This window comes from Micrasema longulum, unplaced genomic scaffold (genome assembly GCF_059751315.1).
Source record: "Micrasema longulum isolate JH-2025_06_02 unplaced genomic scaffold, ASM5975131v1 h1tg000232l, whole genome shotgun sequence".
Lineage (NCBI taxonomy): Eukaryota > Metazoa > Arthropoda > Insecta > Trichoptera > Brachycentridae > Micrasema > Micrasema longulum.
Window position 1 is genome coordinate 33123 of NW_028277437.1, and position 72089 is coordinate 105211.

The 72089-nt window shown below is 33.3% G+C and overlaps 3 protein-coding genes and 1 long non-coding RNA gene across 6 annotated transcripts; 1 reads left to right on the plus strand and 3 right to left on the minus strand.

Moving 5' to 3' along the window:
- The first annotated feature begins 14574 nt into the window (after window positions 1-14574).
- LOC148283473 (histone acetyltransferase KAT8-like) lies at window positions 14575-17815 on the plus strand. Its single transcript, XM_088243790.1, has one exon. The coding sequence runs from the start codon at window positions 14728-14730 to the stop codon at window positions 16063-16065; it is 1338 nt and encodes a 445-aa protein (XP_088099916.1). The 5' UTR covers window positions 14575-14727; the 3' UTR covers window positions 16066-17815.
- A 5737-nt stretch (window positions 17816-23552) lies between these two features.
- Window positions 23553-36344, minus strand: Syngr (synaptogyrin). Its single transcript, XM_088243791.1, has 5 exons — window positions 36231-36344; window positions 28603-28840; window positions 26931-27070; window positions 26231-26393; window positions 23553-25119 (listed from the first exon to the last, which is right to left on the minus strand). Exons 1-5 carry the CDS (start codon window positions 36330-36332, stop codon window positions 25088-25090), a joined length of 675 nt encoding a protein of 224 aa, XP_088099917.1. The 5' UTR covers window positions 36333-36344; the 3' UTR covers window positions 23553-25087.
- Window positions 36345-41772: 5428 nt separating this feature from the next.
- Window positions 41773-43546, minus strand: LOC148283475 (uncharacterized). Its single transcript, XR_015825579.1, has 2 exons — window positions 42238-43546; window positions 41773-42198 (listed from the first exon to the last, which is right to left on the minus strand). It is a non-coding gene; the product is annotated as an uncharacterized LOC148283475 (long non-coding RNA).
- Window positions 43547-43853: 307 nt separating this feature from the next.
- On the minus strand, window positions 43854-70160 carry ckn (CRK like proto-oncogene, adaptor protein). Of its 3 annotated transcripts, none has more exons than XM_088243793.1 (9): window positions 69917-70160; window positions 68710-68900; window positions 67974-68159; window positions 52258-52470; window positions 50998-51219; window positions 48088-48306; window positions 47011-47595; window positions 45743-46009; window positions 43854-44230 (listed from the first exon to the last, which is right to left on the minus strand). In XM_088243793.1, the coding sequence occupies exons 1-9, from the start codon at window positions 70149-70151 to the stop codon at window positions 43862-43864; spliced, it is 2487 nt and encodes an 828-aa protein (XP_088099919.1). In that variant the 5' UTR covers window positions 70152-70160; the 3' UTR covers window positions 43854-43861. The 3 variants fall into 3 exon arrangements, with proteins under 3 accessions (XP_088099919.1, XP_088099918.1, XP_088099920.1); XM_088243792.1 differs by having other exon boundaries at window positions 48088-48309; XM_088243794.1 differs by lacking the exon at window positions 48088-48306.
- Between the last annotated feature and the right edge of the window lie 1929 nt (window positions 70161-72089).

Consider the following 72089-nt stretch of genomic DNA (forward strand, 5'->3'; position numbering starts at 1 on the left):
ATTTATTTATTGTACAGCGCCCGTGAGGTGATTTTCACAAAAATGGCGCTATGTAAATTATCCAACAATATATATATCTGTAAACATGCTAAAAGCTTAGGTTTTTCACAACTTTAATTTTGTTAATAAATAAAATGCTAAGAAAATTATAGTCAGACCATAGCACTAAAAAATTGTCGAATTTAATTATTGGATGGACCGATTTATTCAATATGAATTACTGTAAATTACGCCAATTGCGATGTAAATCAATATTTTTAAACATTAATAACGATGTGTCATGTTCAAGATCAAACTGGAAGCACTGATTTAATCACAGGGGAGATAAGTGAGTCACTTTCACAGCCAACGTGCGTTGCCCTGCGCCAGAGTCAACTCAGTCAACATGACTTGTAGATAAACTGTTATTATTATTACATTTGTCGGTTTCGTGACGCAGTGGTCAGCGCGTATGTTTACCAAGCAAGAGGTCTCGGGTTCGATTTCCGACATGGTTGGTATGAAATTTGTACCTTAAGAGGATACTTACGTACTCTTTCATACCGATAACCATAGAACTAACTTTGGTTTTCATTCCCCTATGTCCAGAATTCTTAAGTCTGCCAACAAACATACCAGTCTTGATTTCTTTGATAACAGCTTGCCCACCACAGACCGCACACCGCATCTGAGGACATAAGTCTCCTTGGCGGTGCCCACATACACGGAAAATTTGCTCGTTGTCAAACGAGAAAAGCTGCCCGAATGAGCTATCTGAAATCTGGTAGCCTTAGCATCTGTGTGCTGAAAGAAAGTAATCCAGAAGTACATAATATGTACTTCATTGGATTGAGAAGAGAGGGAAGTGAATTCTTCACTGACTGGGATTAAATTGATCGGACATGATCAATTCGCCGAAATTATTACAAAACTTATTAAAAGCCTTGAAATTATTTTTAGAAGCCACCAGATCTGTATATCCGACAGGACCTATAATAGGGCCACGGATAGTAGCGAGAAGGTCCAGCTTTCTTTGATAACAAGTTGTCTTCGTTCAAACGATCACTGAATCAAATTAAATTATAAACACCTTTCTCCCGCTTCCACTCCCACAAAGTCTACTATAAACCATTGAGTCTTTCTACTTTTTTTATAATATTTTTTTATGTATAAATATGTCCTTAAAAATTGTCCATTGGGCCAAAATCCAAATAAATAAAACACACGAGTCCACATTTTGCCGTTTTGAAGTTGAAACTGCAGAAATTATCGCAAATAAGTTATTTTATAAGTGAATAAACCACCACCAATTTTGGTTTACTTTTAGTTTAATAAAATAATGCATCACACTCTCCTCTACGGATGCGAGTCGTGGCACCTCACTAGGGCCCAAAACAGCAAAATTCTGAGTTTAGAGAATATGTGTGCGGAATAAAGTAATAAGAGAACGGACGCAGCAAACTACGGTGACAACCGTCATCAAGCGGAGGCGATACGGTTGGCTTGGCCATGTACTGCGGATGCCTCCTGAGCGCCTTAACCAGGCTTGCCTGCTTTACATGGCATCAGGTTCTCGACGTCCTGGACGTCCACTGCTACCTGTTCGTCAGCAGTTTATGCCGGAACTTCTGGACGAGAACCTCATTTGGGAGGAAGCAAATCTCTCTCAATTGTTTTGTCTCACAGGTCCATAGACATCTCGGAGGATTATTTTTTTAAAAACTGCAATGGATCCCTCAATATTCTTTGTCATAGCGCAGATTTCAGAGCCATATGTCACTATTTGTTTGATCAGAATTTTGTACAGTATTGTAATACCAATCATTCTTGATAAATCAAAGAGTTGTAAATAACTAATAGTGAGTTATGTACAACTCTTTGAAAATGGCCACTAAAATTGAAATATTTGTGTAAATTATAAGAAAGCTAATATTTAATAACGCCATTTTTTGTGAAAATCACCTCAAGGGCGCTGCACAATAAGTACCCAACACGTCTTGTGGCCACAGAGAACAATGACGATCAGGATTCTAGTTCCTCGTTTCCAATGATAATATAATTTAACGGATAGGAGCAGATTACACCGCGTCTTGCAGCTACAAAGCGCATGGACAGTATGAAATCTAGCCCCCATTCATATTAGGTATTTAAAAATTTACTTTATGGTCTAAATTTGTTGCCCCCAAGGGTAAAAAATCAAGATAAAACTTTGCTAACATTTAGAAATACACAAAATATTCAATCAACCGGTTAAATCGGGTTGTGGTCTCGTGATTAAGAGTGTCGTGGACTCACGGATCAAAGGTCCAAGGTTCGCACCTCCCACGTAATACTTTAAGGGCGGTTTACAAAAGTGATTACATGCGGTAGGTGTTAATTCCATTGGACTTTTCCGGTATGTAAAATGTGTATTTTAAGCGTGGATTTTCTCTGGAATATTGTCTCTGAGCTGACGCCTGTGGCGTAAGTCTGATCACCTTACCTTCGTGTGACATATGATTAAGATACGCTGCATTTGGTGTACCAATGAAGTGCCCCGTGCACCACTATGATGATATTTAAGTCTTTGTGGGCAAGGTAGTAGTGAATTTATTTATATTCCCTTCTCAATTTATGTCTCAGTTGAGATATCAGTAAATGGTCTAATATCACATTATCTTTGTAAAATTTTCGTGTCATAATGAATAACATAAACGTTGGCATGCCGGCAAAACAGCGCGTGCTTTTAGCAAACGAAAAAAAAACCAAAATGCATTACTCGCGATTCTCCGAACAAAGGGTCGCGGATTCTTAAACCCGGCGTCAGTCTCGATTTTGCGAGGTAGAATAATACTCGTTACAAAAAAATATAAGACAATCATCACCCAGCCATGGCCGTGGGCGCCTGCTCTGTCCGCTTCTCCACTTGTTCGCTGTCTGTCGTGAATTATAACGAAGGAAGGCACGGCAATAATCCATATAATCGGATACAGTGGTCTGGTGACGCGGTCACGTGCCTAATGGCCGCCGAAAGAATCGAATTATGATACATTTTTTAAAATTTTGATAAAACAACTATTTTATACGCAAATTATAGTTTTCTACTTACAGATTTTTTTACAAACTACAAATTGAACACAAAAAAATAAAATAATAGGCAAGGTTTGCATATTTTAGTGAGTAAAGTATATGTTAGTGAATAAGTTACTTTATTTTATTTAAATAAACGGCACTTAGTGCCTTTAAAATATTAGGTTAAAAATAAAGATAAGTAAAGTTAAGTTATAAGTAAAATTCAGCATTTAAAAATAAACTAATTCAATCAGTTAAACCAACAGTTATTAAAAAATATTTAAAAGGTAAAAAAAATCATTTATGCATACATAAACATAATATAATGTAACAGTTGAAAATAAGAAGGAATAAAAAATTAAAGAATAAAATATAATGTATAAATAAAATTGAAAGAGAAAAAAATATCGGAAAATAAAGAAAATATATAATAATATTTCAACAACAACAAACCATCACGCCGTTTCCCCGTAAGGGTAGGCAGAGAGGATAGAACGCCACATTACTTTATATTTGCGTACAGATCTCGCTTCCTCTACATTCATACATCTTCTCATGCACGCGCGCCGATTATTCCGACTTTTGACATGACCATCTTCAAGTATTTGTTGGATTTGATCATGCCGTGTCTTTCTCGGTCTTCCTCTATTTCCGCATCCATCAAAATTCGCATTGTAAATGTTTTAAGACGTTCTTTCGCTGTCCATTCGCTCTACATGTCCAAACCAGCGCAGAGCTCCTTTCTTGATTTTGTCGATAATGCTTTTAATATTTATTTTTTTTTTTTTTAAATAAAAAGAAATATTTGCGTTCTTATGATTTACCCAAATATTTAATTTTGAGGGCCATTTTCAACGAGTTGTAAATAACTCACTATTAGAAAATGGAATGAAGTTGGGGTAAAGTGGGATTCGAACCACAGACCTTTGGTCCGTGAGTCCGAGACACTAGCCACAGGACCACAACCCAATCAATATAATAGTAATATAATAATAATTAACGCTATAATATTAAATCCGGTGGCCATTAAACCACGACGTGTTTGCCATCCATGCAAGAGGTCTAGGGTTCGACTTCAGACATGGTTGACATGAAATATTAATTTATTTAAAAGGTGGAATATCTCATAGTTCCTGGACCAGAAGCGTGAGACTGGTGTGACAAAAATATCAAAATACGCTGCGATTGGTGATTAATGCAGTGCCCTATGCACCATCGGTGCGGAAAGGGGACGACGAGGATGAGGATATTATTGAAATTAATATATATTATATTTTAGTAAGGTCAATCCGGGAGCTGAAGAAATCAAACGCGCTAAAAGGGGGTCAGTGCTATATGTATAAGCTCCTGACGTCACTGCGACCTGTGTAGATCTATTGTGACCGGGCCCCGTAAATAAGTTCTCGCCCTCCAGGCCCAGAAAGAGGCTGGCACTGAGTGGAAGCCGAGTGTTCTTATGTTGCTAATCTCCCCCCTCCAAACTCCTCAAAGGTCCTCAAAGTATCGGGCTATTAGGTAGGTGGCGAGCGCTCTAACATCCTCAGGTTTACCCAGTGGTCCTCCGAGGACGGCACTAACCGCTGCACCATGAGGCGAACAATGAACAACCTACGACAATATTTTTCATGGCTTATGTGAGCTTAAATATACGTGATTGTTTACTATAATCGCTTACATATTTCATGAAGGTATAGTATAGTTTTAATTGACCTCTAAACAGTATCTCGTAACTGCAAAAAAGGGCGACGGTCACACGATAAAATGGTCACAAGTTACACAACACATTGTACAGGTAGGTCTCGAGTAAAAAGGTGACGCGCGTACATTACGTAACGGACAACAAAGGTAAAGCAACGCAAACCTCATGTCATTCTATAGTAAAAAGTACACACAATGATTTCACAGTTCACAGTATACCAACTAAGCGCCATTGTACCACCGTACAATTTTGGGCCAGCATTGTTTTATTTTTAAATGTTTTTGTTTGACATTACGACGCGCGAGAATTTACTGTGCGAGGATTATCATCTTAGTAATAATAAAAATAAAAATAAATTTATGATGGGGATGGATCCCGAGTTCAATAAACGACTAATTCGAGTTTTTATAAAAATAATTTGAAAAATTTTGTATTTAAAGTGTGTCGAGTAATTTTTAGGATCAAATGCAATTTTAATAAAATTAATAATTATGATGATTTAAAATTGGTAGCCTTCGTGGTGTAATCAGTAAAATGCTTGTCTTACACACTGAGGGTTCCGCGTTCGAATCCCGGTGAAATCGCAAAAATTCAATGTCAACCCTGGATGTTCTGCACTGAATTCACTTTCGTAATTAGGCCTTACCTGTTGTGGCGAAAAAAAAAAGTTAAATTCTTAAGTTGCCCAAATATTATGTACTTAACTAATGTCTCAAATTATTTATTATTTTGAAATTTGCGTGTTACAAATCTTTGTAAACTGAAAAATACGAACAGATTACAGAGTTCGAAACACACTTGTGGTACGAAAAATGGATTTACAGTTATACACAGCATATGTACTTTATAGTTATACCATCTCCAAAAAATGTAGAAATGTGTAAGTTCAAACGTTAGCAAAATAAAGTAATTAATTTTAAGCATTGTGTAAAATGATCACTAAAACCGGCCAATGATAGGCCATAAGTCATCTAGACTTCCCTAAGAAATGTTTAAGAAAAAAAAGAACTGCACGTCAGACTGATTATGCCTAACTAAAATCGACGTTTCGTTGTCCCGTTTTCCGCACTTCAATCAAAACTAAACCGATTTTGTTATTTATTTTTTTTTAGAATGTGTATCAGGATTAAATTTTCTGTAGGTATGTTTTGCGTTTTTCAAAAACATTCATCGTATACCGTGCGTCCGTTTTTTTGTGCGCCTACACTCGTTTGCGAGTGATTTTGACTCTTAAAAACAAGAATATAAAATTAAACAATATACGTTATAGTGAAACGACAAAAAGCTCCTCCGGAAAATTTTATATAAGTGAGATGTTTAGAATCAGTATTAAAGAGTTATGTGACAATAAAATATTATCACCGTCTAAATTAAACGTAAACATCACATGAAATTGTAGGCTTAAAGTAAAGATGGACATTTAATTTATCTTATTATTTAGATTTGACAAATAACATTAAACAAATTCAAATATTTTAAAAAGTTTTCCTTCAGAATTTAGTCAGAAGTAAATAAGTATCCAAATCATTCTGGGAGAGTAAAAATTTAACGTATTGTATTCTTTACAAATATTTGGAAGGAATTCGCTTCTGTCGTAGAGGGGACACTCAAAAAACAGGTGATCTAATGTCTGATCGCCATTTTCACAATGACACATTGCCGAAGCAAAGACATTTATTCTCAATAAAAGCGAAGTAACAAAAAAATGTCCTATTCTCAATCTTGATGTTAAAGAGATGTTCAATTTTGATTGCTTTTCGATTTCAAACTATGGTCGAATGGGAATGGAGCATCGGATACTCCTGTAAAACTACCCGGTTGAAGAATTCTGCCAGAACATTGTCCACAATAAACAATTTATCAACAAAAAAAACAATAGGAACATGCTAATAGTGAGCGATCTGGGTGTTTTGTTCGAATTGAAATTATTATTTAAAGAGCATATTATTAAAATATCTAACAAAGCTTTAAAATTATTAGGATTTGTACTTAGAACCGGAAAAGATTTTAATAATATACATTAAAATATCTTTCCACATCTCTAGTTAGGAGCCAACTGGATTATAATTCTCCAATATGGTCACCTTATCAAATCACTTTCTCAGAGTCTATTGAGAGAATTCAGAATATTTTTATTAGATATATTAATTTGAAGATGGGTTATGATAGTAATCAATTAAATTATAACAAAATTCTAGACTCTCTAAAATTAACTAAATTGCAAGAACAAAAAACATCGACTGATCTTACGACTTTATATAAAATAATAAAACCAAGATCTACTGAAGTTGATTTCATTCTATGTACCACCTGGGTTAAGCAGAACATCTACAATATTTTATTGTAAAAATTTTTGAACGGCAATATAACTCATCAATTTTTAGATTACAGAATACCGGGAATGAATATGCATCATCTTTTGATATATTTTGTTTATCTCTGCCTAACTTAAAACATAAAGTGACCAACATATTATAATCGAAAAGAGCAAATCAACTTCAGGGGATCGGGTTAGAATAGTTATAATTTGATTGATTAAAGTATTTTGTTATTTTATAATTAATTTAAAATATGTATGTATTTCAAGTAATTTATAATGTGTATAGTACGAGTATATTAATATTTCACACTCGATTTTTCAAATATTTTTATTTTCAGGCACCCTTTATACTACACATGTATGTAAATGGCAGAAATGTTTATTTTAGCAAACAATTTTGCAAAATTATAATAATTAATTACGAATAATATTCAGGTTTCTAAATTGATTAAATAAAATAATTTAACTGTTCATTGACTGGGTTTTATTGGGTTCATTCACTAAAAATATTGTTCATTCGCTGGCGATTTGGATTATTTTTGAAATAATGATTATTAATAAAAATCTAGACATAATATTTCAAAATACTGAAAACTTTTTCTTTTTTAATAACTGAGGATGACATAAACGGACCTTAGAGTATACCAGAGTCATTTCATCATACCGAAAATATTTTTTAAAGTTGAAAAAATCCTTAATCATTCATTCACTGGACGGTTTACCCTAACCTTTTTTGAATATCTAAATTTGCATACAAATAAACGACCGTATCCCGAAGTGTTGCATCAGACTATGAAGATTGTTCCTCGTTACATATTTAATGATGGCGTGTAAACAAAAGCTTCTAAACAGATGAATGGAATGAACATTCCGCATACAGAATGAAAGGAATGCGAAATGAGAAATTTGAGCGAAATTTATGGATTATAACGAGACATTTGAATGATATTGTGCTGCACGGCGCACGGCACAATGGTAGTTCATAACGGAGCCACGTTTTATGGAAGCGATTAAACGATAATTAAAGAAATACAATGGACACAGAAAATATTAAAAACAGAAGCAAACAAAAAGTAACAAAGTATCTGTGAACTTAAAGTTATTTTTTCATTCCATCCAGCATCTAAATGCTGTGAATTTATTATTTTATGTTGACGCACCAAAGACAATAATAACAGAAATGAAAATACAACATTCGTAAAACAAAATAAATTCAAAATAAAAAATAACCTAATTTACAATCGAAGTAAAGAGAGCTACTACTACTACCATCACGCCATTTCCCCGAGATGACGGAGGTTAAGAACCCCAGAGTTGACTCCGCCAGAGGTGTTCGGGGTGGCGGCACTATAACCGAGCACCCGGCGTAAAATGCTCCATAAAAACGCACCAAAACACATGTCGGTCGAATGATGGGAAACATATTCTCTCGTCACGCGGGGAATTACTTCCGCTAGGAGATTTCATTTGTGTTATATTGCAGCCTACAAAACAAAGACAAACGTTACATGAGATTTTTTAAATTCAGCATTTTTATTTTTATTTAAGTAAATATTTGCGTTTTTATGATTTACTCGAATATTTCATTTCGAGGGCCACTTTCAACGAGTCGTAAATAACTCACTATTAGAAAATGGGAATCAAGTTGGGGTAGAGTGGGATTCGAACCACGGACCTTCGAGCCGTGAGTCCGAGACACTAGCCACGGGACCACAACCCGATTCACATTTATTTTTTTATTTTGTTTATAGAGTCTTTATTCAATAAAATACACACATTATTACAATACTAATACATTATTAAGAAAACAAAGTATTGAACCATATTTTGTCCCGATGAACTATTAAATAATAGTTTGTCATCGGGTGCTCAGACATTAGTTTTAATTAAAAATCAAATAAAATAGTACAGACATAATACTGTATACGTTTAAAATAATGAACATATATTATTTTATTTTTGATGCTTTGAAAAATATTATCAAGAGGATAGAAAAGAAAAAACTCAACAAAACCAGATACAAATGTTTTTTTTATTAATGTTATGGAATTGGAAACAAAGCTCTTTATCATAGCCAATTCAATTTTTTTTGTTGTTGAAATGGAGACTTCAAATTTTATTTTGTTTTTCCGATAAATTCCCATGTTCTTGAAACTTTCCTAGTTCTAATTTGAGCGATTCTATTGAAAATATGTACTACCAAATGTAATGTTCATGTTCGTAATGTGTTGTAGTGGTCAGAGCGTTTGCCTACCACGCAAGAGGTCGCGGGTTCGATTCCCGACATGGTTAATATAAAATATTTATTCAAAAGGGGTGTTTTCACACTAGCATATTTCGTAGTCCCTGGACTGGCACCTGAGGCGTAAGACTGATCATCTTACCTTCGTGTAACAAAGATTGATCAAGATACGCTGAGATTTGTGCGCCAATGCAGCGCCCCTCTGCACCATAAAGTGCGAAAGGGGAATGATGATGGTCGAAAATATTCACGTTTAATGTTTATCAAATCATATGATTTTTAATGAAATTGGACTATTACCTAATACCATTAAAAATAAATGTGATTATCCAGTCACAGTCACCATACAAAATGAATACACGGATAGTATTTATTTTTATTAAGTAAAAACACATTTTATGTTACAATTATATTTGAAAGGATGAACGTCAAAAAATTAAGTTTTGAGATATGAATTTTTTAAGTTTACAAACCAGCTTAATGCAAATATGTATATACAAACATATTACAACAGAGATGAAGAACATTTAAGAGAAGGTAATATAGAATAGGTGCGAGGCTGTGAAAGTGAAGTGATGTTCCGGAAAAAACTTAAAACCCACTTGTTCTCTAAATCATTTGAATAAATCCGTAGCACGTGACAACAAAATAAATTATTTTAATTAAATTACAAATTTAAAAGCTTCGATTAAATTAACAATGTTTTATTATGTCCAAATGCTTGCAGACTGGCTGGATTTCCTCCCTAGGGAGTTGTTCGTATTTAAATTTAAAGAAGAGTTGAGGAAATGTGGATGTTCAAACATGGGCAGAATGGTGAATGTTACACAGTGTGTAAAGTGGCCACTTAAACCAGCCAATGACAGGTCATAAGCCCTGTAAATGCCTAGACTTCCATATTCCCTTATCAAAAACTTTTTCCCTCTCTGTTGAAATAAATTTCAATTAAATTAACTTAACAATAGAATCACCATGTAAAGCGCCCTTGAGGTATTTTATTACGAAAATGGCGCTGTATAAGTTATCCATAATTAATTTAATTTAATTTAATAGAAGTCTAGGCATCTACACTTTACACACTGTGTAACATTCACCATTCTGCCCATATTTGAACATCTACATATATTCCTTCAATTCTTTCATCTGTTGATGTTTGTGAAGTTAAAGAGCTGAAACATTTATTTATGCGGGTGAGATTCATCTAATTGAATTATTTCACCTACATACTAGGCAACGCCTGAAAATGTTATTTTTTCAATTTCTATACTTCTTCGTGGACCAGGTGGATTTATCGACAATATTTTGTGTTTGTCCAAATCTTCATCTCTGTTGCAATATGTTAATATAAACAGCTCCCCAGGGAGTTGAATCCAGTCCTTGTCTACAAAAATTTGGACAAACTCAAAATATGTGTATATAGCCTATACTATTTTATATCATCTAAAATGGTTTTCATTAATGTGGAATTATCGCTTTATTTCCAGTACTGAATCGGCATCCATCCTTTATTCTCCGTATGCATTTTTTTGTTGTTCAAGTATCTTATTTATTTATTTATTAATGGACATTGTCCATGTATACAATTTATAGGGTTTAAATATTACAATAAACTAATAGTTAAAAACATTTTTTTTTTAAAGAAAAGAAGCATTGACAAACACAAGGGACATCAAGACAAGATCTGGACTATTTATTTAGTTTAACCGAAATGTAGATCAAGTAAACCGCCATTCGGGCCCCGATTACAATGGGAAGTTGACATTTATCTTCAATTTCGTCTATAAAGTTAAAATAAGTTTTCTGTATGAAAAGCAGAATACGCATACATTTTTTTCTTCTTAACATGTTTAATTATAGTTTACCGACGAAGATAATTTAAATTTTCATGCAAATATACTCATTTTCGTACACAAATATCGGTTTTTCTTTATGGACAGTTGAAGATAACTCTGTTAACTTCCCATTGTAATTTGGGCTTAGGTGCCGTTTAGTTTAAAAAACATAAAATTGACATGTATCCTTTATATCCCCAGGTAGAATACTGTACTCCTATTTGGTCACCTTACTATAATGTAAGTATCAATAACTAGAAAGGGTCCAACAATTTTTTTTTAAGCTGGTCGACTACCGGTTAAACATTAACTTTTCTAATCATGCTGAAAGTATGCAGTACCATGGAATAAACTCTCTTAAAAATCGAAGAATAATGTTGGACCAGTTATTTTTATTCAAATTAATAAATAATAAAATTGACTTCCATTTCGTGTGCCATCTAGACCGAAAAGACAAAATCTTTTGTTTTACACTGAAAACGCGTCAACAAACTATTTTGAACAATCTACAATACCTAGAATATGCGACCAATATAACAATATATTTACCGAGGCTGATATTTTTTGTGACAATGTATGTAAATTTAAGTAAAAAATTATAGACAATTTTGAGAGAAGCAGACATTTAACTTTATTATTATATAAATATTTTTTCATTTCGTTTCTTTTACATTTATTATATTGAACATAATTTAAATTATTGTATTAAGTGTAAACATTTTTTTTGGTGTGTGCATGAGTTTCTTACACTAATATACAAAGAAATTGGCAATATATGTGTACATACTGTTTGTTTACCTAATAAAATAAATAAATAAATATCATATACTTCGTTTGATGACAGTTGTCGCCGGAGTTAGCTGCGTCCGTTCTCTTATTACTTCATTCCTTACAAAGTCGAACCACCGCACACCCAAAATTCTTCTGACACCTATTCTCAAAACTCAGAATTTTGCTGCTTTGGGCCCTAGTGAGGTGCCACGATTCGCATCCGTAGATAACGGGTGTTATACAGGCATTATATAGGCGGCATTTTGTTTTCACTGAGTAAATATCCGATCTCCAGACACCCTTCATACTATTGAATGTGGCGCCTGCTATTTCTACCCGGACTTTTTTTTTTTTAAAAGCTGCCATTGAATAAAATAAAATAAACTATCCAATGACAGGTCGCGAGCCCTTTAAATGTCTAGATTTCCATATTTCCTTCTCCATGTTCTCCATATCTGTTGTAATGTGTTTATCTAGATACGGTGGTTGAATTCTCAATAAAGTCATGTCATGTACATCAGAAATGGTGCGGGTTCAAATGTTACCACATCCTACACACTTAACACATTACGAGAATACATTCTTAACTTTATGAATTTATTTAAACTTATACATATTTAATTACGTACTTCATTATTAGTCATGCAAAAGTAGACCACCTCGTTCTGATTCATTAGATCAAATAAGGTTATGCTGATTTTTCATATATTTAGACACATCGATTTTGAAAAAATAAATACTTACGGAGCATTTCAAATCTCCCGCCCGATAGACAGAAACTTGCTGGAATTTACAAGAAGATAAAAAAATCTTCGTCCGACAGCATTTTCGTTTTAACAAAAGCAAATATTAACATTCAGGTGTATTGAACCAACGCGTTTGAATGACAAATCAAAACAGGTGGCAAAGAGCGTATGGTTTTAATCACCTTTAAAAAATGCAAGTTGAAAAACATATTCAACCAACTTGTGTTCCGGTAGAGCATATAAGATATTCCTTTCATATTCACAAAATTGACTATGGAATAAACATATTTAGTGATGTATTTTTGTCGCCTGCAAACATCCGAACGTAACAAGTGATAGTGATAAGGCAACGTCACGAAATGTAGAAAATGACGTCAGTGATCGAGTAAAACGCGAAGACAATCGTACAAAATAAGTATTTAGAAATATACTGAAACAATTTAATAAAATACATACCCATCGCCCACCACCACACACTTGATCGCCTGCATTTTGACACACTATTCTCACGGAAAACCACAATATTTCTTTCCAAAAGGAATGGGCGTTTTAACTGATCGGACAAGTTAACATGAAAAATAGCTCGGAGTATATAGCCGGCACGGCAACAGTACGAAGATTTCACTAAAAAACTTTATTTTACACAATTTCTGGGAGTGAAACCGCGATATGTCCAGATATACCTTGAAACTCCACTTAAAACTTTTCACCAAAAATACATCTCGAATCTTGACCAAACTCTTCACCACCCGCGACAGCTCGACATGACACTAGAAAACACTGGAATTGGGATAGATGGCGCCGTGTTAGCTTAGTACGCGATTAATGTTGCCATATTATTATTTCTGTTTTCTTAGCTAAGAGATATTTCGTTCCTACTTTTCAGGAAATTCGTTTTATTTATACACAATGACAAAATTATAATATAAATATTACATCATAGTACATAGACATACCCCCCAATATAACCAATGATCAATTTATATAAGGTGTAATATAAAACAAATAAATCAAATCGGTGTAAAAACATTTTGGGAAAAATATTTTATGTGATGATTTTAACGAAAGAATAACAAAAATGGACTATTTAGTAAGGTAAGAATGAACGGTAATGTAGGACGAGAACGACTACAAAATGAATTATGTCACTCCTTCGTTTTGTAAGTTCGTTCATATCTCCAATATTCATATCTTACTCCAACGCAATCTAAATCGTATTTCGATTTCATTCCCACTTCATATGATATGAACAAACTTACGAACCACTTACCAACTTTTTTATGTCTACCAGTTTCAAGACGTACCCGTCTCTTCCGATGAGATTATATAAAAATGTTTTAAAAAATAAGATATCCTTCATACAACATTATAAAATTTAATTACCCCCAAACATAAAACAAAGGTATAACTCCAAACTACCATTCTCATTAAAATATGAAGTGAGTTGTAGTCCCGGCTAGTATCACGGACTCACAGATCAGAGGTCCGTGGTGAGAATCCCGTTCTACCACAATTTAATTCTCATTTTCTAACAGTGAGTTATTTACCATTTGTAAAAAATGGTTCCAAAAACTTAAAAACATATTTTATGGAAACGCAAATACACGTTAAAAAAACTGTTAACCGTGTCTTATTAACGATAGGTTATCTTCATTAAGAACAGCGTACGCTCTTAATTAATTTTCGGGGAGAAATAAATAAATATCTTTAAACGCCTGTCCCTCATTGACTTTTTCCAAAATGTCTTTGGGGATATTATGTAAAGTTATGTACAACAATATGTTTTCGAAATAAATATTTGGTACTGCATTCTTTCGATATTACATGTGTGAACTACTGATTCCTTTTATTTGTTTTTCAGGGAAAACATTTTTTATTTATTTATATTTAGTTTTCTGTGTACTTAGCACGTGTTTTGTAATGGCAACACTTCAGTATTGCACCATAATTTCAGACGCGTAGATACGTCGGGATTTGCGTTGTTTGCGGTTTTTTAGGCGCGGACGGGCGCAAAGTGACGCTGTGTTCAATTATATGCAAAGTGTACGCTTATGTCGAGCTACGCATCGTAATTTCGACGAAGTACGATGGCTAAAGGCGACAAAGAAATGGAAAAGCCGGCCCTCGTGGGCGGCGAGCTACCGAATCCGGAGTGTAGAAGCGCCGATAACGAAGACTCGGAGTCTCTCGAAGAACAAGCTCTCGATATCGGCGAACATTATCTCGTCCGTCGCACCGATGACTCATGGCAACCGGCGGAAATTATACAAACAAGGTACAATAACAATGAGTCTTACTACGATTATTATGTCCACTATGAAGGGTTCGACAGGCGGCTGGACGAGTGGGTGTCCCGGGACAGAATCATGTCCGACAGGTTTGACATGAGCGAGCGGGGGTGGAAGTCCAGCAGCAAGATGTCCACCGACTCGCTCGTCACGGACAAGTCGGGACGCAAAATAACCCGCAACCAAAAACGTAAACATGACGAAATCAACCACATACAGAAGACGTACGAGGAGATGGATCCCACGACGGCGGCGCTGGAGAAGGAACACGAAGCCATTACCAAAGTTAAATACATCGACAAGATTCAGATTGGAAAATACGAAATAGACACATGGTACTTCAGTCCGTATCCGGACGAGTATGGAAAAAAGCCGAAACTCTGGATTTGCGAATATTGTTTAAAGTACATGCGCCTGGAGAAGACTTACCAACACCACCTGCAGGAATGCCAGCTCCGCCAGCCCGTGGGGAATGAGATATACAGGAGTGGCACGCTCGCCGTGTTCGAAGTCAACGGGAAGGACCACAAAGTGTACTGCCAGAACCTGTGCCTCTTGGCCAAGTTGTTCCTTGATCACAAGACTCTGTACTTCGACGTCGAGCCATTCCTGTTCTACATCCTGTGCGAAGTGGATAAGCACGGAGCCCACGTCGTCGGCTATTTCTCCAAGGAAAAGGAGTCTCCCGAAGGCAACAACGTGGCGTGCATCCTCACCTTGCCGCCCTACCAGAGGCAAGGCTACGGGAAGTTCCTGATCGCCTTCAGTTACGAGCTGTCTCGCCTGGAGCAGGTGGTGGGGAGCCCGGAGAAGCCGCTGTCCGACCTCGGCAAGCTGAGCTACCGCTCCTACTGGTCGTGGATCCTGCTGGGCGTGCTGAGCGTGAGCCGGGGCATCCTCAGCATCAAGGACCTCAGCCAGATGACGGGCATCTCGCAGACCGACATCATCTCCACCCTGCAGTCCATGAACATGATGCGCTACTGGAAGGGGCAGCACGTAATCTGCGTGACCCCCAAGCTGGTGGCGGAACACCGCAGCAGTCCGCACTTCAAGAAGCCCCGATTGTGCGTGGACCCCTCCGCCCTCCGCTGGGCCCCCCCTCGCTCCGGGATCTACTCCAAGACCAAGAAGTGAGCGCGAGTCACCGTCAGATACCTTACCCTAGTATTGTATGAATAACTAGTTTATGTTACGAATGTTTTGTGTATGAAATTGTTGGAAGGTTTATTGGATTTGCGGATGAATTCTTTAGATTTAGTTATCCATTGGGTTGAAGGCTGTTTTTATAGATATATGAAATGTAACACGGAGTTTCCGGGAGTGTGGAGAACTTTAAATACTGTCATCCGTACCGCGTGAAGCTCTCCGGTATAGTGTGTACACAGATGGCGAGGATAGATCTTTACGGACTAGATTGTAATTAGAACAAATCCGATTCTACGAACTGTTTTAGGTCTTAATAGTTGGTGTATAATTTCTTTAGTTGTTTTACAAAGTAATTGACGTTGAGATAATTCGTTTCATCGAGATGTAAGTTTTAAATATGTTGACCAATATTTAGGATAAAATCAATGCCATCTAAAAAAAAAGGAACTATTCGGTATCCATTGACCTAAAAATATTACTGTTATCTTGTGTATTTCACCGTTGCTATTTCCATCACTATCTCGTATGCCACAGTTTGGTTCTTGCGATACTAATGGACGCACGTGGAGAAGTAATGGTTACTTGTGAAATACATTGTAAACTAATTTAGTGGGTAATGAATAGATGCCTCCTAGATAAGACTTCATAATCTATATTATAATTCTGATTTCTAGCATAATTCCATATTCAAACTCTGAATAATACATTTAAAGTTGTACAAATACATTTAAAAACCTTGCTGTGAGAAAGTTCTATTTTGCCAATGTTACATATTTACCATATCAAAATTAGGGTTTGAAGGAAATTCATTTAATTACGCTAGCGTTATTATAATTTGTATGTTAACTTCAAATAAAACACAGGACATGTTGCTATTTTCTTTTTTAACATGAATTTATGTACACGTTTCGAAACATACTAATTATTAATCCACGAGTCTAGAAAAAAAACAGGCAGCTGGCAAACTTGTTAAATTAATAATACTAATAATGTTGTATTATACTCGCAATTTTCATTTTAGCTGATATTATTTTCTCAGTAAGGTTTTTATATTGTAACTTTTTACTGCTCATCGAGTAAAAGTTGTTTTTTTTAATTTTATTTTCCTAAAATATCTGCAGCAACTTATCTTATACTGTGCAAATTATTTCATCTAAATATTGAATATGGTGCTCTGTGCTATAAATATTGAATCATAATGCGGAGACTCATTCTTGACCCAGTGAAATCTTTGATAGACATGTCGTAAACATTATGGCTGATCATTCGGTCACATAATGAATGAAAAAATACCATTCAATGTGGCTTGTGGTTATTCAGCCAAAATGCAATACGGCTAATCGCCGATTGGCCCTTTTACAATATGGAACCGTTTTGTAATTGGGTTAATCATATGTATTCCAACTAAAATAACAATTTGGCTGCCACATATTAATAAACACCCAATAAATAAAATTGTATATCATATTAATATGTCGCGATAAAGATATATCTACAATTAGGTAATTTCAAAATCAGCATTTGTGAGTTATCCACCAAAAACACACATTTGTAAAACCTCCTCCATGAATGCTAGAAATAGGCAAGTCGTGAACCATAAAAAAAATATTGTGATTTGAATGCGTGATTTTTTTTATTATTATGGATGCTTATATAGCCCCATTTTCGTTATATAATACCTCAAGGGCGCTTTGCATAGTGATTCTATAGGTAAATAAATTTTATTGAAGCTTTTAAATTTGTAATTTAATTAAAACCACTTATTTTGTTATCACATGCTACGGATTTATTCAAATTATTTAGAGAACAAGTGGGTTTTAAGTTTTTCCGAAACATCACTCTCACAGCCTCGCACCTCTGCTGGGAGAGCATTCCATGCCATAGGGCCTGCGACCGCAAATCCGAAATGTTCACTGAATTGAACGTAGAGTATAATAATTTTTTTTCTCGCCGTAGACATAGCTGATCTAAACGTAAGAGGCCTGTCAGCTAGTTCATCTGGAATGCATAGTTCCTTTAGGTATTCCGGAGCAGAGTTGTGCAGTGATTTATACATAAGCCAACAGAGTTTGTATTCCACCCTCTATGGAAAATGTAGCCAGTGTAATTCCGGAAGTAGTGGAGTGATATTACTGAACTTAGAGATTGAGATACAGACTGTAGGCTTATTTGTAGCATTCACTGAGGAGGATAAAAAAATTGTGTTCTAAGTAAGCAACTCACAAATGTCGATTTTGAAGTTACCTGGTTGTAGTAATTACCCCGCGATATTTATAAATGTTTTTAAAGGTACCTAAGATTCACTGATTTATTTTTAGATAGCCATATTACAATATCATTTTTCCCGTATTATGCTATTGTAAGTAATATAAGTCTACTAACATCGTAATTGAGTATGTCTATGTTGTAATGTCGGTATTGATAAATAATTCCTTGTAAGAATATTTTACACACCCCACACATATTTTAATTGCTCGTGGAATGCTGTATGGATCAATGTATATTTTATATTTTGTTGAAAAATTATTTGCATATTCTATTTTTCTTATTTTACAAGAAGAAAACTTCCTTTTTCATTCAATTCCCATGAATTACTTAGCATTGTGCTTTTACATTCTTTTAACTATTTTTGTTTTTCCCTGTATTTTTTAAATCTACATAACTATCATTGTAATTATAGTGATGATGCCTGTCACCGATGGATGTCTCGCAAAAAAATAATCATATATGGATGTTCTATCCTCTATGCCTACCCCGCAAAATTGATTCAGTAAATGTGTAATATTCTAATTTTTTTTTTCTAAAGCATTCATACAAATAAAATATTTAATAAAATAAATATATAACAACTTTGTTTTTAACCACTTATTTTTTCTGCTAACCGGTTTTAAATCTGCACAAGCAATGTATAATTAACAAATAATTGATAAAGAAGCTTGTGTAGATTTGAAATTGTTCAAAAGTGAGCGGTTAAAAACAAAGTTCTTTTATATTTATTTAATGAACAATTACAAAGTGCTTCAAATATAAAATTTAAAATATTCAATGTTTCGATGTAATCAAAACTCGATCAAAAAATGAAATAATTTATTTAAAGACTAATACTACTTAATATATTGCGGTGTAAAACACCACAATATTTCATGGTCCCTGGACTGGTATCTCCACATCTGAAGCGTAAGACTTATAATCTTACCTTCATATATTTTTTTCAAATCTAAACTGTCATTTATACCTATACTAATGCAGTTCCCTATGCACCATTGCGTATGGAAAGGAAAATGATGGTACATTGATCGAATCAAGTGTTATTAATAAATATTTACCTTGTTTTTAATTCTTTCATAAATATAATCCTTATTTATCCTTAGAATTTTGTTCCATTTTAGTTATTATAGAGCCACTTAACCACTAAAAATGTCATTGTAATATAGACTACATATTAATAAATGTTATCTCATGAAATTGTTTAGTATGAAGTAATATTATTTATATGAATAACAAAAACTTGCTGCTGTTTTTACATACAAGTGTAATATAAGATGTTTGTTTTTTATTTTTCTACTTTTTCACAATTGAACTTTAGTAATTATTTTCTCATCCGTTAAATACAAGACAAACTAATATTTGTAAGGTAAATAGTATTCCATGAAGTAATGTTAATGTTAATCAGGAAAAGGTTAGATACAGTATCCTTTATAGAATGACTAGCGTTATGTTAAGACATTGTGCACCAATATGCTCTTAGATTCCATGAATCTGCTCTTTACTTATTGTGTAATGTTTGTGATAAATATAAACAACTGAAAATGTAAAAGTGCTTTTTATTTTATCACATGTTTTTTTATGATTAGGTATACATGTTTTATTTGGTTACTCGGTCTTCGCAAACCTGCACAAATATGTTTCTGGCTCTTCGCAATGATTTGTGTGACTGCTAAATTGAAGAAAAAAAAATTCAAATACTGTTCTCACAAAGAATCACTGTTATTTGTTTGAAACAGCACAATATGAATAAAGGTATTTGTGAACTGTGAACCCTGCCCATAATATATTATGTTAATCTGTGCTGACACGGTATAATATGCTCTCAGTAATTTTATGTTTACAAATTTTACGCGGGCTTCGCTACGATGTAACGGGTTAACGCAGCGGGCAGAAACCGGTAGATAATTAAATAAAAAATGCTTTTATAAGATCTCTCAATCTCCTAAAATATTAGTTAAATTTTTAATACACAAACTACACAAGTATGTGTGTGCATAAATGAAAAAACAGCTTATCTTACTTTTTATAGATGTGTGTAATTTGGAACATTTTGAAGGATTGATTTAAAATGCTCCCACTAAATAATCTAGTAGACGTACAAAGGGCACCAGTCAGGTGCGTAAGTAGAACTACCTTTCCTGCGTGAAAAGTGCCGATAAGCATTTTTGTATTATTTACGGTGAACTTTTCTATCACAAGTCTATAAAAAGTGCAGACATCCGGGTAGTTCCGTAAAGAATTTGAAGGGGCAATAATTGAAACAGACTATTCACATTAATCTATTTTATTACTTTTATAATGTACACTGTCAACTGTGTAGTGTATGTAACATTTGAATATACGATTTCTTACATAGTTAAATATTTTTTACATAAACCATTTATTACAATGCAAATACATTATTTTGCTTTTACAAATATATAATACGTACTTTGAGGAAACAGATATAAGCTAGCTCAAACATTCTATATTACTGTGAATCTCGATACAATACTAATTTCTCAGAGTTTACAATAACAATGCTTCAACTAAATACATATTAGAGCAAAAAGCAGCCAAGTTTTTTCCTTTTGGTTAGGAAACCACAAATCTGCTCGACAATAAAAGGTACAATTATATGAAAGGAAAATAAGAATATTTTCTTATAATGCTTTCATTACAAAGTAAATTATTGTCTTCCTAGTCTATTCAAAATAAATTTGTTAAGATAAATTCAGATTTTGTTCAAATGGATGCAATGAAATTTATACAACAAACAATTTCAATCCTAGTTCACTTTAAGAGAAATTGAGCTACCGAATACAATTTTTATGAGACTTGCTACCAATAAGAAATTTTGAAAACTTATATTATTTCATGCGCGAGGAAGGTGCCTACATTTCTTGAGACATTGATGTTTATAAATAGCAGAATGATGGAATATTTCCCCTTATTATTTGGTGCACGAAAGTTGAGTTTTGATACCTAAACGCTAATTAAAAGTGATAGAGGAAATTATTGCCTATTGGCTACACAATTTTCCGAAATCAGATTTTTCTCCTAGTTTTCAAACAAGATTGAGAGGCTTAAAAATGTCTTTATTTATTAAAATTCTCAGCTATCTACTTTGCCTGATTACAAAACTTTTAATAACAAGATTACGAAATACAAAGTTTTTGGGATGATTTTTGTTTTCGATGCAAGTCACACATTGTATTAAAATTTCTCATAACTAGCTAAATTGAGCATCACATCTGAAAGTGATACATATAAACAAGATTAATAAATATTTTCATCTGTTTGGACAATTTAAATAGCACACAAAATTTCCGTTTCGCCATAATTAAAATTCAGTAGTAATCTTAATCTACAATGTGCAAGCTACTATGGGAAGTGATCCAAATTTACATTGAAATTGCGAAAATGTAACAACTTTTGTACTATTAATTTTCAAAATGTGCAATCAATATCATTTTCTTTCACAAAGATATTATAAGAAGATTTTTTATCAAAATACATAAATCCTAATCCATATTGGATAAAGATATGTGAATAAGAATTTTCATATAGAAAATTATTGATGCAAAAATAAATGCATGTTACCTAGTTATAAATATAATTAACACCCGAGAAAACTGTTAAAAAGAATGTTGTGAAATGAAATTAAACTACATAGTTTTATTTAGTGATTTAGCTAGTCTGTAGAATTACATAAAGCCAACAGTATGTCTATAACTGATCCCAACGATTACATAAAATTTGAAACAAAAATGCTGTCACATAGTAAAAAATGAATAAACTTCTTCATTTTAAATTAATTTTTAACATTTATTGCTCTTCTTATATTTACCAATTTGGTATCGATAACACATTGCTCATGGTTCATTTATACAAATTCGTTTCATTATTTTGATTGATAATGTTATTATTGTCAACATTGAAAACAGGTGTGACATAATATTATGTAGCTTGATTTTTGTTAAAAAAATATATTTATTCATATAATTCTCAATATTTATTATTGATGTAAGAAACGTATTTGCATACCACAGAAAAAGATGAAAATAACAACAATGAAGTTGTAAATATTACGAATGAATAATTAGCAAAATATCTACAGGTAAAAAGTTTTTAAAACTTTAATAAATGCCATTTTTAAAGTAACAGAAGAATATAATAGAAGCTATTTTGAGAAATAATGTACATAGAAATATATATTTGAGTTTATCTCTTACATTGATTTAAATTATCGGACCATATAAAGCACACGGATCTAGATTACAATGGGCAAGGGATACAGTTACACAGCTTAATATTAATGACACATTTACAAGGAACAACTTTCTACAAATATGAATGTGGTATTTAAATACAGGAATTAATAATAACTTTATTCAGATCTAAGTACAGCCATTAAAAAAATAAAGTCAACAATCACTTAAAATGCAAAAACGAGTAAGTGTGGTGTATTGGCGCATCAACTAACACCTGATTGCCCACAAATCGTACCAATTTATCAATGAAATTGAAACAAATACATGTGAAAGTTTTAAGTTAATACTTTAAGGATGAAAAAAAATCACATATTTTATTAACACAAAGTTTGAAATTATAACAAAGGTAAAAAATTAGCTCTTGTGTCTCAGAAGACAGATAAAGTAGTTTCTACTTGTAACCTAAACCCATTCATACGGAATGAAATAAAACTTTAGAAAATATTAATACACATATTATTTATAATTAAAAGCGGGTTCTATACTGACAACTTAATTATTAACATTTATTGTACATCGCAATATTGCCCTAATCTAAAATTAAATTAAATACATACATATATGTATTTTACTCATTTTATAAAGAGATCAATGCAATTTTGACTACATAGGAAAATCATTGATAACTATTCAAAGGGCAATCATTTTTAATATAACATTTTTGAATGACATCTTCAGAGAATATACGAGGCAGAAAAGTGTGATGAATAGGTATTTGAACGTAGTTTTTCTGTCACTCTCTCACAGATGCCTCCCCGATACCGTGCAAAAAAGACAACTGCACGTCAAACTGATTATGGCTTGAATTAGTTTTTTTTTTTAAAGAAAGAGTTCTTCTTATAAGCCCGTTTCTCTCCACTGCTGGATATAGGCATCTTCCAATTTTTTTCATGTTTTTCTCTCTGTTTCCATGCATGGCCCACGAGTTCGACGATGTTGTCAGTCCATCTCATCTTTTCTTTATTTTCGTAGGGTCCCCAGTTTGGTATTCTGGGAGTCCACCTATCGACTTCTAGTCTCGCCACATGACCCGCCCACTGCCATTTTTGTCTTCCCACTCTTTCTGCGATATCGGTCACCTATGTACGGCGTCTTATCTCCTCATTCCTTATTCGGTCTCTTAAGGAGACGCCCAACATTTGTCTTTCCATGGACCGCTGAGTGCACTTAATTTTGTGCCTAGACAAATCGGGTTAGGTTGGGCTGCATTTGGAAATATTTTAACCATAATTTGTAACCATTTAGCAATTAGGAAATCCAATTGGATTTTTTAAAATTTGTTAGTTGAAAAAAACACAAATACATAATATTTGTGTATTAGTTAAAAACTTTTTTTTTTGATCAATTGAAAGAATCGAATTTCAAAAATATTAAATAAAAAATATTGCCGTTCAAATATTTATCGATAGCCAATCTATCTAAATACACATTATTGTGTTCTTATAATATAAATGTTGTACAATAACCAACAACACAATGCTTAATTCGATATTCGTTTATCAACTTCTAAAGACTATAAAAATACACTAAGTACCATATATAAGTAAATATTTGTATTTGACGAGAAGCCGTTAAATATTTAGTAAAACAATGATCTTAAATAAGTTATGATTTTTTCCAGTGAAATAATTAATATTCTGCATTTGATGTGGAAATTTAAGAAAAAATCCACCCTGTGCAAAAAATAAATTTTGTAAATAAAACCTGAAAGTATCGGTTTCTGAAACAACATAAACACAATTTATTTTCACAGTATCTTATTAAATAGATACTGCGGAAGATTGATAATATTTCCAGGGTTCATGTCAACATTTAGACATTGTTAAAGCGATCTATAGGCCTTTGGATAAGAAGTAGAATTGAAATCAAACAATTGACATATTAAAACAACAGAAAAAATACAAAATTACGTATTCATACCCAAATCCACGCAAGAGATACATTTCAGATCTTTGGTATGCAAGTAAGTCTTATAATTGAAACGTTTTTTATGGCCGAGATTTGAAAGTACTGCTTTTGAAATGTGCAGCCGGCCTAGTTTGATTTTTGGACGTACAGTATCAGAAATACGCATCGATCAATCATTAAAATATTCAACAGAAGTTATCAGAGTAAAAAGAAAAAGTTTTTTTTTACGATTAGGTTGTTTCAAATCAATTTTACCGTTTGAAAAACTATTTAGATTTTTACGCGTCCTGTTGAAGGGCAACACCGTGAAATTAGAGTGCTTAGTAAATAAAATAAAAAGTATTTGTTTTGTTATGTAAAATAAATACAAATATGTTTTTATAATGGTCAAAAATACAATTAAAATATAAAACAGGTACAATTAATACACAAATGTTAAACAAAGCATTGAGGGTGACCACTTTTGATAGGAGATAATATAGTATGGGTAAACAAGTGGTCAGAAAACACACTGAGAAGAAACGCAGTGGTGTTTCTCCCGATCGCCGACTAGTGGAATCTTGGTACTGTTGTGACGCTCTTCAATATGTCGGAGCTTGGTACTCACCTCCACCTAAAATTTAAAAAAATACTCATTGAAGTGAAATTGACAAACAAACAAACTAACAAATGTACCCCGTTTTCTTGTAGGAGTAGGCAGATAGAACTCATCATCACTCTATCTTTACACGTCGCATGTTCATTTTTAAGTATTTTTTGTATTTGGTCATGCTATGTCTTTCTCAGTCTTCCTCTTTTTTTGCATCCTTCAACATTCTCGTCATAAATCTTTTAAGCCAATCTTTCACTGCCTACTGGCTCCAAACCAATAATACTCTTATTAATTTTTCACACCCATAAGGCTTTTCCACATGAATTATACAAAAAAATTAGTACATAAAAAAACACTAAATTAAAAAAAATATATACAGTATAAAAAATAGAAGAAAGTATTGTATTTAGGAATAATAGTAGGTATAGAGAAATATGAAGAAAACGTATCAGATATAAAAGATAAAAAGTTATATAAACAAATTAAATTTTAAGATATGTAACTTAGTTTGAAAGAGCTAAGTATAATACAATATAATATACTATTTTTTTTTTATTTATTTTTTTATATTTAGGCAATCCATCCTAAGAAGGATGATTTCTGCCAAGAGTACAATTTATTTAAATGAATAAAAATCAAAATCATTTTTAAAAAAAAAACTAAAAATTTATCGTATTTTTTGAGAGGATTTTTTTTTGATATTTATTTATTTATTCATATTTTTTCTTTTACAGACTATTATAATTAATAATAAAAATAATGTGACCTCACTAGGGTTACCCGTGCCGAGGACACTTAACAATATGGAACATAAACATTGTTTTTTTTTTATTCACAAGGTTGATGTAAAATACATCGATGTTGTTCTCAAGTACATGCATCCGTACTACTGGCGAATTCACGCTGTAATTAGTCGATGATTGACTGCAGTAGAATAGTGTATTACAAAGCGTGACTCAGTCATAAATCTATAGAACGATTTACTAGTACAATCCGAACTTTGAATAAAATTCTTTGAAATTAAGACAAAAGTAAATTTGCACATCTTTAATAAACTTTCCTGAATGTGTTAGGTTTTCAAGGTACAATAGTTTACATAGCAGCTGGGCATTAGAATAAAATGTGTAATCACCTCTCTGGTTGGAGAAGGGAGGATCCTGGTATGCGGGGTCGGGGTCCGGAGCTCCCGGGTAGGAGGTGGTGCCCCCGAGGGCTCCCTCTACCTCGTATGAGGGGGCGAAGGCCCCCTCGGCTCCCTGCCTGAAGCGCTGAAAAGCGAAGAAGGCGCAGCCAGCCTGAAAGCCAAATCAAATAAGGATTGGTTCAGAGACAAAATGATTACTTGTTAGAGAACATGCGGTGTAGAGAAGTTTAATGAATAGGTATCAAAGCAGTTTTTTGGTCACTATTTCGCAAATGCCTCCCCGATACTGTGCAAAAAGGGCAACTGCACATCGGACTTATTACGCCTAACAAAAATTGACAAAATCAAGGTCTCATAATCCAGATTTCCGCACCCCAAAATGGAAAATGTTTTTTTTTTTAAAGAAAGAGTACCAGAATTCAATTCTCTATGTGGTACCTTTTGCATTTTTTAAAAATATTTATCATATTTGTATATCGTACGTAGATAGCAGATAAAACTGGGTGCTTTAATTTTTGTTGTGTACCTGAGGAATGACGCTGGTAATGAGAGGGTTAAAAAGTATTAAAAATTACATGTGTACAGCTTGTAAGCTAGAATGGTAATATATTAAAAATGATATATTCAAGATGCACATTCTCTGGATCAACTAATATTATTTATTCTACACGATATCTGAAGGACATACCCATGTGAACATAGCGAAGAAAGAGAAGACAATGGCAGACTGCATGTTGCTGGAGCCACGTCCCTCCGGGGGCTCTTCAGACTTGCCCCAGGCGTTGGCCAAGTAGCAGAATCCAACAAAGTACAGGAAGGCCCAGAAAGCTGCAAACGAAAATTCATGTTTTTGTGTGGACATAAACTAAATAAAATTAAACTTAGGTGCGCATCTCTTTCAGGCAAAAGTAAACTTGTCAAACACTAGGTTAGTTATATTTAGTTCTAAATTTATTGCATCAGAGAGGGAAAATATTTTTGAGAAGGTAATATGGAAGCTAGGCATTTACAGGGCTCATGACCTGCTGTTAATGTTGTTGAGGTTGTCATTTGATAATTTACATACATGTTTAATTACCATTAAATTATTGCAGACTGCATATCACAATCTGGACGCCTCAATAATCCGCTAAGGTCCTGTTTTTCGCCTGTCCGGATTGTCGACGCCCTAATATTTCAAAATATCTTATCTTTTGCTTAATGTAACGCGAATTTCAGCAACATCTGCAGAAGGATTGTTTAGCAGTCTTTTAAGAGTTGAGATAAATATTTTTATCTATTTTTTAGCCAATGGACGAATTATTTTCTAAATGTAAACATTTTTTAGCTTCCTTGAGACTTACTAGCTCATTGAAGCCATTAAACCTTTATAAAACAGGTTATTTCGAGTTCCAGTCAGTGGTCAATTATTGGTTTGGAGATCGCTCTGCCTGGGACGGATTGCCTTCACACATACTCTGCGATAGTCCCCCAGTCAGTTCAGATTGAATATTAAATCATATTTTTTACTTTGCCATAATCTCAATTTAAAAAAATGTTTTTAACATACATGAAGTGCATATTATCATTCCCTTATTTGCTGCTAATGGTGTATAGGACCCTTGATTTTTTCTGTTACATAAAGGAAAGATTTTATCAGCCTCATGGTTCTGGATGTTAATACAAAAAAATATTTATCCTCGCTACTCGAAGAATGAATGTCCGCTAATTCAGCAACACTTCTGTATAAGATAGAGCACGAAGATAGAACTCATAACAAGGAAAACAGAGAGGCTGTTTGGTGGCGGGTGTTGTGTAAAACATATTCAGTCTTCAGTCAGTTGATGACAGTGATGGGGCATGCACGCGCGTGATATGAGCGGCGTATTCATGATTTTAAATTTATTTTGCTATAACAGGGCTAAATTATATGTTTATTTGCATAAATTATGGAAAAGGAATCATTAAACATTTTGTCTTCATGTTTTTTTTTTTGTTTAAAATGTCTGAACTTTAGAATTCTTTTATTACCGCATGCAAAGGGATTATTTACCACAGTCTTTTAAGAGTTAAAGAAGATTATAAATACAATAATATATTTTCCCATAGGTTAACTATCTAACTTCAATATTTTATTATTTGAAAACATTTATTAATTTAATTTATCAACATATCTCTGCACCTGTACTTAAAAATCTGAAATTTTGGGTTAATCTCGCGGTTGCTTTGCCTAGCGATATATAGCAGCAGTTATATAATAAAAAAATAATTAAACATAAATGAAGTAATTGAAATAAAAGGAGGAAAAAAAGAAGAATTGTGACCTTTAAGCGGATAGATACGGGAATAGGAAATAGAAGATGATAAAAATAAATGTTTACCGGAAAATCCAAGGTCGCCAAGGACATAGTGCTTCCTTGTCTTCACGGAGGACATCTGTTCAAAGAGGAACTCTCCCACGATGAAGCCGATAGATGCCACAAAGGCAATGACAGAGATCCCAACTCCATAATTACAGGCATTGGTGTCCTTGTTGTAAAGGCAGTACTCCTTTCCGGTAGTAGCGTCCACGGCCCAACCCTTGGAAGAGATGCAGCCAAATACTATTACGCTGAATAACTGGAATCAGAAAACAACACACGTGTCATTTCGAAGCAGGAAATTAAAGCTATAAAATTCGACAAGATTCTGGCAAGGGTGGTATGGCTGAGTAGATTAACTAATTAATTAGTTGAAAATGATTTTATGAACCGATGCGAACATTTAATTAACATACAAAACGACGAGCATTATTGACAAAATCAAAGGGTACTGCGTTGGTTTGGATATGTACCTAGAGCGAATAGACAGTAAAAAACGGCAAAAAAGATTTACAATGAGAATGTTGACAGACCGAGAACGATATGGCATGATCAAATCCAACAAATACTTGAATATTGACATGTCAAAAGGAATAATCAGCGAGCATTCATGAGAAGCTGTATAAATGTAGCCTACCCCTGGGGAAATGATATGGAGGTTTATTTGTTTGTGTTTGTTCATATTATATAAAATTATCACATTATGAAAGAATCATTTTGAATATTTTCCGATTTTCTTTTTTGTATATTTCCTCTGGTACAATTTCATTGTACAATTTTAAATCCATGTGAGTGTCAAGTGAATTTGTGAGTGTGAATATTGAAACGTTATAATTTATCTGCACTCTGCTAAGAACAATAGTGTTTTGAACAATAGTAGTTGCCCAATAAATATATATATAGCAGGGGCGAACCGTGTATAGAAGCGATTATGCACAGCTTACCATTATATTTGACTAACCATAATAATGTTTTATTGTAACTTTATTTACAGAAAAACAAATAAATAATTACCATTTATTTTAAATCATTTCCACTGTTTGTATTTTTATCCAAATATAAATATAAATATAAATTTTAATAAAGCGCGCCCAGCGCCTGCTGTGAGCCAAGAAACTAGCCGATTATTCCAACTTATTTTTTCATACAAATAAGTATACTATATTTTGAATGTATTAACCCCAGTGCGGGTTTTTTCTCCTAGATTAAACAAATTATTTGAAGATTCTTGATTTGGAAAATAGTATTTTAAACATTGTTTCTTTAGGACTATTTTTCTTTGAGATGGTACTTTTGACATAAGACCATAATTACTTTCATGCGTCATATTGCAGGACATATAGCACTCCACGCGGCCGTTTTTAGAACTAGTAATTACTAGAACAATGCGGCCAGTTGATATTTCAATTGAATTTCTAATACCAACTAAATTCATAGTGGTATTTTTTATTTATTTTTTAATGAATTATATCTTAAAGTAATGGAAAATATATCTATATAGCATAATTTATCACAAAGTTACATCAGAGTTGTCGTATAACACAGAACCACAGAAAAATATCAATTTATGGTATTTATTACTAACATTATATTATGTACCTCCTATGTAGGTACAAATATATGATATTTTTTATAGCTTACCTGTAAATAAAATCACCATTCGCCACTGATGTATAGTGAAAACCAAAAGACGTTTTTTTTAGATAACTTAACCAACAGTGTAGTGATAGTGTTGTGAAAGATTACTGGTTTAAGGAAAGCCAACTCACCAATCGGCAGAATTTAATGAAGTGATGTCGCAGGCGGAGTAATTTCAAAATTACAAAACTTTAAAAAACCATATTTAATTAATATGAAAATTATAATATGGAGTTCTACAAAATAAACACGGTCAATAAATAAATATTTGAAAAACCAACGAACTTCCTAATTTAATTGTTTTCTGAACATTTGATTAGCAGCTTCCTAACAAAAAAATATTTGTCAAATTTCTTAAATGCTATATTGCACGTCCGACTACAATATATGTATGGGTTTATACCCATTATTATTAATAGTACAAATATAGTTTGTAGAGCAGATACAATTGTCGTTAATATTTATTTTACTTAAGCAAATCATACATGGGTTCGAGTTCAGTAATTCGATAAAATAGCAATAAGGTAATTAAATCAAAATAATAATTAATAACACAGTTCAACATTCCCGGGGTTCACGGGTTGAGAATCACCGGGATTCTGTTCACACTTGACGGATGAGATTAATGACCGTACACTGGACTTGGACTAAGGGAGAAACATGTGGTGTCAAGATATGTCAAGACATAGCACTTCCTTCACGGTAACGGTTGATAAAACTACCCAGCAAGTTAATACGCAAGTACTGATTGCTTAGTGAGTATTATGCAACTGATTACTGGAAGACCGTCAAGAATAATCTCAGGAAGCTGGCAAAGTGCATGGGAGCGGCTGCTTGCAGCTTAGATAAACCTCCATGGGATAACCCTTTTGGAGTGCTGGATCATCTCCCTGAGACTGTTCCAAAATGCATGGAAGCGGTCTGGGAGCTGAGGAGATGAACTCCAGGATTGAAGGCAAATATCTTGTACTATGACTGTTCCAAATAAGGAAGCGGTATGAGAGCTGAGATAAATAACTCTGCCTTCTATAATGGGTGCACGCCCATTATGATGGTTACTACATATTACGCATTGTTAAATTATTTTTTTTTTTAATTTAATTTTTGTACCGTGCTATTTCAAAACCATGTAAAAAAAAAGGTTCCAATTATATTCTTCTACTTCACCGAGGAAAGCATCAAAATATATTATATGAAGTTTATAGTATCAGTTATATAACAGAATGAGGGTGACAAGGGCTCAAATTTATTAGACTTTAATTACAATCCTACATGCACATGATTAAATTCTTGCATATACGAGTATACAGAACACCATAAAATATGCAAAACACTAAATATGCAAATCTACTTCCCGCCATGAAGTGAAGAATTCTCTATTTGTGGAGAATGTACTGACGCGTGACGGTTCCAATTTTGATTAAAAACAATCCATAATTTATTCAAATATCTACAGGGTATATTTACTATCAGATAAATAATACTGGAACGGTAGAAACTTCTTAAATTTGAAGAGCATCCAAAATGATTGATTCCAGTCCGTTTTAGGATACACAGACCGATCTTCCCACTTATTAGTAGATAGAAATAATAAAAGTAAAATATCAACCTATTTATGTATGACATACTCCATACCACTCCTGCTGCAATTAAATCAGCTATCCTATCCATTGAAATGGTCATCCCCTCAATTCTCCCCTTTTTAATGTGTTTTTTGTTTAAATTCTTCTGGACTTTATTTCCTTTCTTTTACATTTTTACATATTTAGTGTTATAATTATGTTATTTGCTATAATTATGTACTTTTAAATTGTATGTCATAAGAGCCCTCTGGCTAATAAAATATAATAAATAAATAAAATATAATTAACAAATAAAAGTATATATAGATAAGTTAAGATTAACTTTTTTTTAAATGAACAAATCTTTAAATCAAGCGGTTTAATTTTAGTCATGTGTATCTATTATAAATTTTAACAAATTTGTTAATAGGGTCTGGGATAATTTTAATAATTTGTTTCTACTAGCTGAGACAAATCAAATGCATACGCGAAAATTTGGTTGATGCCACCTGTCAATTAATAAACGGTTTTGTAGTGCCTAGAGATAAAATTATGGTAATGGCATCTACACAGGTCTACCAATGAATAAAATGACTGCAGTCGTACATGACTTACAGTCTGTATTAAATGCCGCAGCGAGACTTATTTTCGGAATCTCTAAGTTCAGTCATATGACTCCACTGCTAGCCGAGAGACATCTTAGATCAGCTACATCTCGGCGATAGGAAAAGTTATTATACCTGTATGCAACCGATGCACTAAGCTTAATGCGCGTTTGCGGTAGCAGGCCTGGCATGGAATGCTCTTCCAGCAGAGGCGCAACTGTGGGAGTGAAGTGATGTTTCAAAAGAAACTTAAAACCCACCTGTTCTCTAAATCATTTGAATAAATCTGTAGCTTGTGAAGACAAAATAAATTGCTGTTCTTAAATTATAAATTAAAATTAAATTGATATTCATAGAATCACTTTGTAAAGCACCCTTGAGGTATTATATTAGAAAAATGGCGTTACATAAGTTATGCATAATAATAATGATAATAAAAAAGAACAAGTCTCTAAATATAATAAATCTGGCATATGCCAGTTAAATTGTAGTTATTGCGATTCAATTTACACTGGAAAAACTAAAGGAAACTTTAATATTAGACTAAAAGAACACTTGAAGAGAATATGCAATGGCTGGGAATTTTATGAATAGGTATTTGAACATTGTTTTTCTTTAACTCTCTCGCAAATGCCTTGTCGATATAGTGCAAAAAAGTCAACTGCACATCGGACTGATTATGCTCAACTAAAATGGACAAAATTGACGTTTCGCTGTCTGGTTTTCTGTACCCCAAAACTGAACCTATTTGGTTTTTTTAGAATTAAAATTTCTGTGTCAGTACCTTTAGCGTTTTTCAAGATAGTTATCATATTTGTACACCGTAAGTTTGAAGACGGCAGATAAAATGAAGCGCTTTTAAGGGTTTTTGGATATAATAAATAGTTTATTAAAAAAAAACAAAACGATAGGGACACGCCAATGGTAATGGAATCTGTAGTGACTAAAAAAATCACTGCTTTAGTGCCATAATCCAGGGAGAAAATACTTGTATGAAGAAAAGTCAGACTGCGTTTCCTCTTAAAGTGAATTTTTCCAAATTCGCCAAACCATCTAATGGAAAATAATCATAATATTAATAAAGAAAATGGGTTAAAGGTTCTAAATGTTGAAAATATAGCATTAAAATTAGACAACTTAAGAATCTTAAAAATTAAAAAAGCGACAAATAGTAACAAAAAACCAATAAATAATCAAATAAACATTTCCTATAGTCCACTCCTGTCTAATTTTAGAACAATTGCAAATGATTAAATTTCATCCCCCCCCCCCCCCCTCACTGCTTACCTCCACAAACACAAACTACTACTTGACATAAAAACTTGATTTATCACCTCCATATGTATTAGACTTAAGACACTGTTTAAATTATAAAATAGGATTTATATTTAGTTCTCAATAATTGTACGTCGATAAAGGAGCATGTGTTGCTTTGAAATCAGTTGGTAATTAAATTAAAAATAAGTGGTTAAAAACAATAATTTAATTTTGATTAATTTGATGAATACTACAATTGAAAATTACATTGTAAGCCCAGATGATAAACATAATATGGATTTCTGAATGAACTTTTTAAAAAAGTTTCTTAGAATCTAATCAAAATTAAAACATGGCATGTTCATCAAAGAGTGATAAGGAATACTGTAAGGCCATGAGTCATTCGCTATACAGAAATTGCAGTATCACTGTGCGAATGAGTAATGGAATGCTTGATTAAAACTTTTTGATTACAAACATCACATCATTATGAAATAAGATCCAACTGGAAACATTATGTTTTATTCTGCAATAACGGAGTGATATCAAAGAAACAATAGGTATGCCAAGCTATTAACAGTTGAAACTTGCCCACCACATACTGCACCTGAGGACTTAAGTCTCCTTGGCGGTGCCCATATACATGGAAAAATTGCTCGTTGCCAAACAAGAAAAGCTGCCTGAAGGAGCTCTCTGTAATCTGGTAGTCGAAAGAAGTCCAGAAGTTAGTATGTACTTCATTAGATTGAAGAAAAAAAGGAAATAAATTCTTCACTGACTTGGAATTATTTGATTGGAAATGATCAATTCGGTGAAATGATTACAAAACTTTTTTAAAGCCTTGAAATTATTTTTAGAAACCACTAGATCTGTAAATCTGACAATACCTATAAAAGTGCCACATATAGTAGCGTAAAGGTCAATTCAGTATTCATAGAGAGAGGGAAAGGAACAAGATCCCAAGATGCAATAGTTGCAGAAAAAACTGAAGAAATTTAAAACAAAACACGAAATAAACATTGGATTTAAACTGGGTTTCGGGAAACAATTTCACAAATGAACAAGTTTTTAATGGCGTGGAAACAGTTTGACTGTGTGCATTAATTTACAGAGTGAGAAAAAAATGCTAACACCGTTTTTGGGTCCTTCATCCTTCAATCCGTCAAAGACTTCTCAGTGGGCAATCGTACAAGCTACATTATGACTTGAGGGAAATCCAATAATGTGTTTAAGCTCGGATTAAAGGGATAACACTGGCCAGCTGCAATTGTTGCGCGAACTCGTAAACTACCGCAGGTTTTAAAATAGCAGTGAATGCTTGGACCTACTTAATGATTTTGATGTTGTTTTTTTTTTTAATGAATAATGATAAAATCAAAATGGAAATACTTTAAAACGTTTAGCTAAGGGAGCAGTATTAAATGGAAGTACAAATTTCTCTAAATACCCAGGCGATGATCTTTTGACAATTCCAAATATTGATATGTCTTCTAGTTAGTCCGCAAATGGAACATCTCTTTGAAAGGAAAACATTACACTCTCATTCAACCTAATATTCCATCATGTCTTTGGTTTAAGAAAATTTTACAAAACAAAAAAGATACATCCACCATTTGTGGAATGACGATAAGGCATTGCTGTACGAGGACCCACCTTGCAAGAATCGGTGTCTTTGACTCCCCCATTTGCGATTGTCGTTTTGAAGAAGATTTCAACCAATAATTTGCCGGGTTTCGTCGTGATCGACATCGTCAGACTGGTAGGAGACTAAACAAATTTCTTCTTCAAAATTATTTTTGAAGAAATTTGTTTAGTCTCCCACCAGTCTGACGATGTCCGTCACAACGAAACCCGTTCACTGGTAAAAAACATAAATAAAAGTGGAATAAAAGTATATAGGTACGTATTTTTATTATTATAAGTAATACATTTGTAAACCCTCAAGAGAATATTCCGATTTACGTATTCAAGTAATCCCAAATAAATTTAGTAAATGGTCAAAAAATTATTTTAAAATGGCCATGACTTAACACAAGAAATTCCTTGCTAGTCAGAATCAGAAACCTAATGTGATCTACATATTGGAAATGAATAAAAATGGGTTTCCACCAAGTTCAACTATACACGTAATAAATTATCAGTTGAAATTAGCTGATACTGATTTGAACTAAAAATTGATTAGGTTGAATAAAACAGCAAACAATTATGTATAAATCAAATTAGATTTTAAAAAAAAGGAAAACCAACATCGCAGTTCATCTCCTGCGTAACAAAGTCAAAGGGTAGGTAAGTGTATTCGGATGTTGTGTGCTTAAGATAAAGAAATTTTCGTGACATAACGATTGAAACAACAAAAAAGAATAAAAGTACAGCATTCATGAAAATGTCAGGAATATCGTGTAGAAAATAATAATAAATCAATAAAACCCTAAGCTTAGGATGTGGATTGATCTGCCACCCCTGCCATGTATAGTAAAATCTCCCTACTCCCAAATGTCAAATCGATTTTTTGGAACACATCACAAACTGAGATACACGGATACGAGCCGCTGAATTTATACAATAAATTAATTGTCAAATAACTTACCCAGCAAACCCCTCTTAAAATAACAGGAGGCCTTTGAGCAAAGGCAATTGGATTAAATGTTCCACCCGCTTTTCCTCCGCCATAAGCACCCGCGCCGTCCATCTTTAGAAAACTGACTGCGGTATTCAGTTGCCTCCTGTCATCATGCGGATGCGTTATATTCTTAAATATTAAAACCAATATCTTGTTTAATTTTTAATGTAATGTAAATTGTGAGAATGGTTGGATTTTGAATATATACTCTAAGAATAATATTTAATTTTATTAGGTTGTGTTTTGACTTAGATGTCGATAAAATAAAAAACTGTCCATCCGTCAAATAGTTTTTGGAAAAACTCAACAGATGGTCAATATTTAAAAAAGTTGAAGAAAAATTATAAAACGTAATGCGGTAGAGATCAATTAATTGTTTTGTACAATTTTACTTAAGTTTATTTATCTTTTATTATATTATCTTTTCCAATTAATTCATATTCAAAGTGCTTAATGATACGTTCTGTTATTGTTTTTGTGTTCAAACAGTAAAATTCTTTGTTTTGATTTGCTTCATTGGGAAAATATGATTCAATTTATTTTTTATTTAATTAAATTATTTTTTCTTGTTTTATATAAGATACAACTACGTTGCATTATTCTATAAAATTGACAAAATTTTTCGTTGTTTTTATATTATGCATATGTTATATTTCGTTGTGATATATTTTAATTTTATTTTGAATCTTGAAGTAGGGCACACATAAACATATTCTTATGTGTACTCTAATAATAACAATAAGTTTTGTCTACCTATATGTAATTTACGATAAGAATCTCATTTCTTTGTGAAATAGCACTATCAAGTTTTTAGTTATTTTTTTCTGATGTGCTTGTTTCAATTTATATTAAAATTTTATTACTTTAGTTGTGATTGTTATTCCAACTATCTATTATTGTATTTGTGGATTATTTTTATGTTTGTATAGATATTGTTATCCATTGTCTATTCTGGTTTTGTTGTTTCTATGCTCATCGTAATTTGTAAATACATAACTCGTTTTCGGCTGATGTTATCGTATCTTGGTAGAAGGCATCAATAAAGGGAACTATGTAAGATATGTGATAGACGAGTCATATTATAATAAATAAGAATAGCATCTTCAAAACATTAATTTAAGGTTATTTTTTTATATTCATTACATTACAATAATACATTACATTGAACTTTTATGCCTCCACAGTATTTGAATGTTTTTTATTAGGTATGCTTCAAGCGTTTGGGTAGAAGCGGCTGATAAGAAATGTGACTGCAAAAAATTGAACTTCATACAGCAACATATCTTTATCAGGTCGTGTAAGGGAGATATAACAATATCATTAGTATCTGCCCAAGTTTTGAATACATTTACACCCCTCGATTTGAGGATTAAAGAGCTTGCAGAAGTTTATGACGTAAAAAAATGCCTAGCTTTGTAGGACCTGCAAAATGACAAATATTACCAGGGAATCAGAAGCTTCTTCTTCTTACTCTTGCTTACAGAAATATTTGCAATTAGAGAAGCTCTAGTTTATATTTTAAAAAAACCACCAAACGGATGGAAACAAATAACAAACTTAACAAATCAGTAAATCAGGGGTCCAAACAATAGCTAATCAAAATTTGGTCAACCCTATTATTAGGAAGAGGTATAGGAAAAATTGTTAAAATCCGGCGCTGCTCAAACACTAGGTTCAGATTTCGTGCTTTTGCCATTGCTGGCAGGGCCGGAGGGCTGCCTGGAACCAATTGCCTTCTCACTTGCGAATTATTGACAGTCCCAGTCAGTTCAGATCTCAACTGAAATCTCACTTCTTTCGTTCATCATAACCTCATTTTTGAAATAAAAAATACAACATGTAATGTTTGCTTCGAATGTAAGTTTACATGTAAAATTGTAAAGTACCCTTGATGTGATTAAATAGGCCAAATATTATGGACATTCACACGGATATTATACAGAAACTCGTATCCAGATCACAGAATATGTATATGGGGTGGATACAAGGACACAGCGGAATTCAAGGTATTAAAAAGGAAGATGAACGGGCTTGAGAAGCTACCCTCAATAAAACCGCTCCTGATTTTGCCTATTTTGCCAAATTTGCTTTGTTTTGCCTAAATAAAATAAGAAGCAGAAACCTGAAGCTTTGGAGCGACCGGTATTCGAGTGAAGCTACTGGACCGGTAACTAAACAATTTTTTATGCCTTTGATTTCAGGAAAACGCAGAAAGTTGGCTACGAACTGACTCAAATCCTCATCGGCCACTCTGAGCTATCTTCACCGATTTAAGCTCTCAGAAATCAATAGCTGCTCATGTGATGGTGAGAACCCCCAAGATGTTTTTTATTTGTTGATGCGCTGTCCCTTTTTTAGCTTAAAGCGCGCGGTGTAGAAGTCTTAATGAGGACCTGGGAAATATTCCAACTCTAATAAGTCATAAAGACTTAGGAGGTAACAAGTCACCATGCATGGTAAAAATAGTAAAAGCAATTGTTGAAACAAACAAAAGAAGGACACAAAATGCTGATAGCTCTCTAAGTGGAATGGAAGGCCGGTCGATGTCTGCCGATAGTCCAGTTTCTCCTGAATGAGTTTTCTGAGGTTTCACCTTCTTAAAACCAGATCCTTGTATAATATTTAGAATAGTTAGAAGGAATATACCTTTTACAGTAAATATAAGCTTTGTACCTAGACAAAAAATCCAGCAACTACCGTCTAAAAAAAAATATGTTTGAAAATATAACAGTTACATCGGCTATATCAATGGAAATTACCAAAAATTTATTTCAGAAGCCTGCATTTGCTTATTTCCACATTTCTTTTTTTTTAAAATGGGTTAGATACAATAAGACGAAAGGCATAATATGGCCACCATAATAACCTCAGAGTAATAATTTATTTATTTATTCAACTTTTTGTACATGACGTTATTTTTACATTGGCAGGCTTATTGCCAAATGGTAATTTCTTCCAACCAATTTATAATTCAAGTTACAGAACGTATTCAATAGAAAATAAAGATTAAAAAGCTAAAGATATATCAAAATAGAAATAAATGTATTTGTTTATAAATTACCTGGGAAAAGGTAAAAAAGAGGAAAAAGGAAAGGAGGAGAGATTAAGAAAGAGAAAGGAGATGTTTCTTCAGACGTGATTTAAACAGAGGTAGTAACATCTTTGATGGTGGATAGGAGATGATTCCACAGTCGTGCCGCATTGACACTATATGGGTTAGAGAAGAAAGAGGAATTGTGGATGGGTATTAAGAGAGTGCCTTGAGTATTAAAACGAAGAGGTAAACTGATAAGCATTGAAATTTTTCACGCAGGTATATAAAAGCGTTAGGACTATGAAGTACATTCAACAGAGTGAGAAATAATGCCCTACACCTTAGATATGCCATTTCACTCTATTGCATAGAACAAAATCGTTGCAAATGTTTGGTTTGGTTTATGATTTAACAACAGACGTGTAACGGACGGTTTCGTTGCTGCACTCCAATTCTCTTACAAGGTATCTATGGGCCAGTGTTTTGCTGTAAACTATAGCTAACTTCGTGATTGATAATCCTAGAATGATTTTGGCCGTATGGGCGGCTCTATAGCGTTACTACCCTGAGATAATAAACAACGCTCTCAATCATTTTCTACCCTTTGGGACAAATTGTAATAGAATATAGGAACAAATTCATTCATAATTTAATGATGAGAAAATAAAACACATCAATTCAATTCTATAAAGTGTTTATATATTTAATTGAATCATAAACATAAAATAATTACACATCCAAACTATAAAATAATATAAGCAAACCAGTCAGAATGCCAAAGTTGTAGTTCAATTAATTATGTACTATATTAAGAAATTTAATAAGAAGCTTAGAAATAATTCTTAAATAAAAATATCAACTGAAAACATACTCTGCATATATTTTGACTTTTTGTTAAGAAGTCACTTTGGCAAGTTATGTGTTTGTGACATCTTACAATAAGAGTAAAGTAATTTAATTTTAAAACATATTTGACTGGATAAAAACTAAACCAATTAAATAAAAGTCCCTTCGTTTTATATTCAGGGAATACAAAATAAGACTCCCCCCTCCAGTTCAAATAACTTTATTTTTTCAATCTAAATGCGAAAAAAAAGTTAAATCTTCAGACACATAACACACATAATAAAAAAATTAAATCAGATAAACATTGTACATTGATGATTTCAAATTTCACTGAACCATTTATGGATAAAAATGATTTTGTATAATAATTGCTAAAAAATGAAAAAATGTAACCAGTATTAAAGCAGTAAATTATACTTGGTCGATTATTACAAATGAAAACATTGTCAATGTTATGCAAAAACTAAGTTTCTATCCACATGACCGTATACTAAGATTTGTTAATTCATTTTATTTCTAATAACTGTACAAAATCTATTGCTTAACACATCTGTCGATGCTTCTGACATAAATATATAACAATAATTATCTATAGCTACATATTACATATAGTACATTATTATTCCTTCATTACATCAACTAAATTCAACGTCTAAGACTATTCTAGGACTGTTGCAGACTTGTTACCTTTGTTAAATCAGAGATGGCGCTTGATCACAACTGAAAATATTATTTTATCGGACAAAAGTCAAAGACACCACTATAATGATTCAATATAAAATTATATTAAGTATAAAACTCTAAGTATATTCTTTTAAAGCTTCACGATTGCTTTAAAATATGGCAGTAAGATCCCTGAAGGCAAAAGCAATCTCTTCCGTGAAACTTTAAGTATTCGATTACCTATTGTACAAATAATTAATCAAATCAACAATAATGCTATAATTAAGATGGCCAATTAAGATCACTTAGGGAATACAAGCATAAAAGTTCTATTCCTTATGTTGCATTCAAATAATGTACAGAGCATACAAGTCAGAATAGTTAAATGATATTATAATAATATTTGTAAAGCTGCAATATAATGTAACCCTTACAATATGAAATTAATATATTGATAATATAATAATACATTTTAGCATATCATTAAATCGACAAACTGAAGAAAGAAATTACATAAATATAAATAAATCATAGGAATAATAACCACACAAAACTATAAATATATATGTACACAATCTCTTAAATAAAACACAAAAATATTATTCTTTATAAGCTATAATAATTCAAACATATTAGTATAAACATTTGAAAGAATAATTTTAGTAATGTTTATTTCATTGATAGCTTTAAAAATACGTTAATATAATTATTATTACTTGTAAGCGGTAATTTCTTGTCAACTAAAAATCAAAACATACTAAAATATACTTATTCACAAAAAAACAATAGATAATCATAATATTAAGTAGTCCAAATCAAATTAATTGTTTAGTACTTTGGCAACAATTTTTATTATTTTCCCGAGATCAAATCATTCTACGAATAAAGTATTCATTTGTTTAAAAAGTATCGCTGTATAAAAAAGCAGATGTGATACTCGAAACATATTAATATTTTGAGAAGTTATTTTGTGTTGATCAGTAGAAATAATGTTTGATTTTGAAAATGATATTATAAACCTTACCAAAAAATTATATAAAAGTGATAAAACATTTCCAAAATGCAACTTTGCTGTTTGAGTAGTATTTTATTATCATAAATGTTATTACAAACATTTTCATTTATGTATGTAAAATTTGCCATCTTGGTGATTAAAAAACCAACGAAAAATATCTGATAAGTATCTCTTTTGTAAAAATTATTTTTCATTATGTCTTTTTATAAATTTTTACAAATTTGATTTCTATGAATGGTTTGATAAAAAATACTTACACGGAATATTTTAACTTAGAATATAAATACATAATTGTAAGAGCCTTTTTTTTTCCTGGATTGGTACCATAGAATTAAGAATAGTACAGAAACCGCATACGCGCATCAAACTTAAGATGACTAAACTACTCATAAATGAGTAGTTTTACGTAAAACTACGTAAAACTACTCATAAATGAGTAGTTTTACGTTTTGACCATTAGTTCCTTTGTAGACGTCGCTCAGTACACAACTCCTGATTTGAATTTAACTATGCCGTGTTGTGTCATTTTAAAGTGTAGAAATACTGCTGGGATCAAAAAGAAACAGGATGGGATTACATTTCATGTGTAAGTAGCAAATTCACAAATCATATTATATTCATACATCACATGTCATTATATTTGAATCTAATTCATTTTACTATGTTTTTTATTGTTAATTATTATGGCTTGACACGGGCACAGCCTAAAAAGCCTTAATAAGTTCACTTATATTTAAACGAGTGTAATTTTGAGTGAATAAATAAATAAAATGAATTATTTTGCCATCTGTGTCAAAGAAAATAAAATGGACATTTTGTAAATGTTGCCAGGGTAGTCAAAATTTTTACACTACTTTGCTCATCTAATGAGAGAACTAACGAACATTGTACCTCTCGGATTAAACAATGCCGTGGTGGCCATTTGACCGACATTATCTTTAAAACATAATGGCATCAAATATTATTTAACATGACATAAAAATACCTACCTTATGTAAAATAAAACTTGTTTTATTTTTTAAGATCAAAGTTCAATTACTCCTATTCAATGACACTTTACTTATCTACTCTGTTGTGCCAATTAATGTTTCTGAGTGTACAATAAAGTTTTAGAGAAATTAGCAAACTGCTTTTAAAAAATATAATTATCTTACATTTGTGTTATGATAATATTATTCACAATCTGGCAACATTACGCGGCGACTTCGCGCATGCGCGCGGCGAAAGTGGGGCAAAGTGGGGGGCGATTGACGGTTTTTTTGGACACAGTCCGATGTATTCAAATATGATTCTACGCGCTCCTTCTTGACTATTCTTAATTCTATGGTTGATTCCTTTGAAGGGGACAGTATTAATATTGAGGAATAAATTAGGTTTTTTTTTTTAATAAACACAAATTCCGTATATTTTTTTATCAAACTGTGTTTCCCAAAGGCTTCACTTATCTAGCTGAACAAATGCAATTACTGTGACGGAAAGAGGTATTTTTTTCTAACTGGTCAAGTTTAATCATTTGTCTCAAAACTACAATATTGTGATTCAGTTTTTTTTCCACCCCCAAGATGATGATAATAATTTAATAAAACACCAAAGATAAACGAAAGTCTAAAATAATAATTTAATATTATTATTATATAAATATTCAATTTGCTATTTTCCACTACAAATACAATTACTGCAGTCATCACAAATATTTTCAAAAGTGGAAAAGTACAAAACTTCATTGTAAAAATAAACCCCAATAGCATTTCAAAATACATAATCTAGGTTAGTCAGATATAAAAAAAACTTGTGTAAGATCCTTACTTATTTCTACCTTGATAAAACCAAACATTACATAACATTATAAAAAAGCATTGACAGTCTATAATTTAGACATTAAATTTTTAATATTGCTTTTTCACCTTATTAGCACAAAGGTCGAAATAATTGTTGCAATAATCAAATTGTAAATGTCTAAATTTGGAAGGTGTAGCAGTAGAAGTTAAAACATGAGGCCGTGTCTTTTATTAAGTAATATTTGCTTTTAGTATTGTCGTGTTAGTTGTCAGCGAGTCCTTGGCGTTTTTCTTCTTCCAACATGGCGTCCAGTTCGTCTGTCAAGTTGGCTAGCATGTTTCCAATATCGTTCAGAACGTCACCGGGTTCAGCGGAAAGGGAGAGTGGGGCATGTGACATCGGTTTCGGAGTTGTGGCTCCGCTCCTACTGTTAGATGACTCTTCGTTCTCGTTATTGACAGAGTGCGTCGGGGTAGAGGGGTGGCGAGGGGGCAAGGAGCCCAGAGGAGTGTTGCTACGCCCGTAGTCTGCAGTGTGTGGACGGCTGTTCGTTTGTCCGCGGTTTTGTTTGATTGTTCCTGCGTTTTCATTGGCGAATGGGAGACTATCTGATTCTGTGCTGGAACTCGACTGAAATAAAGAAAGAGGTATTTATAAAATCGAGAATTTTAATGCACAATTATCATTGGCTTTTATTCATTATATTGTTAAAGTCATTAGTTAATTAGCAGAAATGTGAAACCATATAATATATATAATGAAATGAAAACAATATGGACAGCACCAGATTTAACAGAAGTTAATTATTATGAGCATTTTATTATTCCCCCCCTTAAGACACTTGGTCTATGAGAAACTGAATTTATGGTATGTCCGGTTCAGAATATAGACATTATGTATTCTGTCTAGAAATTTTATATTTTTAATGATATTTTGTTGTTCTAAAAATGTCTCCTCATTGAAAAAGGTTAATTTGTGGTTAAAAAGAATAAAATAAATAATTGAAAATTAAATCAAAGTAATAGTATTAAAAATAAAAATATGCGTTTATCTCAAAATATTAAAATTTCAGGAGCATTTTTCAAAAAAATCACACTAGTCCCGCTCTAGGGGGTTCGAAACTAGGACCTTTGGTGTGTGAGGCTGTGACATTACCACGGAACCAGAACCTGGTTTAACTTATTAGTTATTAGGTATTTCACACATTCGCGGAACTTATAATTCACCTTTCTTCTTATAGGATCCACTCATAATAATAATAATAATATTTGTCTGATTTATATAGCACCATTTTTGTGAAAAATCACCTCAAGGGCACTTTACAATTGTGTACTTAAACTTACATTCTAACTAAACTAAAGTCACATATTGTATTTTCTGATTTAAAATTGAGGGTATGATAATCTAAAGAAGTGAGAGTTTAGTTGGGATCTGAACTGTCTGGGACTCTCGATGATTCGTAAGTTTGAAGGCAATTGGTTCCAGGCAGAGGGGCAGGCAACGGCAAAAGCACGATCTCCAAATCTTCTGTTGGGGAGCGCCGGATTTTGACTAGTTTTCCCCTTCCTGAATCAAATGCTGTTTTCCGATTTTCTTTGACATATTTTTTCCTAATACAAAGGTCCGATAAGTATCGTGGAGCCATTTCATGAAGGGATTTGAATACAGTTCAGCAAAGCTTGTATTTTATTCTCTCCGGGCTTTTTGACCAGTGCAAATCTCGAAGATGTTGTGAGATGTGAGAGTATTTTTTTACTCCCGTAATAAGCCTTGCTGCTGCATTGAAAACAGATTGAAGTTTATTAGTTTGATATTTGGGGAGATATCGACACGAATCATAACTTTCTTATTCTTATATTTCTTATTAATTGAACATCCATAAAACACCTTTAACAAAAAAATTCTCTACTTATGTTGAAATAAGTAGCTAAATCTAGTTTACTGATCAAGAACAAGCTTCAGATTTTTTTATCAGTTTTTTAAAGTTTATCAATGGAATTCAACCTCCATGGTGTAGTGGCTGGCTAAGACGCTGGACGCATACTCGGAAGACTCTGGGTTTGATTGTGATTTTTTCAAAACTGCAATTATGCTTGTTGTGAAAAAAAAAATACAAATACAAAATACGGAATGATTGCGAACCTTGAAGCTAGCATCGGATCCGTTTCTACTTTGTGCCGCCAGGGGGCACGACACTTGCCACCTCCGGTCCTCGGGAGCAGGGGGCGGCGGCCCTAGGCCCTCGAGGGCTACGCTGCTCAGGCTGTCGGAGGAGGGGTACGCAGGCAGGGGCAGGGGTAGCGAGGGCAGAGGAGAGGGGCGCACCCCCCGCCCGGGGCCCTCGGGGGGCAGCTTCTCCGTGTGGATCTCTACGGTTGTCTGGTGGGTGCTGTAGTTAGGCGGGGCGTACTGTAAAATTAACACATTATAAATTTTATAATAAAATACACATGTTTTTAATTAAATAACTTCAGTAATTCTATATTTTTTTATATTTTTCATTCTATTAAAAAAAATTACATACAAATTTGGCAAATTTCTGTGATCCTTTTTAAAAATATATAATGGCGATACTTATTTGTTAAAGCTTTTGCCAGTGTCATATTTTTTGCCCATTATATTATTTAAAGTATGAAATAAATAATATACCTATATTAAATCGAACTAAAAAATTAACTACCCAGTCTAATAAGAACTAATTAAAAAAAAATTAAAATACTAATTCAGACTCTCTCCAATCTTTAGCTACTTTCGTGGATGTTTGTTTAAAACGAAAATTATCACCATCCCACAAAACAATGTTATACACCCAGCATCCCTTATTCTTTTTGGCAACACGTTAAACATTAGTAATAAATTGCTATTTTTTTCTGTGTGAATATATATAATACTTTTCTTAAAGCATTTTTTTATTATTGGCTGTCTTGATGATCTTAAATAATTAATATTGAAATTGAGTTACGATAATAATGAAACATAATGTTGCCAATAATTTATACGTTCACAACCTGAAGCAAAACAATAAATCCAACATAATAATAATAATTGTAATGATTGTCCAACAGAGGATGGAACTGAGTCAGCTATCAATGTGACCAATTGACCTTATAAATTTAGTCAATTATGTGCTGAAAAGATGAAGTACGTATTGTCGGTTGACATGCAAAATGTATCATTGATCAAATTTTTAAAAAAAATAAGTTTTTTCCTCACTGAGCTTTTCCTTGACTATAGCGTGTATCCCATTTCATTATTTTTATTTTGTAAATAATTCCTCAACGCAAGTGAGGCATTAAAAAGGCACAAAAAACAAATATAAAGAAAAAATAATTGAAAGTAGAAAATCATTAAATATTTTGTAGATTGACAAACTCACTGACATTATGTATATTTAATTTGATGATACTTACAGATAGTCCGTAGCATCCCATGTTCGCATATTGTCCAAAAGGTTGTGCAGATAGACCGATGTGTTCCATTTGGGCTGCGACTTGATCGATGCCGGGATTGGAACTTTGCCTCTTTGGCGGCTCCGGTGGCATCTTTTTCCCCATGTGTGGGCTAACTGCATATACTTGTCTCATCTGCGCCATGTGCGCAGGCTGGCTTTGATAACCCATCTTATCAACAGGATACACATTCTGGAATCCTTCCATTATATATTTAGGGGATTTTTCATTCACATCTTGGAAGATTACGTTTTCTCTTACTGCTTTTGTAGTGGCGCTTATTTTGGCGACGGGCCTCGGTTTGACGAGTCCTCTAGGTCTGGGTAAAGTTCCGCCTCCTTCGTAACTTCCCAAGATGGCCGCCTCGTTGGTCGGAGTGATGTCGCCGTCGTCGTAAGAACGGCGCCACGTTTGGAGATTAGGTTGGTTCATGTTGACGTGAGTGCAGTAGTATGTTTGAGGGTTCTCGGGGGAAAATGTTAGATGCGTATTCCTTTCACTGGCGTCCTCTAAGCTTTCCAATGATTTACCTCGCGGTTGTCTTATCTGTAAAACAAATTTTCTTATTTAATGTGAGCTCGTGTAGACAACATGTTTACAATCTACTTTACATAAATAATTTAGTTTGTTTCGACTAAATGTAAATTCCAAATTGAGTACAATTCTGATAGATAGATAAGTTAGTAAGAAGCTGATCAATTTAAATTAGTATGATATAAAATATTACTTTTACTGTTTGTTAAGATTCATGCCTCTATGTTCTACAAATAATAAAATCAGAAATTATATTTAAAACACACAATAAAGGATATAAAAAGTATCACGAATGAAAAAATACATTCTAAAGGGGTTTTATTTTTGAGAAATACACCACTAACTACACCATTGATTATAATTTGAGAGGCAAGGAGGGGTAAGGTTTAATGTTGTACACTTTGCAATACCTAACATTTGCAACACATGAAACAACACAGGGAAACATGAGTAGGCTGAAATAATAACACGTAATACGTAATTAGTAACAGGAGTAAGTCATACCTGAATGGGAACCAGATCTGTACCACTTCCCGAGGTGTTGAAAGGAATTCCAGGATGCTTTTTTTGGAACATTTGCATCTGCTGTTGGTGGTAAGTTGCGTGCATACTACGCGATTGTTGCACTTCCCACGGTTGTTGGTAAGCGTGCATTGAGGTGTGAACATATGAGCCCGGAGTGAGGTCGCCTCCGCTCATCGGAGAAGGAGTTAGGAGCAAATCCTGCTGAGGGAACCAGCGACAGTCCAGCCGTATCATCCGGGAGTGTGTCGTGTTTGCGTCGTGCGTTTCACACAATTTTGCATCCGGTTTTAGTACCGATGATGAGTATTCGCCAATCACGCGGTGTTTGTGAAGTGAGGTAGTGATGGAAAAAGAAACAAAACATTCACATGCAGACGATGCTGACAGATATTTGGCTAAAATCATGGACAGTTTTTGCACGTATCCATATAACCTATCACACTTATAATTTGATTCCATGTAAAAATAATGTAATGTAAAATCACTCTTTTAAAGACGCATTGACTGCGAAGCTAAGTTTTTGAGGCAATACAATACATAATAAATAATGTTTTAAATAAATTGACTTAAAAGAGAAATGTTTAAAGATATTATATTCAAATAATTATGTAATTATATTTGTATTTTACTATGCGTATTTATGAAATAAAAACTAAATCCATCAAAAGCCTTTTCAAGCGTTGCAATTCCATGAATGATGAATAAGCGCAGAGCTGAGTCTATGCCAGAACATTCTAAGGTAGCAGTTCTAACAAAATTTCATGAACAGTGCAGTGAGACTGTGAAGATGATGTCAAATATAAGAGCGGCTTAACGACACGAACATTCGTAGGCTAACAAAGGGTTTTTTCATTTTGTAAACAGAATTTTTCAAATTGGTGTACAATGCTATCTATGCAAGTATCGAAAGTTGTACAGATTGAGTTATTTGAAGCATTACATCTGACATTAGTCTTACTTAAATACAGTAATGTAAATAATAAATTAAAATTGCTTGAAAAAAAATTCTTGAAAATTCAGATATTTTTTTTAAATACAAAAATTAAAACCTTTCACTATTGTACAACTATTGTATATTTGGTTTTATTGATTATTTGCTTCACTGGGTAAGCTAGTATCGAGTTTTATTATTTTAACTAAATCAGCATGTGCGTACTATTGACTTTTGTCTACTTCGTAATATAGTTGTTGGGGCATTTAGCAACCGTACTTGAGGCCTCCCCACATTTCATTTCTCAAATTTCTTATTAAATAAAAATGTTGTTCTTTCAAAAGAACAAGAAGTTTTAGCTGTCTCAAGCAATAGGTGAACCAAATTCATATTAGTGCTTGAGATTTGATACCAGCATCTTCGGTATACCACTTGTTAAACCTAAAGATGCGAAAGCGCTCGCCCCTACCTACCAGCCCGATAATTTAAGGACCTGGGCTTGAAGAAGGAGATTGACAATATATATAAAGGCACTTGCCCTTTGCCCTCCAATCAGTAACCCGGCTCTTTAAATATCTAGGCTTAAAGAGCGAAAATTATCTTACGGGGACCCGTCAAAATAGATCTACAAAGTTCACAGCAACTTCGGGAGTTTATCTGGCAGTGATACCACCAAATATAGAATAAAATCAGTATCTTATTTTCAAATACCTAATTTAGGGTAAATTCTTTGTTAGTTCTATGTAAATGGAATTATTTTGGCAACTATAAAATGTACAACAATTTGAAAATGTCCATTCATTTCGTTTATGAAAATTACCTTTATTTTAAGTTCACAATCCTATTTAATGTGTTCTTTTAGAAACATAAATACAACATCTTCCGCCCTGAACCATGGACAATATTACAATAGAATTAGTTAAACCATAATCTACAATCAAAAGGATAGAGAAGGCGACCGATAAACCTCTAACCAAGTTACACTATGAGAGGTGTTATTTTATACAAAATTACTTCAGACAGAGAAAACTGTCCATGGTTAGTAAGTTGGTTACATTGTAAATAAAAGCCATAAATAAAAGGACAAAAAAACTTATTGGTCAGTAGCAAAAATCACATCTGCAATAATTTAGAGAAGAATTGGAAAATATTATAGAACAATCTCTGAGAGCAAAATTGGAAAAATTATTGCAGATATAATTAACACCATATTAAATCATTTTGGCAAGATTTTAATGGTGAAGTTAATGATTCTTTCAAACAAACACAATATATCACTGTAGAAAAATATGAAAAAAAACAAGCAAAACTTATTTGCATTATTAGTGTGGAAAGGAAAATATGTTGCAAGTGCTATAAAATATGGCTTAAGTATGTAGGTACTGTGCAAATGTGCAATGTGAATATTTTATAAGCTCCATATTATATTATTTGATTTAAAGTTAGCAGAAAATAAAGTGAATGCTAAATAAAATATTAAAATATCTGAATAATCTTGCCAAAATGAATTTGTTATAAAAATGTCATATATTCAAATGTTGTGCAGAAAAATCGCAAAATAATATCAAGACATAACACATTCTTACATTTAAAGAATACTGAAGTGAAACAGCAATTGCACTGAAAGAGTAGATAAGGTCAAAGTCAAGGGGCTATGAAATATTGTAGTTTGGAAACATCTTTCAAACATATATATTTCATGTCAACTTTGTCAGAAATCCAACCCAGGACCTCTTACATGGTAGACAAACTTGTTAAAATCTATACCAATAGATGTAATATTTATGTCACATAAACAAGTAAACTGTCTTGAGATAAAAATATGTAGGATTTTATAAAATTTAAAAACTACATTTTGGTATTTAGGAATGTTTTTCATTAATGTGGGATTTTAGCTGCAAAACATTTACAATTTTTCTCAACATCACAAACCACTAGCATATTTGAATAAAACATACATGAGGATGTGGCCCATTGGTTCTCTTCCCCGATCGGATATCCTTGACTCTCTTTATGGCCAGTAGAAACTTCTTTTGATGGCCGAGTCTGACAATGCCAGCATCTTCGAGGTCCTCCCAAGCCAGTTGTGTGGCGTCCTGTATGCTGCAGTAACCTTGAGACTTCAGAGCTGGCCCATACTCTTCGAGACGGAGCAATCTTAGCCATTCGTCTAGTGATCCCTGGAAAATCGAATAGTATTTGTGAAGAAATGATGCAAACAACACTTTTTAAGGAACATTAATGATGGTATTAAAAAAAATAATTACATCATGATAAATTCAAACAGTTTCAATTTTTTTAAAAGCAAATAAAGCTCTGACTAAATAAAGTTGGGGAGAATGTTAAATTTAGTATTCATATAGTCACAAAAAATCCAGTGAGATAAGACATACCCTTGGTTTGAATGCCATTTTCGTGGATACAAATGTTGGTTATTTTGATTAAATTAATACAAACTAAGTTTACTACATAGTTTCATCATGACTGTAGTCATAGTCTATTAAATTTTGACAGATTATACTGGAATCCACATGCATAATATTTCTTTGATTTAGTATATTCGGAGAAGATCTATATAGATATAGATCTAGAAGGAACAACCGCTAGGAGAGGCTTTTGCTGGTTGGCGGTTTAGGAGAAAGATGTAGAGGGAGTGCACCAACACGCTGGACTGAACGGTCTAGGACTATGCCAGGCTCTTTATTTAGTGACTGCGGCCATCTACCTAGCCAATTTGAGGGACAGGTGGAGAAGTATACTGCCTACATAAGCAAAAAAGTAGTTTTTTGTCAAAAATCACAAAATAAGTTGAATATGAGGTTATCAACAAGATATTTCTAACCATTTGATATATAGCAATGACCAGTAAAAAAAATATTTTACCATGAAAAACGACATAATGTTTTTTAAGCAATAACACAATATCTAGAGATCCATAAGCAAAAACTCACTGTAGATATGACACACACAGGTTTTATGCTTTGGAAACAATTGACATATTATGTTTTTAGTTATAATTGTTTATAGTTTTTTTCAAATTTGCATTAAGTTGATAAATACTAAAAGAAGTCATATCTTAAAATATGACTATTGCAAATAACTGCCTTTTTGGTTATGACGGGAGTATAGCAAACAGGTTATGAAGCTAGAACGTAAGAAAAAGAAACCAGCATTTTTTAATTTCCCTGAGTACGCTGAAAATTATAAATAGGCCTTACTGGAATATAATCAGGTAAGTTCTCTGGCACATTGAGGTTAGCAATCTCGGCTTTCAGCTTCTTGCGATGGTTTGGTTTCTTGATACCGATGGCGGTCAGGTCCTCCGGCGTCATCCTGGTGACGGTTGGCAGATCGTAGCCGGCTGCAGCGAATAGTGGAGCGTACTCTTCAAAATGTAACTCGGAAAGCCATGCGTGGATTATGTCATGGTCCTAGAAATAATAAAATTTGTATCAAGATTTGCGAGGCATAAAATGAGATTATTTCTACCTTATTTCCCTAATAAAGTTAGATTGGATATATAAAGCATAGAAAATAATAATTATTATCATTATTATTTGTTACAGGCAGGCAGCCTTTGCTGGTGCGCCTATATCTCGTGTTCAGCTTTTGTTTGCGTTCTTCTTCCTTCAAAAAAGAATTCAAATGGTTTTTGAACTAGTTCACTGAAATGGAATGAATAACTAGGCTTGGCAATTTATTCCAGTTTGAAACTGGAAAGGAAGTTTTTCCTTGGTATTTTTTTAATTTTTAAATTGATTTATTCATATAAAGATACATATTACAAAAAAAAACATATCCCTAACTCTATGAGGTCAAGAGCCCAAGAGCCAAAAGCTGGGATACAACAAAATGGAAAGTGGAAGCATGTATATTTATTAAATAATACAAAAATAAAAAATATTGCATAAAGTATGAATGTACTATTGTTTTATGTTTTTTCTTTATATATCCTATGTTTTTATTTTTTTCTCATGTAGGTACTCGTATTTAAAATTATATAAAGTCTTATAAATAAACAACAGTGTAAGTCACTCTCCAAGCACAAGATAAGAGTTAGTCTCTTTTTTTGGAGAATTACAGTGATAACATTTACTAAATGTGTAAAAATAGATATGTATAGAATTTTTTTAAAACATGTACCTTTTATGAAATTTATTTTAAAAAAAAACACAAATTTTAATAAAAATTTGGACAAGCTTAATAGAATATACATATACTATTTTATTTGTTTTTTTTATTGTTATTATTATGTTAACTTTGTTAAATAGCTAATTTAAGGCATGTTTCACATTTAGTAATATGTTTCCTTCGGCACGGGACACCCCAGTGAGGGAACATTATTCTGTATAAAAAAGAATACAAACAATGTAAAAGTATAAATAAATATATATATTGAGGTTGATTTGGGGACGATCGATTCGGGGAGTGATCATTTAGTATCTTGTAAGTTTCTATCAAGTCCCCTCTATTCCATCATTCTTGCAACGATGTAAGTCCTAGTGCTTTTAATTTACAGTGGTAGGACCTTTTGAGGGATTAGGCGATTTTTAAAGCACATTTTAGTAAATCATAATAAATTTTTCAAACAATATTAATAATACCCTGAACTGGCCACTGTTATAAATTTACCCAATGAGGAAGTTCAGTGGTTTTTATCAAATTTTTTATTTGTTAATTGACTGTTAAACTAAGTCAATTTTTTTTTTTTAATTTTTACATATCGTATTATCAGTGCTACGATTTTTTAAAGTTTTGTATTTCTGAAATAACTCCGCGTGTGACGTCAGAGGTTCATTTCCGCTTATTCTCATTCAATTCTTCCCATTGGTCCAGAAGCGATAAGCAGACCGGAAATCTTCCATAGCTCTCAGATCAAAGGTCGATTCACATGAACCAGTGACGTCATTTAAAGTAGTGCGTGTTTATCAAAATATTTTTTATTATTTTTTCTGTACATTTTAAAGAAACTTTGTCGTACAATTTAATGCTCTAATTTTTACCCCGCGTAAGAAAACATTTTTTGTATCCAATTTCCCGTAGGGCTGAAGTTCCTCATTGCAATGACGTGAGTTTTAAGCCAGTATTTAAAAAAAGTCAAATCAATTCAAATAAAAATAAAAAACTGTATTTGTAAAAACTTTAAAAAATACAGTGGATATTAGAATCGCGGATAATGTTATCAATCGGCAATTGTTATCATAATCAGTCGGTTTCAAAACCATCCTCTATACAAACATAATCCACATATTGTGATCAAACTTCGCCTAATGTTATCACTTAAATATTACTAATTGTTATACATGCATATAAAAAAGTAAATTTTTACGAATTTCTACCAAATGATCGTATTGTTCATAACTTTCTACGAACGACGACTAAATTCAGGAGGATTAATTGAACCAATAACAATAACAAGCAAACAACCATCAAAGGTTTTTAAAAACATGTTTATGGTTTTAAGAAATTTGTCGAGATCAAGTCAATAAAGCCTATAAAAGAGATAATATGGAAAAACAAAACAACAACCATCAAAGGTTTTTAAAAACATGTTTATGTTTTTTTAGAAATTTGTCGAGATCAAATCAATAAAGCCTATAAAGGAGATAATATGGAAAAACAAAAACATGCGAATTGACAGCAAAGTTAGAATAAATAAGACAAGTGTGAAACCCATCTTGACATATTCCGTAGAAACACGAGAGGACACCACGAGAACGAAGAACCTGCTAAGAACATCAGAGATGAAGTTCCTCAGATCGATTACCGGAAACACTCTGCACGACCGGGTCAGAAATGATCTTATACGGGAAACGTGCGAAATCTAAGATAAAGTGCACTGGAGCAGATCCCGTAGAAGATTCTGGAGAGACCACATAAATATAATGAGCAGCGATAGACTGGTGTCCATAGCAGCCACAGAATTGCCTTCCGGACGACGCGGCGTCCATCTGGAAGACCCCCTGAGCGATGGAAGAATAGTTGGGCCTCATCACGGGAGACTGAGTAGTCTAAGTTGAACAGATCATCAGATCTACATGACGACAAAGAAGAGGAAGATGAAGAATTTGTCTTTGCGCCGGCAAAAATACTACCCCAAAATAAAATTACGTATTTTTCCTTGTCGGCCTCGTCGTGTAAGGTCGGCGCATTTGCCTACCACGCAAGAGGTCTCGGGTTCGATTCCCGATATGGTTGATGTGAAATATTATTTAAAAGGGTGTTTTTACACTAGAATATTTCATGGTCCCTAGGCTGGTACCTGAAGCGTAAGACTGATCACCTTACCTTCATGTAACAAAAATGATCAAGATACGTTGCGATTGGTGTACCAATGCAGTGCCCTATGCACCATTAGGTGCGGAAAGAGAATGATGATGATGATGATGATTTTTTTGTAAGCAATAAAAAAATTCATCATTGTTTAAATAATCTTTATTTAAAAAAATGTTACTTGACAGATATCGCTGTTGAAATAACAAATTGTCAATAAGATATGTTGTTTCATGTGAAAATAAAGGTTCATTTTATTTTTATCCTTTGCTTAATGTTATCAAACGGTTATCGTTATAAAAAATTGCAGGTCCCATAGTAATCACAATAAGCAGATTCCACTGCATTAAAAAAAATGTGACTAAAAAAACGATCTGATTTAACAATAGTAATGTAAAATAAAAGTATTTAAGAACATGGTTTATTGGCATTAGTAAATAAGAAGAATTATGTACCCAAAAAAAGTTTTTCTAAGCAATATGCATGATTCTTTGAACTTCCATATTCCAAGAATTAACAGCTTGTTTGCGAACCACCCGAGAGTGGCACACCATGACATTATATATTTGTTTTACAATAAAAGAAATTAATGAGGTATTGTGCAAGAATGAAGGCCACAATAGATTGCTTATTGCTACAAATTACAACAACTTGTCTCTGATATGTCAATTGAGCCTTTTCGATCAATCTAAATGTAATCTATATATACATTCATGTGAAGTTTATTAATCACTATCAAAGTTGAGTGAGACAAAAATTACAATCAAAAGTAATGAACTCAAGAAAACAAATTAAAGATAGTAATGTCGATAAAATTCATAGCTTGAAAACAAACGTAATAATAACCTTAATTTGTGTATGTACAAAAATACACATACCAAAAAATAATGTTGTGTAATAAGATCTGGTCAAAATATAAGTATAAATAAATTGCAGAATCATCTGCAGGCGATTACTAGTACTTAATTTAACTCGGAAGAGTCTTAAATACATAAAATAAAGTAATATGCTAATTAAAAATACTTAACTTCAATATCAATACATAGATGGTGCTCCAACACGCTAGTGAATGGTTTCTCATTTAATAAGATATATACAAGAATCAATAATGTTACCTGTGTCGATATTCGCTAATAAGTGGAATGGGGAATGTTGTAAAACGTAAAGTGGCCACTCAACCCAGCCAATGACAGGTCATAAGCCCTGTAAACGCTCGAATATCGATAATCCTGAATTTGAAAAAATTCTACCTCATCTCTGTAGGAATATTGATAAAAAATAATAATAACCTTTTGAATTTGTCTCACCAAAGGTTTTCTACTCTTTAATTTCACAAAAAATGAAAGATTAAAAAATATAGAAGTTAATATTTCGTAGACCGGAGACGGACCCTATATATTTTCAAAATACTTAATGCTATAAGTGATGTCCCATCGGTGTTGCAATCAATCTCTTTTATGTTCCAAACGGTGTCACCAGACGTCCAAATTTGCTATTCATCAAATATTCTAAAAGCAATTTTTGTTTTTATGCCACAACGTCCAGAACGTGTACATTTAGTCAATTCGTCGCACAATTTGGAGTTCTTCGTGAAAAATCTTCCCGCTTTTCGTAGATCTCTTTATTACTAACACAGCGTGGGATGAAAAGGGATTGGCATGGCTAAACTCAAAGTCTTCCATGTAGATTTATAAGACGTCTGGTAATATTACAGATATGTTCTTTAGGGTATTGGAGCAAAAATTGATAATTTTTCAGTACGCTGCTTGTTGTATGCTGATGATGGAGTTCTGTTAGCAAGCAGCAAGGATGACTTGCAGCAAATAGTCTCTAGAATGTATGATGTATGCCTGGAGAGCGAATTGGCGATGAACAAAAGTGATGGTATTTGAAAGGGATAGTGAGGTTACTGACTGCATAATAAACGTAAACAACGAATGTCTCGAGCAAGTAGAAGAATTTGTGTATCTGGGAAGCGTGTTTTCAAGAGATGGAAGAGTAAAAAAAGATGTTGAAAGAAGAGTGAATGCGGGCAACAAAATGAACGGAGCACTAAGCACAGTAATTTCTAATAAAAATATGTCAATCGAAGCTAAACTGGCAGGGCACAACGGAGTTTTAGTCCCAACACTTATGTATGGAAGTGAAACATGGAACTGGCAGAGGAAGTACGAAAGCCGAGTGAACGCGGTTGAAATGCGATCTCTTAGACGAATGTGTGTGCGAGAGTGTAAATCTGAGCCAAGTATAATTGATAAGATTAAGAAAGGGTCTCTGAGATGGTTTGGTCACGTAGAACGAATGGACGACGAAAGAATCGTAAAATAAGTATATATGGCGAAAATGAACGGCAACGCGAGACGAGGACGACCAAGGAAGACGTGGCATGATCAGGTAAACCAAAATCTTAAGTCTGGTCATGTCAAAAGCAGACAGAACCGAAGGGCATGTATGAAAATATGTATGCATGTGGAAGAAGCTAGGAATGTATGCCAGGATAGACGTGTGTGGCGGTCCATTCTCTCTGCCTACCCCTAAGGGGAAATGGTGTGATGGTAGTAGTAGTAGTTTTTTGATATAGTTCAAACATAACATACACTAGGAAATTAAAGAAATAAAATATCGTAGGTTACACGGGTTGACTAGCACTGACATCACAGATCGAGAGGCGGTGGCGTTACTGTCTCAGAACACAAGGGTGATGTATGGGTCCCGTTGGCCCGGGCGAAAGAACACGTGATGTTTAGGCAGCCGAGCTATCTTTGTCCAGTAACTGGTGCCCAGCCCTGTATTCAGATGTTCACGAAAGGCCCTAAAGGCCAGCAGTCGCATTTTACTGGGAAGGCACCGGGGATCAACCACTGGGATCCGTATTAGTGAAATTATATGTCTGGCCAAAATACCCGGTTGAACCAAATAAGGTAAGCGACCGGGTGGCAGTGGCAGATCAGTAGTGTCAGGCTGGTTAAGCTAGGAGGAGCCCTGAGTAGGCGTCTTTCTTTAATAAAAATAAACTATTGTTGTTAAGAAAAATATTTTAATCAGTATTTATGTCATGTCACAACCTACAAAACGTTCATTTTCTTTAAAATTATTTGTGTGATTGTGTAATCTTCTCCGATTTGATATTTGGCCATTAATATCCGTTGAGATTAGCTAAATTTCATTCCCCTGTACAAAAGTGCCGTGACATAAGATTATTTATTGTATTCGCCATTTTGTTGTACGTAGAATGTGATAATTTGTAATTCAGATGTGTCCTCCCATTGTCATAAACAGTCTCACAACTCATCTTTTATTCATCCCGCTTTTTCCTTGTCTTATTTTCTACAAATACTGAATCATTTTTTGTCTGGCAGCTTTAAACTGTACAAATTATGTGCAGAACTCTCGGGATAATATGCATCGGAGTGGATGTGACCAAATTACCATTTGTAATGCAATATTATTCTTGTTATTATTGTTTTATTCTGCTAATGTATTGTCATTTCATTGCGGCTGGAACAATATTATCTGACTAATCTTCAAAACGTACACACTGCTTTTGGAAGTTGGGTAACTCATTGAATTTTACAATACTTACGAGTAGAAGACATGTTGTTGAAAACAAATTCTGATTTGGATTTTACCTGTTTATTTTTTATTGCTGATGGATGTAATATGGTCTCCTTGATATGTTACTCATATAAATCGCATCGAATCAGTTCAGCATAAATTTAAAAGAAAAATTGCGTTCAAACTAGGAATCACAAGAGATCACTATGGCTTTACCGACATGGAACTTTTCCTGAATATATCCAGTCTTTCACAACGTCGATTTAATGCAGATTTAATTTGCATGTTCAATATACTTAATAGTTTATTTGATGTCCCGACTATTCTCCAAAAAATATCTCTTGTTGGAGAATAGAATAGAGAATGTTCCTTCACGTAGACTCAGAAATAATGAAATTCTGTTCCTCGGTCATCATAAGACTAATTATGGTTTACATGCGCCTCTACCCAGAATGATTAGATTTGTATATGAAAATCAAGATCTAAATTATTTTTATTGTAAATTGAGTTTTTTTACAAATAGGCTGAAGAAATATTCCCAATAAATAGACTGTGTATTTGTAGAATTAACCTGGATTCCATAATGCCTGTCTGATTATTAACTTGTCTTTGCTTTTTTTTGTTGTATTCCTTATATTACTTGTTACTCTATTATTATTGTTTTTCGTTATATAATTTGTATAAATTGGACATGTTCTGTAAATTTGTTAAATAAATATCCATAAGCATTAAATTCTATAAATAAACATTTTATGGGTATTCTACATGACAGCGACTTGCCTGCACGGTATTTTTGGCGCAAACTATACGGAACCCCGCGCCTTGTCCATACGATGCAGTCCTCGATCGATCCTCGGCATTGATCCACTTCGCATATTACGGTCGGAATATTCTTTACTTTTGATCTTCCATAAAGCTAGGGTTTCCTAGGACAGCGGTGCCCGTATTTTAACGGTCGTAGTGAACGGTGATGCAGTGGACAGCCGTCGTAAAGGTGATTAGAGAGTGGTTTCCCAGGAAAACGGTGTTAAATGGTGTTGATAACACCGTTTTCCTAGAAAACCACACTCTAGTCACCTTTACGACGGCTGTCCACTGCATCACCGTTCACTACGGCCGTTAAAATACGGGCACCGCTGTCCTAGGAAACCCTAGCTTAAGGCCGATAACGATTTATAGAACTCAATAATTCAGTGAGAAGTTATTTCGAATAGCGCCGTACATCAGGCATGATAATGGCTACTGACTAGAAGAAAATGTGTCACAACCGAGCAGCAAAAAGACTGAAGACACAAATTGAATCCAGTAATTGACACCGCAGATATTGCACAGGATGCGCTTTCACAGGGGTGATATTCCAAATGTCAAACTCGGCTCTTTTCACCAACAGGGTGCACTTTATTTATGAATGCGATTTTCAAAAATGTATTGAATGTCAGTCAATAAAAGAAAAATTCAGTAAATGGGAAGAAATTATAAGGAATGAATCTTATTGGGATCCATAAAAAGCGAATATTGTTTGAAAACATTCAAAACAAACTTTTTTTAAACACAAAAAAACAGCATCTTTCCATTTTTTCTGCATGCATTCTCGACGAATGCAACCTTAGTAGGCCGATGAAAAAAAGATTTACGCTTCTAACTTTTTTTTTACAAATTCGATTGAAAATTTTAATATTTACGAACACGTGCAGTGCAAATATCTAAATTTCGCTGAAAACCGCACGTAAATCGGTTAAGCCGTTTAGGAAGAATACAGTGACATCACACGTACAAAAAAAGTATATGTATAAAGATATAAGATCTGTTGTTTTTTCCTAATAATATATATATATATATATATATATAAACCAAAATAATGGGTCTTATACAAGTTTTGTACGTTCGGACCTATTTGTATGTGAGTATGTACTTCTTGCTCCACATTGTGTTTTTTAAGCAGCTAGATTTCGCTGCTGCTTTTTTCTATGAATATCTACGAACACGCGCAGCGCAAAGATCTACATTTAGCTGAAAACCGCAAGTAAATCAGTTAAGCCGTTTAGGAGGAGTTCAGTGACATCACGCGTACAGAAGAGTTATATTTATTACCTTTCAATAAGCGTATGAATTATACCTACATCGAAGTAAAAATCAATACAAAAATACTCAATTTAATATTTCTTCTGGAAATGTCTACACGCAAAGCGCTTTTTGATGAATAATGGTAAACAAGTATCTCTTGATTAGTTTTTTCCATAAAAACAAAACCTTTCTCACTTCGGTCATACTTTTAGCCCCATCTGCTGAAATTGAAACTATTTAATATGATGAATGAAAAGAGTTTAATATGATGCTTCTCCATGAATTTAATGAGAGTATTTGTAATATTTTCAATAATACGGGTTGCCCTCAAATGACCAAAGAGAGGAATAAATAAATAACGGCCTAACCTAACCTTACCTAACCTAACCTAACCGGTGCAGAGTAGAGTCACGACAGTCTATACTATATTATATATTTTTCTAAAATGTTCTGAAGCAAAACATATTTCAACACAGAGATTCTCTGCATTGATGTAGTGTGCTCTACATTTACAGAGCAATATGCAATGGATTGCAGAACAATTCTGTACTGTGCCAGTATACAGTTTGGCAATACACCGCGGACACGGTCAGAAATCTACATCTCCATTGAAATATCAGCTTAACTTGATAAAATCCTTAAAAAAGATTTAAATCCAGTACTTATCAACAAAGATTAAGACAAACCTACTCAAATTATGGAGTTTTTTAAAAATTCTCAAGAAACACAACATTTCTCGCAAAACAGCATACATAATAAACAAGTTTTAAAGCTTACACGCATATTCAATACAAAATGCGTTTCAATACTGAGCTGAAATTATTTCCGTCTGCAAAAAAAGCACAACAAAGGATTTAGCATGCAGTGAACATTTTTATGATATGTTTACGATGGAAAGTGTTGCCTTAGCTATGGAGCTGAAACAAAGCAAGGCTGAAACAAAGGAAGTGGAGGAAAAGAAAATAAAAAGAGTTTCTTGTGTAAACACTGCAGACTTTGAGTGCAAACATTTTGAGATGATTTAGTGTGAACATAATCAAGTGCACAGCTGGGCTTAACCAAACAACTGAAGTCATATCGATTGAAACAAATTCACTTTTGTTTAAACAACAATTTTAGCTGTGCATAAACTGTTTTGCTAATGATAGCAAATTGGTAATCATTTCTCATGAATGAGAAATAAACAAAACAATTCATTTTATTTGTAAATAAAGAAAAATGAAAAATTCATTAGAGAATCATAAAAAATTCCATGGTATCATATTTGAAGCTTGAAACTGGGAAGTATGTTTTCAAGAGATGGAAAAGTAGAAAAAGATGTTGAAAGAAGAGTGAATGCGGGCGATAAAATGAACGGCGCACTAAGCATAGTAATTGCTAATAAAAATATGTCAATCATAGCTAAACTGGCAGTGCACAAAAGGGTTTTAGTCCCAACACTCATGTATGTAAGTGAAACATGGAACAGGCAGAGGAAGGTTAAAAGCAGAGTGAACGCGGTCGAAATGCGATCTCTTAGGCGAATGTGTGGGAAATCAATGTATGACAGGGTTACGAATGATGAAATAAAGCGAGAGTGCAAATCTGAGACAGGTATATATGATAAGATTGAGAAAGGGTATCTAAGATTGTTTGGTCATCTAGAACGATTGGAAGGCGAAAAAATTGTAACACAGATATATATGACAAAGTTTTCCGAAAGCTGCCCATCCCGAACCAATACTTCTGTTATTCTCTATTGTTTGAATTTCCTAGCCAAGTAGAATTTTAGGTAGGGACCTACGCAAAATAAAAGAATCGGGTTGTGGTCATGTGGCTAGTGTCATAGACTCACGGATCAAAGTCCACGGTTCGCACCCTGCTCTACACACAACTTAATTCCCATTTCCTAATAGTGAGTTATTTACAACTCAATGAAAATGGCCCTCAAAACGGAAATTTTTGGGTAAATCATAAGAAAGAAAAGTTTATTTGAAAATAATAAAGAAATGAGTACTAATATATGATAATGCTGGATTTAATTATCTATAGAGTTCATTGATATTGACATATATTTTAACAGTGATGGATGTTTAAACACGAGCAGAAGTACAAATGTTACACGGTGTATAAAGTGATAATTGAAGCACATACATTTCCATATCTGTTCTTATTTTTATTTTGGTTCACAAACAATAAACAACACATATGACATTGGTATAATAATTAAAAATTGTTATTTTAGATATTTTCATCAATTATATGTGAACACAGCACGCACAAATAAAGATAAAAAAAGTTTATCATAGATTTTTTTTTAATTGGCTACCCAAATTGAATTACTAATAGGTTTTTACAAATTATTTTACCTAACTAACACAAGTGACTATTTGATTTTATAAATTGCGTTACAGTTTTCCCATAATTATTTAATGTATCGTTAAAGATATCAATATCAGCATTACTTTCTACATTATTATACGATCTTAACGCCATATTATTTACAAACGCCATTTAACGCCTTATTTATACAATAAAGTGCGCTATATTATTATTGAAGGTTGGAAGATAAAATGTTGTGAACGATCTCAATCGCCGACTGGGGACATTCAGCGGTACATTCTCTAAACAAAATGTACAATCAACATTACAATGAATTATTTTATAAAGATACATCAAGTCTAAAATCTGACTCCTAAATTCTAATTATAAAATGTTCTAGGCGCTGATCATAAGACTGAAGGGTACTGCCCAGGTTACATTTAAATGTTAGGATATGGAGATTTTTTTTGCCCAGATTCAATTAAATCAATGTGAGTTATGTAAAGTGGTGACCAGACTACAGATCCAAATTACAAATTACTACGAACTAATGAATTGTATAAACAAATTATCGATGATACAGATAAATCTGTATCATCGATAATTTGTTTAAAAAAGGTTTACATATTCTGAATATAAATCCTAACATCTTAAGGGCTTTTTATTTGATATTATCAAAATGAGTGGAAAATAGAAAGCGTGAGTCAAGAGTTATTCCTAGATCTCGAATAGTGTCAACTGAATGAATGTTTTTTATTTTATTTAAATTTCATTGATAAACCCTTACGGGTTATTTTTTTAATTTATATCCCTGCAGAGATGAGGTAGAATTTTTTCAAATTCAGGATTATGGATATTCGAGCGTTTACAGGGCTTATGACCTGTCATTGGCTGGGTTAAGTGGCCACTTTAAGTAGGTACTACAACATTCCCCATTCCGCTTATTAGCGAATATCCACACAGGTAACATTTTTGATTTTTGTATATATGTTACGAATCGAGAAACCATCCACAAGCGAGTTGGAGCGCCATCTATGTATTGATATTGAAGTTAAGTATTTTAATTAGCAGATTACTTTATTTTATGTAGTTAAGACTCTTTCGAGTTAAATTAAGTACTAGTAATCGCCTGCAGATGACTCTGCAATTTATTTTTACTTATACCTTACGGGTTACATACATTTAACAAAATATTTTCACTTTGAAATACACATTCTACTGTTAGTAAAAATATTTTTAACATCTTTTGTAAAGGTTGTCAGAGTCTTTTGTTTAGTTTTGTCTGGTAGTTTATTGTATAATTTCAGTCCATGGTTTATAAGTCTCGATTGTCCTTTTCTCGTTTTAAAAGATTGTATGTGATATTTTTCTGATATTCTCGTATTGTGTTCATGTTTACTACAGTTTTTTTCGAGTTTTAATTTTTCGTCTACAATTACATCAGTGGCTAATTTATGAATAAATTTTAAGGATTCTAGTTTAAAGAGTTCAGTTACATTTAATTGTTTAGTATGTTCAAAAAGTTCTTTGGTTGCTGTTAGATAGGGAAGGTCATATACTAACTTTAATATTTTATTTTGCTGTATTTGTAGTCTGTTTATGTCATTTTGATTTCCTGTTCCCTGTAGTTGCATAAAACATATTTTAGTTTTTACATGGGCTTCATACATTTTATTTTTTTTCCTTTATTGTAACAAAGTTTTTGATTTTAATAAATAGACTCGATAAAGTCGCCACTTTGCTAATTGAATTGTCCATGTCAATTGTCTGTCTATTGTTAGTCCTAAGTATTTAACGTGTTAAATTTCAGTTAGTCGTTCATTATTTATGCAAGCATCTACTTTGTGAAATTTTTTTCTAGATTTAAATGGATATTTAGTTAATACTGTAAATGATGTATTTTGTTGTTCTTTTCCTTGTAAATGTAATCTTGTAACATTTTTGTACATTTAGGTGTATAATCATTCAGATTACACCAAGTACTTAAAGTATCGAGATCTTTTTGAAGAATTTGTTGGTCAGCTGATGTTTCAATTCTACGGAATATCTTAAGATCGTCAGCATACAGCGGAAAATCACATTTTAAGAGAGAGCTAAGATCATTTATAAAAACTTAAAATAAAGTATCTATTCAAAACAATTCGAAATATAATTAATGTACAGGATTTTTTTAAAAATATTCTGCATTGTGCCAATCAATGTTGGAGTACGGTATAATCGGTTGGGGTGGTGAGAGTGACACAGTTTTAAATAGTGTATTTGTTGCACAAAAATCCATAATTAAAATAATACTCAGAGTCCCGATACAGACATCTACTGAAGAAATATTCCATAAACCACAACTTATGACACCAAAACAATTATACGCTAAAACAATACTCACTTATAGATTCAAAAACTACTCTTACTCTAATGAAAGACATAACCTCCACAATACATCACATACAAATAATATAATCACTAGATCCTCAACACATAGACAACTTAAACAAATACTACTAACTAAAACCACTTTCGGACAAAGGGATTTTGAGTATTATTCAATTAAAATCTATAACCTACTTCCACTGTCTATTAAAACAATTAGTCACGAGAAAATATTTAAAAAGGCTATAAAAAAATGGATAGTGGAGCTAGGTAGACGTAAAATGGATTGTCTCATTCGCCCATACCAATATTGAATCAACTGCTCCACAAGTGTATAGCTTATATTAGGTTTTTGTTATTTTCATTGTGTGTTTTGTAATATAAATAATATAGATGTACATAAATACCTTGTTTTTAAAACTGTCTAAATATTTGTTAATTATCTTCATTTTTTTAAGTTAGTCTTCTTTGTTTATTCTCAAATGTAATTTTAAAAAAGCATATCGTTAAGTGTTCTCGGCACGGGAAACCCCAGTGAGGTCACATTATTTTTATTATTAATTATAGTTTGTAAGCAAAAAATATGAAAAAATAAATAAAAGCGGTCCAAGATTTGATCCTTGTTGAAATTGATATGACAATGCAGTACACTATGATAATTGAAAAAAAGAGAATAATTGTTGAATCTATGAAGAATATTAGAACAAATACATTTTGATAACAAACAAAATAAAGGTTTGTTTTTCATACTGACAGCAGAAACTAATCTAACCTAACCTCGCCTAATCCATACAACAAAATCATTTTTAAAAAAACATGCATTCCTTTGCATAAAAAGTTCAATAACATGTCCATAAACATCCATCCTTCAAGTTCAAAATCATTACTTGCAAATAATAAGGTTGAGTTGATAAATTTGAATTTTTGTCGTCAAACTCTTCGCATAATATCCTCAAGGACAATTACTGATACATTGTGAAACAATGCCGCATTGTTGTGTATTGTATATTGATATCTATGGAGTTCAATTTTGGTAATTACTATGGAGACGGCCATTGTTGGAGTGATGTATTTATGACAGGTTAACAAGCAGTAACTGTTCCCCAAATGTAAGAGCTGCTCCAGGACTACAGATTGAAGATGGAATAAATTGTCTTTGATTTTATGGGTCATTAGAAGGATAAATATCTCAATTATTATCAGAGCAAACAATTTATTGTTCAACCTTCACAATTAATAGAATATGTAGATAGTACATTCTTTTGTATCAAAGCCAATAAAGCATTGTAAGAAATATCAATATTTAATGGACAAGACAATTTTATTATTATCTATGTGTTTACACAACACAATAGACTATAAATTATCAAATGTACATTAATCTTTCATAATATGTGTACTTTTATGTGCATAAGAATCATTTATTCGGATAGACATTTCTTTAATGATCTGCTTGTATTCTTGCATTCAAAATTATGCCTAAAATACACTAGGAAAAAATAGCCGTTTACAAGGGAGTCCTGGTCCCGACCCAGATGCATGAGAGCGAAGTATGGATTTGGAAAAACGGGGATGAAAATAGGCTGAATGCTGCCGAAATGTGATCTCTCAGGCGAATGTGTGGAAAAACTATGTACGATAGATGCACAAATGTTGAGATCCGTACATTAATGTAAGGCTGAGGCAAGCATTATCGACAAAATCAAGAAAGTGGACATGTAGAACGAATGGACAGCGAAAGAACGGCTAAGAATATTTACAATGTGAATGTTGATGGATGCAGAAATAGAGGAAGACCGAGAAAGACATGGCATGACCAGAGAATTGAATACGGACATGTCGAAAGTCGGAATAATTGGCGCGCGTGCATGAGAAGATGTATGAATGTAAAGGAAGCGAGATATGTATGCAAAGATAAGGTGACGTGGCGTTCTATCCTCTCTGCCTACCCTTACAGGTAAACAGCGTGATGGTTTGTTGTTGTTAAAAATAAACCAATATATTATAAGTTCTACATACGGTAATTTGAATGAAAGCAGATTCCAAGTACAAAAATCTTAAGTATACGATCCTTTGAACCGATAAAGATTCCTTGTAAAAATCGTCACACATAAATCTAAAAAAGTGTTGATTGTAGACTATGTGGACATATTTTTAAATGTCATTCGAAAAGGCAGAAGTTTTTATAAGTACAGTTAAAAATTTTAGTTAATATCTTTAGCATTGTAGCACAGGTGAAGAAAAGCATCTTAAAACAGCTCTCCTGAAAAGTTGATGTATTCGACATACGATAGTTTACGTAGCCGCTATTGATACGAGCCATTGCACAAGGGTTTCTGGTCTAATATATGTTGTTCCAATTTATGAAGCTTACCGGTAGACCCTGGCACAAAAGTCTATCTAATCTGGTCTGGTCAGAGCTGAGGGAGCAGGAACTGAGTGAGCAGCGAGCTGCGTTTGGGCACCCGGAGGCTCTCCCACTATCCAGAGACGCGGAACTGTGTCGGGACCCGGAGCCAGCTGATCCTGACGAGGAGCCAGGACTATCGCGACCAGGACTCTGGAAGAATAGACATCGATTTAAAATATATGATAATAATAACAGAGAGATCTCTCCGAGATCGACAGCTGCCCGTGTGATGGTGAGACACCTCGAGATGTCCCTCACCTGTTGACGCATTGCCCCTTTTCAGCTTTCAGAGACGACAGCTGGAGGCGTGATGCAGAGGTCTAGGCGAGGACCTATGGAACATTAGATCGGCGATACTTCATAAAGACCTCACACGAGAGGCTATCGTACAAAGATCAAGTTAGTGCAGGACATTGGTAAAATAAACCAAAGTAAAACTCAAAATGCCCAACACTCTTCTAGTGGAACGGAAGGCTTGTCGATGATTGTGGTTGCATTTTAACTCCAACTGCAGCGTATTATTTGATATAATACATAAAAGCAAGATGATCAGTTTAACATTTTATATCTTGTCGAGGGACTATGAATATATATTTCATGTCGACCTTGCCAGGAATCGAACCTGGGACTTCAAGCATGGTAGGCGAGCACGCCAAAAACTACACTGCAAGACGTATGCGGAAAGGGGGACGATGATTACCTGTGTCATGTCTATTCCTTGGTCCTCCTGAAGAGCGAGGTGATGGTGATAGTAGACGGCGGCCTTGTGCGTGAGGGGCTGTTGGGGCGGGGGGAAGGTGAACGCGGAGGGGGTGCCCCCTCCCACGCCCGGGGACTTGCCACTTCCCCCGCTGGCCCCACTGACCGTGCTGCCGTAGTCAGAGTGATCATCTGGAAGGCAGTTCAGTCAATCAGTTTTCAAAACAAATCGATTTGGAAGATAATGGATTCAAAAACGGAAATAAGATATTACATAGAATAGGGATGTCGAAAGTCAAGGAAATTTCGTAAAAAATATTGTGAAAGTCTAGGCATTTACATAGAGAACGCATTGTGAAAGCCTAGGCATTTTTATATTTAAATCATTTTAAAAGTCTAGGCATTTACATAGAGAAGGGATTGTGAAAGTCTAGGCATTTATATATATAAAAAAAATGACTGTGAAAGTCTAGGCATTTACACAGAAACACAGGTAGGTATGCATTTTCATAGATAATGATTTATTTATTAGAATGTAGATCTAAGCATTTACATAGAGAAGAAATTAAGAGAGTCTAAAAATATGAAAGAGAATATTAAAGTTTAGGCATTTACATAGAGAAAGGATTGTGAGAATGCATGCATTTGCTGATATATGAAATTTTAGGCATTTACGTAGATAAGGACTTGTGAATGAGTATGCAATTTCCATAGATATTTATTTATTTATTAGAAAGTAAAAGTCTTAGTAATCATAGAAAAGGTATTCTGAGAACCTAGGATTTTACAAAGAGAAGGGATTGTTAGAGTTTAGGAATTTGCATATATAAGCGATATGAAATTTTAGGCACTAACATAAAGAAGGACTCGTAAATGCCTAAGCAGAAACATATGTAGATGGGGTATTCTGAGAGCCTGGACATTTACATAAAGAGGGGATTGTTGTAGGAGACTAGGCATTTCCACAAAGGAATATGGAAGTCCAGTCTTTTAGATAAAGCGGGGGATATGAAAATTAATCAGCATGCAGCAGCACGATTTTGAACGCTCTCTAGGGGGTAGAGAAAGGTACAAATTACGTTCTAGCAACGCTTTCTCTACACCCGCGTTCAGAATTGCACTTCAGGTATTGAACCAGGAACCCGTCATGGATATTATTTTATTGAATAACGTAAAAATAAATAAACTTAGTCTCTCATTCGTCTCACCTCTCATGGCAGCGAGCGGCGTGTCGGGCGGCGGCTGGGGCTCCTCGCTGCTGGCGTAGCCCTGCGAGGAGCCGAAGGAGCTGCCCGAGTGGCGCTGCGGGACGCGCCCCAGGGGCGGGGCGCCGGGCGAGGGCGGCGCCAGGCGCGCGGGCGAGGGCGGCGCCCCGAAGGCGTCGGGCACGGCGGGCGGCGCGACGCGCTTGGCCTGCGCGCAGGGCTTGCCCCCGCGGGACATGCCGCCCACTGAAAATAAACATTACATATTCATTATTTTATTTTGTAATGCGTAAATACCATTGAAATGAGTTTTACTTATTTGATTTATTGTGTATGCAAACAATTGGTAGAATTCCAGATTAAATTTGGTAATGTATCCAAAATAAAACACGTTTATTGGATTTTAATTCTACTTACTACGAGTTTAAAAAAGGTCCTAACAAGACGAAACGCGTCACAATATACGCTCTTGTATATTTTAAAAAATGAACTAGAATTAAAATCCAATAAACGTGTTTTATTTTAGATACATTACCAAATTTATTTATTTTTCGTTTATTTATCATATAATACAAAGTTTAATAAAAATTAATTAAATTTCTTGGAGTTTTAAAAAAAATAAATTATGACAGGTTTATTTTACATTATTTTATTTATATTATACAAATTTATTTATCAACAGGCACTATAAAGTATTTAAAATATATTTCTTCAGTTCTTTTTTTTTCATTTGAAGATTTTTCATGTTAATGATGGTTTGTGGAAGATCATTGAACAACTTTGGAATAACGCAATTTAATGTTCGTTCTCCGAAGTAATTTGTAATTCGGGGAACGATCAGGGAGCCCTTAGTTTTTAATCTAGGTGTTGTGAGTGTGGGAAACTCTTTTTTTATATTCGGACCAACAAAGTGATCTACAATCAATTTGTAGTCACAAAGTTGTTTTATCGGCAGGACATTACAGAATTTAAAATATACACCTTCGCCCAAATGTTTCGCCTCACAGATTATGCTATCTGGTACAATCCCCTTTAACAGTTCCATCTGAATATCATAAATTTTACCCAGATGAGACTGGACACGCACTCCGTAAGATATAATCGATTCAATGAGCGAGGTATATATGTATCATAACGTTTTGAAAGGTAGTATGCTTTTGATTTCATAAATCACCTTAATCTGTCGCAGATTCCATCATTATGAAAACCCCATAACAACTCGATTCGGGACTTAAATAATTTTAACTTATTTTAAAAAGCACATATACAAAACAACAAAGAAACGAAACAAGTTTATTAACATCTTTAAAACTAAATATATCACAACATTTTACACACATCACTCCATAAGTCACACTCCTCATCCACAACAATACAAATACAGTCACGTGTTTATTTATTTTATTAACTCTTAAAAGACTGTGCTGAATAATCCCTTTGCAGCCGGTGGTGTAACACAATGTGACCACAAGCATAAGTCGAGATATTTTGAAATGTAAGCTAAAATACCAAATTATTTACAATGGTATGTGTTAAAAATGATCTTTATTCAAAGATGTTACATAAAAAATATAAAATTAAAGCATATTTATGCAAAATAAAGTTAGAAATTGTGTTCATTCCTTTTAAAATCCCGCCAGCAAGCGCTGCCGCCCGCGTCTGGTTGTCGACTGAATTCCGAATTACACTTACGACTGAATTTAGCGGAAATAGATCAACCGGGAGACTAGAAAGTATGCTATGCTAATACAACTCTTATTTGAATGCAAAAAAGAATATCAATTTTTTATTGCAAATAAATACTAGATTTTATTAGAATAAATAAAAACGCTGTTAAAACATATTCTTAGAATAATATTGAAATGAAACCTAAAAAATTAGCAAAAAAAACTTGTAAGAAATAAAATAATAGTACGTAATACGTGATATAATCAAATCATAATTAAAATACACAAAAATGACAACGTAAACACGTTTTTTAAAACTAGTTACGAACAAATTTTTTGAACACTTTAAATGAAATAACTTTGCACACTTCCTTGGGTACACTTCCACTTATTTGTTTGACCAATTAGCGCTTTCATCCTCTAATGGACATCTTCAGACTGGCAAATATTATACAATGTAAGGATGATTTATAGAAATCAAAATATTATCTTAAGTGTGGAAATGAGTG

Bases quoted from the DNA above. Each gene is read 5' to 3' on its own strand.
- LOC148283473 (XM_088243790.1), top strand. From the start codon at position 14,728: ATGGCTAAAGGCGACAAAGAAATGGAAAAGCCGGCCCTCGTGGGCGGC.
- Syngr (XM_088243791.1), bottom strand. From the start codon at position 36,332: ATGGACGGCGCGGGTGCTTATGGCGGAGGAAAAGCGGGTGGAACATTT. The intron at 27,071-28,602 runs GTAAACATTTAT...TTTCGTTTGCAG, and splicing joins TGGCGACCTTGGATTTTCCG to CTTTCTGGGCCTTCCTGTAC. The intron at 26,394-26,930 runs GTATGTCCTTCA...TTTGGCTTTCAG, and splicing joins TCTTCGCTATGTTCACATGG to GCTGGCTGCGCCTTCTTCGC.
- ckn (XM_088243792.1), bottom strand. From the start codon at position 70,151: ATGTCCCGCGGGGGCAAGCCCTGCGCGCAGGCCAAGCGCGTCGCGCCG. The intron at 68,160-68,709 runs GTAATCATCGTC...CTATTCTTCCAG, and splicing joins AAGGAATAGACATGACACAG to AGTCCTGGTCGCGATAGTCC. The intron at 46,010-47,010 runs GTAAGTATCATC...TTAATTTTACAG, and splicing joins TGGGATGCTACGGACTATCT to TACGCCCCGCCTAACTACAG.